Source organism: Psittacula echo (genome assembly GCF_963264785.1).
Source record: "Psittacula echo genome assembly, chromosome: 3".
Taxonomy (NCBI): Eukaryota; Metazoa; Chordata; class Aves; order Psittaciformes; family Psittacidae; genus Psittacula; species Psittacula echo.
The window spans coordinates 56,102,616-56,174,704 of record NC_137736.1 but is presented as its reverse complement, the minus strand read 5'-3'; the positions used below and the strand labels follow the sequence as shown (position 1 = coordinate 56,174,704).

General features: G+C 38.7%; 1 protein-coding gene across 1 annotated transcript; it reads right to left on the bottom strand.

The window, feature by feature from the left end:
- Positions 1-34,064: 34,064 nt before the first annotated feature.
- CRLF2 (cytokine receptor like factor 2) lies at positions 34,065-48,658 on the bottom strand (the record flags this gene model as incomplete). The annotated part of the gene is made up of 8 exons (XM_080614245.1): positions 34,065-34,337; positions 35,364-35,448; positions 36,509-36,623; positions 38,348-38,510; positions 39,222-39,361; positions 40,914-41,086; positions 41,834-41,945; positions 48,541-48,658. 8 exons carry the CDS (start codon positions 48,656-48,658, stop codon positions 34,065-34,067), a joined length of 1,179 nt encoding a protein of 392 aa, XP_080470371.1.
- Positions 48,659-72,089: the final 23,431 nt, after the last annotated feature.

The following is a 72,089-nucleotide window of genomic DNA, read 5'->3' as shown; positions in this document are numbered from 1 at the left end:
TCTGAGACAGTCCCCGAACAAACAAAACTGTTTGCCTTGCACCAGTGGAACTAAATTCATTTAAAATGTGTCTTGACACCTAAGCCTAACCTAGAAAAAGAAAGCTTCTCTTTCATTGCTAAGCTCTACCTCACCTGCTTAAAAATATTACCACAGATGAAGTTTCCTTTTTTAACAACAAACTATTTAGTAGATGTTGGGCTTCAGCTTCTCACCTTTACAGCCAAATCATTAATTATGACCTTTTTAGTGCTGTTATTAAGCAGTTCCCTCCTTCCCTTCAAATTCTTTTCCTTTTCTAACAGTGAACCTTCTGTGTCAGCAGCTTATAAACTGGAGCAGTTGTAATGTGTAAGCAGCATCCACAGATCAAAGAGGGAAAAAAATGTTTGCTGGGAAGGGGCAATGCAGCACTGACAGGAGGAGGCAGTACATGGGCAGGCAAAGCAATGACTCCTTCTTCTTTGTCCGTGTTATTAGCTGGGATTTCTTGGGGGTCACTCTGCAATGACAGCCATCAGGATTCTGTGGAAGTTTAAATTACGTGAATCTCTGCTGCCTTAGGGGAAATGAAAAGGCTGCAGGGAACTCTCCAGCTGGCAAGCAGCAACGGGAAGCATGATGGGCTGCCATGGGCACCTGCTCTCAGGAGCCTGGGCAATTCCTGGAAAGCCCTACATGAAGAAAAGGATCTCCATCTGAGAAGGATCCATCATGATCACCCTGGAGACTTCCCCAGCACAGTTCACGGAAAGGAGGAGCTTTTCCTTTTGGATAAAAGAGGCACTCTTACATCTGCCCAGGCACTACGCCCAGAGAGGATGGGAAGGCATGGCAGGGTCTGCTCTTGGAAGGGATGAGACCTGCATTATGCAACACATTGGCTCAGCTACAGATGCATGAGGCTTGTATACTTGCATTTGTTCAGTGTGAGTAAAGACAACAATACTGATGTGTTCAGTGTAACAGCCAAGGCCACTTTTGTCCTTACTCACGCATTCAGTGAGGCAAACCACTGGCTGACTGTTTCCCAGCCTGCCAGTCACACTGCTCTCCCAGCTTCATGAGGATGCTTTCCCCTCTCTGCTGGATCCTTAAGGCATTTGGTGAGGGACCTGCTATTGAATTAGTGCAATGTGATCCGCAGAGGTGAGAGGCAGTCTTTTCATAGCTACTTATAGCATTAAAATTGAAATATCTTATTTTCCTCGGTAAGTTAATTTTAAACTCCATTCCTTCCTTCTGTCCTTTTCGTTCTTTCTGAGCTGCTACAGAGGTTGAAAGCACCTCAGGAGAACTGAAACAGAGATCTGCTGCCACCTTCTGATCACACGGAAGTTCTTCCACGTCCTCAACACAGAAAGAGCGCTGTGGAATATGAGTGGCTACATTTCACTAAATGGTGAAAATATCCTTCTGTTGTCTACAGCTGTACATTATACTACTTTTCATCAAAAATACGCTGAAAACTTTGGAATAAATTCAACGTTGATTGAAATATTTAGGGACAGGGTCTCACTGTTGTGCATGTAAAACGGAAGAGCATTACATACCCAACTCCAGTGTAGAGAGTCAAAGCTTCCAGAGAGCTCAGTCACTGTTAGAACTTGAAACACTTTTGTGTGTCCTGCCCAAAACTGGAAACAGCCACAGAATTCTGCTCACTCTGAACAATCACAAAAACTTTAAACATGTTATTACTTGCAATTATTATGTATCTCTTCAGTTTAAAGTTTGAAATATTTGGCATGGCAAGGATGGAAAAAGATATGTGCAAACAGCCTATCTGTGTTGATGGAGTTTTTAAAGCACTCTGGGGGCTATCCCTTGGCTGCTCTGTGATCACATATTTCAAACCTTGAATTACTCTGGTATGTAAATACTGATAATAGCTAAATATAACAGAAAGTGGCCACATACACATGTGTACACCATATTCATCTGTCAGGATACTTTCCTGGGTCTTCAGCACCAAACTCTTGACCTTTACCGCTTGAAATAAAGGCTCTTTTGTCTGTAAGCAAAGTAGCAAGCTGAAACAGTAATTTTGGCCAGCCACAAGAAAGACAGTATGAAGCATTCACTTCTCACAGGCATCAATATTGCTAATGATTTCAAACCCCTGACTCAGGCCTCCTGAAACCATTAGACAGGCCTTACGATCATCAGTTCTTAAGACAACAATAAAGATGTAAGGACTTTTTCTTTATTTTCATCTGTTTTTTCAATCTTTACAATTCTGTGTTTTAAATTTTCGTCAATCACCTTGGCAGACAGCTTTTAGGAGAAATTCAGCTTCTCCTGTGAATACATAGCTGCAAGAACTCAGGTTTTAAGGGGCAAAAAAACCACACGCACAAGACCCAAATTAAAATGTTAAATATTGCATGGCTATGAAACCAGGAAAGTCAGAAAGATGATTGGAAGTTTTTTGCAGCCCACTAAAGTGTGCAGAATATTAGAGCTTCTTTAAGCTGACATTTAATTATGGGTACTGTCCCATTACAAATGGAGGTGATGGTCCTGGCTTAGACTGACTCCTCAGGCTCACGTGAGCTTTGCCATCACAACCCTGCCACCAGAGAAGGCAAGACACCACAGATAAGGCTCCTGTTATCCTTTTGCAAAGAAACAAACCCTGGCACCTGGGAGAAATATACCTTGCAGCATCTCTGCTTAGGCATTGTAGGTCCTTGCATCTAGTGGCCTCAGTCACTGCTGTGCCTCCAAGATGGGCTGTGTCCCTTACCCCAAGGCAGAGCTGTAAGCTGTGCCTGATCCAGTCGTGGGGAAAACCATGCCTGAGGAACCAAGTCCTGCATGAGATCAGCAGCCTGAATCACAGAGATAAAACCACATTTATCTTACAGGCAACGTCAAAACTTCAGTCTTCACTGAGTTAGGGAGTGGGACAGAACTCACAGAGGGTTTTTTTTCACAGCTTAACAGAGACTGATCTACAGAAAATGCTCAGCATCTATCGTCAGAAAATCGAGAATGGTGATGATCCCTAACAGCAAAGCACTGATAACATTAGTCTCTTCTGAAAATCTCAGCAGGAGTTTTTAATCAGGGCAGCTTTGTAACAAAGAGACAAGTAATGATTTCCTATAGTCTGTAAAATTCCGATGAGGGTAAAGTAAACATTGGTATTACAGGGTTACAGAGTCAATTTCCTATCACTTTTCACTAGAACTATTGTAGGGAAACATTTAGGTAACCACATGTTGTGTTAAAACCCCCTTAAACACTAGCAGTGTTTCCTTTTTAGGAAAAAAGACTTGTGAATGATTTAAAGCCTGATTCGGTAAATTGGGCTCTCTTTTACTCTGAAAAGGAATGGAGGAGAAGGAGGAGGGCGCCAAAACTATATTGCGCATTACCAGATTTCCAGGATTCTGTATTTTCTTACTCATTAAACTTCACATTGAATATGCATCACTTCCCTGCACACAGTTCCAACCCTAGGGATTGCACAGTCCTAATGTATTTTAATTACATTATTTATTATTTAAATTAATTTAATTACAAAAAATAACAGACTCTGCACATGTTTGAAAATGCCATGCTATACAACTAAATCTTGAGTAATTGTTAAATTTCTTGCAGGCCTCCTGCTAGGAAGTACTGTTTTTCTTTAAAAGTGAGAACACTATTATATCCGTCAGTGGAAAGTTTACACATTGTATTTCTTCTTTCATATGCCGTTAAACATGAGGCGCTCTCATTTCCCCCTTTCTTCAGAAGGCAGGAGACCCATCTGGTAATATTCTGCAGATCAGCATTTCTTAAAGAGAGTTTGATTTAAGTGGTGGTTTTGTTGAAGGCAACGAAAAAGAAACTTATGAACCTGGGTTACAGCACTATGTCTTGTGTTGTTATTAAAGTTACTGCAGGCTTGTTCCGTGCCAAAGATAGAGCTGTCTTTAGGCTGCAGAGAATAAGAGATATTCTCTTAGTTCTCATCCCACTGTATTTTGGACTTGCAGCAAAGAAAAAAGTCCAATGTTTGCATAGCTCTTGGCTTGCCAGCTAATTTTGTTTTAAGAGTTGATAACTGGTGTGGGTAAATAAAGAGCTCCTTCATAAGCTCATGAATTGTTAAACTTTTTTTTGGGGGGAAGAACCATTTTCATGAAAAAGATAACATTTTCAAGGGTGGTAAGTGTCTGTGCACCTTTTCACTTCTGTTTTCTGGCTGGCGCTGGGCACACAGATGTTGAGATACTGCAAGAAAGATGTTGGCATCTTTCTTCCTTGAATGAAATTTAGTGGTTGGGCTTCTTTTCCTTTCTTTCTCTGAGACAGAAATACAGTGCAAAATGTGCAAAAACTGGGAATAAAGCTTTCTTGGCTGAGAGAATGCATCTAGGATTTTGCTGTAGAACAGTGCTCCAACAAAGACCAGGAAACTTTTCAAAAGTTTCCTCTTGGGGAAAAAAATGAAAAAAAACCCCACAAACCTCTTGACCAGAAGTCAGGTTCAAAATACAACTATATTCTTCTTTTCTTAAACCTTAAATACCCCAAATTGCACCAGACTTCTGTCTCCTGTTCAGCAGAGCTTTGATTCTGAAAGAAAGTAACATACAAAATCCACTGGAGAATTTTCTGCTGCTGATGCTTGTGTTCTTTATGGATTTTAGTCAATAGTAGTATATGCATCAGGCAGGGAGCATGCTGTACAGGAAATGCCAAGTCAGATCAGCAGTCTACATAGTTCGTATTTTGTTTCAAGAAAGGATAGTGACAGGTAATTCAGTGCTGGTCATTTAAGTAATTGCATCATCTGCAAATATTACCATCTCAGTACTTAGCATCCTACCCAAATGACTAGCAATTATGTTAAACAGTTCTACTCAAGCACACTGAGCCAGCAAAATGCTAAGATATGCAGTGGTGAAAAACGCACTTTTAATTTTAGCCTGGTTTCAGCCAATCTAGCTTTAAGAAATTAGCTGAGGTCCAAACTATACTTTAGGCTGTCTTTGTAGCTGTTGTAGACAGAAAAACACTCATAGAAGGCAAGTAACCCAATCTAAGTGTGCAACTTACCATCTATAAATAACCTGCCTTGGAAGTGTCTACCCTTCTCCCTCTCTCTATAAAGAAGGGCCAGTAGAACTATTCTCCTGGTAGCAACAATGGATAATTTATGAATTACCTTTTTTTTTTTTGGTGGTTTTTTTTTTTTTTTTTGTTTTAATTCCATGCCATAAGACAGCATATTTGATGGATTGGTTTCCGTCAGAGACTTAAAGACTTTCTGAAAGTCTTTTCTCTCCCATTGGTATAGAGAACAGTAGATAAAGTTCACCTTGACTTCAGTAAGGCTTTCAAAACTGTGTCCTATAACATCTTCACTGAGAAGCTGATGAAGTGTAGGCTGGATGAGCAGTGATATAGATTGAAAGCTGTCTGAATGGCCAAACCCAGAGGGTGGTGATCAGTGATGTGAAGTCTACATGGAGACCAGTTACTAGCAGTGTACCCCAGGGGTCCATACTGGGTTCAGTCCTGTTTCTTGTCTTCATTAATGATCTGGATGATGGGGCAGCATGCCCTCAGCAAGACTGCTGGTGGCACAAAGATGGGAGGAGAGGTTAATATGCCAGAGAGTCGTGATGCCACTCAAAGGGACCACAACAGGCTGGAGAAATAGGCTGACAGGAACCTCATGAAATTCAACAAGTGGAAGCCAAGTCCTGCACCTGTGGAGAGGAGCAACACCAGGCATCAGTATATGCTGTGGCTGCCCAGCTTTAAAGCAGCTTTGCAGGCAAGCACTTGGGGATCCTGGTGGGCACCAACTTGAACGTGAGCCATCAGTGTGCCCTTGCTACAAAGAACGCTAATGGTATGAAACTATGCCCCTTGACACACTACCCTTGACACCTTGCCCCTTGATCAGCATTGGTATGTAGGCAGGATGCCAGACACAGTGATGTGTAGGGCGTGCTACTCACAGATGAGATGTGAGTCTCTCAAATCACACTACTATTGATAGAGCCAAAAGGTGGTGAGACTCTTATCCACATTCAAAAGGCATTTGCAAATTGGCTGTTGTCAGATAACCTGAATAAGAAGAGTCTCTGACAGAACACTGGAGCCATGGCACACTGTTTGCTTCCTGTAACAACTTGAACTCTCTCTTTTCCAGCTTCTGTTTCTGTGGTTCTACTTTTCTGTGACTTTTAAAAGCTCATATTCTTCATTAGAAGGATTTCTTACCCTCTCTACCCTTACCTCTGATCTTTGTCATCGTCTTGTATTTGCCCTCCAGTATATATTATTTGAAGATAGACTGCTAATATGAGACTGATTTTAGCTTTCATTCAGAATGATACTATGAGGCCATATATGCCCCATGCTGTCAGGGCCAAAACACTTTCCCTGTTTCTGAAATTTTCACTTTTACTCCAAAGAGCTATATCCTTACTGACCATAGCAGAGCTCACAATTTATAGGCCCAGGAATGAACATTAAGAGTGTTCTGCAAAAGCTTCAAAGCAAGGACCCAGAAAGATCTCCTTTCCCATGAAAACAAGAGATTTGTGGTTAGTATGATTTTCTATCCCTTCACACAAATGACATGCAAGAAATTAATCCCTTGCTGCTAGGATAAACACTCTCCCACCTTTCTCAAGTCTAGCTTTGGTAGCTGCAAGAGTCAAGAAAGCAGGGATGAAATACTTCAAAGGCTGGATGAATATTTTGGGTGCTTTTGAACCCAATATAAAATCCCAACTGTGGACCTTCATGTGTCTCATATATTCCTATTTCCTAGAGACAAGGCACATGCAGATGTGATATATGACACTTATGGCTTCTGAGGAGGGTGGCACCAGAAAAGTTACAATGCAGAATAATCCTACCAGATGGAGCCATGCTTTAGAAAGAGCTATTCATTTGGCCCTTCTCAACAAGAAAGGCTGGGAAAAGGGGAGGGTGAATGAACAGACGGAAAAAGTGATGACTCCACAGAAAATGAGTGGGCTTTGCTGAAAATGAGGTGAGCCTTGGGGCAAAGTAATAATAGAATAGTAACTTAAATTGATAAAATACCTTTCAGCATAGTCTCAAAGCACTGCGTAGTTATTAAAACCTAATGCCAAATTTAGCACCACAATAAAAAGACAAAGCAAAAGCAGTTCCACAATATAGTGAAATATATATAAAAAACCTAAAATAGAGTAACTCTAAACCCTGAACAATCTTACTTTCCGCTAAGTTTGAAAATATGAAGTAATTTTCAGGGCACTGAGTACTGGGCTATTTTGTTTTACAAAGAGGGCCATAAAGTAGGCAGTACAAAATTTTGGGTAAGGGGCACACTGTGGGCAGAAAGCAAACCTACTAATTTTGTTGCGGGAATTCCCTAGAAGCTAGAAAATAGATCTTTTTAGCATTGCTTATAGACTTTAAATTTAAGATAGTCTAAGAGTTTGGTCTTAGAGGAAGAGGAGGGCAGGCGAGGAGAAAATGGATTTTTTTCATTGGCTCCAGAGTTATTTGGCTCAGTGAAAGGATTGTTGTGTGAAATACCAGGTCTGGGTTATGCAGGAAGTCAGATTATGATATTGTAATGACCCTTTTCAGTTTCAAGAACATGCACATCTACCAGTAATTAATGTTATTAATGTGGAAATGAGTATAGCTGAGACATACTTGAGGGATTTTTTTTGCACCTTCTATCTGCTCTGGACATCTTATTCTTTCCTTACAATTAATAGAGATATGGATTTCTTTATTCAACATTCACCTGCCTCATTATAGTTATCTCCATTAGGAGGTGACAGATCCTGTCCTAGAAATTCCTGTTTCCCTCCATCAGCTTTACAAGGAGTTTAGTAGAACAGGCAAAAAGCTCTTCATTCAGCCAATTGAATTCTACCTTGCACTGGGAGCTGAGAGAAAGAGAAATATTTTCCAATTTTTGCAGAAAGAATAGGAAAGGCAGAAAATGCTGTACTGGCTGAAACTTTAAACAGCCAACCTGGAAAACGTGGAATTTGGATGAGGCAGTTGTAGGCATTTCTCATGTGCCACCAAGCAGTTTCGGAGTCATCAGTGAGCACATCTATTTCCAGGGCATTTTTGTGAAATACTTTTTCTATTTGACTGTACTGAATGCATTTGGTCAAATTAGAACTCCATTCAGTTGTCAGGGTATTTGTGTGTCTTGCAATTTATAAAAGAAGATGTGTTCTCTCCCTTGTGCTTTCCTTTCATCTTTTCTATCTCTGATTTGTTGCTGAGTGCTAGATAAAATCATGGGGAGTATGATGAATAAGACAGTTTCTAAAACCTTTACTCACTGATTTACCAGGATGAAAAATACTTCCAAAAATATTATTCTTTGACTTCATATCACTTGAGCAAATACATTGTGACTGAAAGCTGAATTAAAATGCACAACCTGCAACCCTTTAAGATGGATATCCCAGAGAAAATGCGCTAGCCTTTCCTCTCTGGTTTCACTTCAGTAATCTGATACCTAAATTGCAAGTGCAATCAAAATTTGATAGGTTTAAAATCAGTTAGAAGGAACCAGGAATAGAATCAGTGATCTACAGTTACTGACTAAAAATCTGCAAAACTGTAAGTATGGATCTGGAAAATTAACTGAGTTTAGAACATAAAGGAACAAATAATCTAAAAATTGGATCTTTTCTATCAGGCACAAAGGAAAGAGATGTTCTGATAACTCCTCTAAGTAATTATATCTATCTTCTGCATCTGAAACCAAAAGAAATGTTAAAGCTGGTGCTCACAGAGGTCTCCAAACTGCCTCCTTCCACAGTTCCTTTTGAACAATCCCAAGAACACAATAGTAAGTTTGCTCAGAATAACAGTTTCTGAAAAGGCCTAGGAAGGCTTAGTCTGGAAAAACACAAAGCACAGGTGGCTCATGACTGTAGCCTACTACTGAAAAATAAAGGAACTGAATAAGACTATAGCCCATCTTAAAATAGTAAGTGAAAATCAGAGGACACTTTTGTTTCAGTGCAGTTCACACAGTAATGTATTTTACATATCAAGAACAGAAACACATCAAAAAAGAGAGAAAAGAAAGGAATACAGACATATAGAAACTGAAGTTAGTTAAAACGGTCTGAAAACATATGAGACAAATTTGTCAAAAAGCAGAAATGTTACCATTTTAAAGAAATTAATTTTTTTTAGTCTAAAACAAAGAAGGCAAGGAAAGGAAAAGCAGTAAATAAAAATCATGAAGCTGTCGTTGTTTGGTAAAACAGTGAAAGTACTACGGTTTACAGCAGAAATATGAAGAAAGTGGGTATTGAAAAGCACAATTCTAAATCCAGGAAGAAAGGAGAGAGAGATAGGTACAGATTAACATAAGAAAGGAGGAGGATGACCTGAAAAAATGAGCAATCTCCCTTCCAGTTCTGCCCAAACACCAAAATATTAATACGATGCTGCATCTTCACCCTGGTGGCAGACTCAAACCTTCCAGGTGGGACCTCACCCTTACGGGAAGAAGGAATGAGTGTTTCTCACTGTCACAGGATGAGGATCAGTTTCCATGTTTAGGGGTAAAGGAAAATAGGGTTGTAGACAGGATTACCTGGGAATCCACATGGATGAACATTTGAGCTGAGGAATCAGCAAAAGCTGATGAATAATGCAAGAAGACATGGCTGTTGGGACTATGGTTAAAAAAGTTAAATTTAGAGGTAAGTTGTATAAAGTGATGAAAGAAGATTAAAAAAGTAGCCCATGAATATCAGAAGACTGAGAAATAACCACAACGTTTATTATCTCTTCATTGTAAAATTTAGCTGTAGGCTCGGTATTACAGCTTAACACTGTATTGACAGGTCTTAGTCTGACAGGGTTGGAATTACACCACAGAAACAGAAAAGCTAAGAGAATATTGGCTGATAAACTGCGGATTTGTGAGTCAATAAAATTTGTATCTATAAAAATTAGAGGTCCAAATGGCCCTGTCAGGAAAAGAAGGTTTTACAATCAAAACAGGTAGGTATATCAGGTAATACACTGTAAAAGAAACCCATTTGCAAGCTAGGGATAAAAAGTTACTAGGAACAATATAAACACACTGCACATTGTTCTGTACAATAGCTCACTGAGAAAATGGAAGACACTTTATTAGCTAAAAGTCACTTTTGTTTTAGGAGATAGTCTGAAGAATGAAAAGGCAGTTTAAAGGTCATCTAAAGAGGAATAGAAACTAATAGTTTTCCTATGAGCCATAGGCAGAATCAATTCTTTTCTTTTTATTGTTTTTAAGATATCTTAATATATTCAGGCAGCAGGGGACTACTGAAATGTCAAAACCTGCCCCTTGTAGGTCAAAGATATTGAGAACTGGACATAAGAAGCAACACAAAAAGCTAGTGAAATATCAGAAACATGAAATCTGAATAGTATTTGGAAAATTAAGAACTTTGAAATCAGAGCTCACTCATACTTTTCACTGCCACAATACAGAATATCTGAATAGCCTCCTTCCCAAATTCTTCTCAGTGACTAGCTGTCACCATCACTTTTACTCACTGTTAATATGCTAGTAATCAAAAATCAAACAGTACAGACAGAGACTGAGCAGAATTATTTCTTGTCCCCTGTACAGTTTTTGTACTTTTATGAGTACAGTACTCATAAAAGCACAAGAATTATAAAGGCTTCTCTCAGAAATTTCTAAGAGAAAATGCTAAAAATGAAATAGATTAAAAATATTGTGGGCTTCTGGCAAGCAGTAATGAGAAAAATCTTTATCACTGAAGTTTCTGATCTAAAAAAAAAAAAAGAACAAGAACTAAGAAGATACAATATCTGTCAGAATCCTGAGATTAGAATAACTTTAGAGAGTCCAACACTGAAAAGAAATTACTTGAAGTGAGAAGAACTTGGACCTCCTGCAAATTAGTAAAATAGAACAAACTTTAAGACACAGTTAAAACAAAAAATGTCACAAAGAAAAGGACTGGCAGATCTGTAACAAGAGGGTTTCAGAGAAAATGCCTGGTTTGGCAATCATTTTAATTAAAGATAATAAGACACTAGTATACAGTTCAAAAGAGACAGCATATTATTTGAGCAATTTTGTGGATCTCAAATTTTGAAAGCTGGAGACTGGGGGAATATGTTGTCTTCATGTTTTATGCTCGATTCAGTTACAAATAGAAAATAGAGACTCTCTGGAGAACTGTGTTATACAGGATATTCATATTAGGAACCTAAAGAGAAATGTGATGACAAAATTTCACAGATTTCTGAGAAACTTGATGGTTTAAGGAACAAATTGTTTCCCTTCTAAGAAAGAAAGATATCTCTCAGGGTCTGGAGATGTAAAACTAATGAACAAGTTCAGTAAAATTGAAAGTGTATCTTCCAGGACTATTTTGTTTGTGAAGAAAAATAATTTGAACTGAAAGAATAAATATTTTCTTTTTGAGTTTATCTTAAGATGAAAAATGTTATTCTTTAAATAAAAGAATAAAGAAAAAGAAGGGAATAGAGAGATTTAAGCAGAAAATTACTTTGGAAGAAGACCTTAGGAAAGATACTAAGGTGGAACTGGATTAAGACTATATATTTTCCACCTGTTTTACATAGAGAAAATAGTACAAATAGAAGCTGTCTCCAGTTAGGATCAATGCATCGCCTATCAGCAATGCTTTTTTTTTTAACATCTGTAGAGAAAAAAGCTTCTTTTCTCTGTCTCTGGTGATTACGCACAGAAGTACGAGTGTGGTGGAGAAAAAATATCATTGTAGTGGATTGTGATATCCCCATAGGTCTAAGCTCTCATGTAAGGAAATTTGCTTTTTGCAAAACAGAAGAGAAAACAAATGAACAAACAAAATCAGCTATCATTCTAGTAAACAACCTCTGGTAAAGATGCTGCTCAAATGTTTAAGGAAATTTTCATCCCTTTCTCCTGTTAGACAGGAAAATATGATATGGGATATCATGATATAAAAGGAATGATTTTGTCAAGGCAAATTATAAAGAAGAGGAAAAAAAGGTTCAGATATTTAGAAATATTGAATGTTTGTTATAGGATGGACAAGACATACTGTAAATTCAGTAAACCTAAATCCCAAATCAGACTCTTTGAATACTTATACTGATATTGAATGGTATAAATTTTCCCTAGATAGTGGAGATGATTTGAACTTCAGAAAACTTGTCATCAATGATTTCTTCTGTAGTTAGAACTTCAGCCTTTAGCAGTTGTCTAGTTACCTAGTGCATTTGTAGGTTTACTTGCAGCTGTTTCTTGATTGCCTGAATAAAAAACATCATTAAGCTCTTTCCAAGAGACATATGGACAATTCCTGACTGCATTCCTTACCAGACTTGTGACTATGCAATAAGGATGAGGTGAGAGCCCTCCATTTCACTGTGTAGTTGCTGTCTGACTCTGCCATAAGGCTGTCTCAAATAGGAATACACCATTTTATGACCTCTTGACCTCTAAGAGGCTACCAAGCACTTTTCCACTTGTCATGGTTTAAGCCCAGGCCGTAAATCAGAACCATGAAGTCCACTTCCCCCCCACCTTTCTTCCCTCCGCTTCTGGAGGGACGGGGAGGAGAATCAAAAGAATGCAGCTCCCACGGGTTGAGATAAGAACAGTTTAATAACTAAGGTATAACACAAATCACTACTGCTACCACCAATAATAATAATGATAAAGGAAATAACAAGGAAGAGAATACAACCGCTCACCGACTGGTACCTCGCCCCCACCCAGCAGTGATCCAGCCCTTCCGGGCACTCTCAGTTCTACATCCTGGGCATGACGTGCTGTGGTATGGAATACCTCTTTGGCTAGTTTGGGTCAGGTGTCCTGTCCCTGCTTCCTCCTGGCTTCTCCTCCTCCCTGGCAGAGCATGAGACTCTCAAAGTCCTTGGTCAGTCTAAACATCACTGTTATCAGCTCCGTTCCCAGGCCGAAAGTCAAAAACACAGTGCTGCAGCAGCTACTAAGAAGAAGAAAAAAATGACTGCTGCTGCTGAACCCAGGACACCACTTCCTCTGTGCTAGAAACAAAGTATATACTTGTGATATCCTTGTGGAATTAGCGCACGTTTATAGAATCATAAGATCATAAAATATTTCTAGTTGAAAGGGACCCACCTGTAAAGATGATGGAATCCAACTCTCTGCTCCTCACCTGACTACCCAAAACTAAACCATAGGACTAAGAGTGTTGTCCAGATGAACTTGATCTCTGACAGGTTTGGTGCCACGGGCACTACCATGGGGAAGCCTGTTCCAGTGATCAAGCAGCCTTTCAGTGAACAATCTTTTCCTAAAGTCCCATGTTGCTAAATAGCTCCAAGCCAGCACAAAAGGCGACTTCTCCAAATTTTGAAGAGAAACATGAAAGAGCAAATGATATGGAGAGAAAAAACGGTGAGTTTTGAGTTAATATTATATTTGAGAAAATAGATATTTTCTGAATTTATATTTCTTTTCATATATATTTCTTCTGTTTCAGCTTAAGAATCAATGCCTTTAATACAGCCTTCTTTTTTATTAATTTTATACTTCTGAGAAAAATACATTCTTTCTTAACATGTCAATATTAGAATACAACTACTAAAATTTTGATTTCATTAGTGCCTTATCTAGGAATTATTTACCTCTCTCTTCCCTCTTCAGAAATATACAGAAGACGTTAAAACCTTGTCTCTGCACTTATTTAAGTATAAATGCTATGCTTGATGACTATCAGGGTTCACAGTTGTAACAAAATCATGAGTTGGTTCTGATAGGAAATGAAAATTTCTCTCCTAACAACAACACAATGTTCAGAGCACTGAGAAACGCACTTTAGAACAAAGAGAGTAGCTGACCAAGTTTCAAGTGGTGTCAATTTAATAGAAAAAGGTAACATTGAAATAAGGATTCAGAAGGGCCAGTTTGAACAGCTAGAGGGGTTCATGTGGAAATGTTAAGCTCCTGGTTTACTTCTGAGACTTAAATGCCCTATTTCTGCTCTGCAGCAGGTACCACTCTATTTCTCCTAGATGGCACAGCTCACCTCCAGTGATCCTTTACTAATGCTGGTCTAACACACAAGGTGCTGCACAAGCAAGAGCAAAGGAGGCTACAAGGCCGTATCTGCTTTACTCAGATATATCGTGGGTCCCATTTGGTTACTCATCATTTTCTGATCCCTCACCATCCTCTTTCTGATGCAGCATGAGCCAATGGGGCCTTAGGAGACATTTTGAAACATCTCTGGTTCTTCATGGGCAGCGATGGAAAGCTGCCGCTGGTCCTTGTCTATAAGAGGCAGCGTAATTTACCATGTTTGTAAGTAAGGCAGGGTCTCAAGCATCTTCCCTCATCAAACTGGGGCTATCATGCTGACTATATTCATTAGGGTTGCTAACTCAATTTCCTTCACCCTAAAGGAAGAGAAACCAATTTCATCCTTCCCTCCTCTGCGATAATGGTTTTTACTGAGATGAGAAACGCCAATCTGAGCCTAATAAATATTAGTAGCATTGGAGCCTATATTTTCCTAAACAGACCCTCTATTTAGTTAGATTTTTTTGTCATATCATCCATCACAACCAAAGGGTTAAGTCTGTTTCTGTGATTTGGTTACACTTAATGCAGCAGTTCAGCTAATTATGTGGCCTTGTACACACAGCAAACGTTCTGTCGTATTTGCTGCTTGCTGAATTGGCATTTTATGACTAAGCACCAATGACCATCTCTGTATGGCCTCCTGACAAAGAGCAATATAATCACTTACACCATGTCCCATTCAAAATGGAGATCGTTCAAGGGAAATATGCCTCTCAGCAGAGAATTATTAGATGGGCTTGTTTACAGGGTGAAACCTCATATAAAGCAGAAGTCCCTATTTAACCAAATATAAAGGGAAAACAAAAATGAACTTAAACCCAAAACAAAGTCTTCCCCTGTGTGCTACTTCACAATTTGCTTTGGTGCTAACTTGCTTAATCAGGAATCTCAATAAAAAAATTTCATTTACTTGGAAAATCAGCATGTCTGTCATTCAATGTTGCAACCTTTCCACATTTCAGTCAACACTGGCCTTTGTCAGGCTTATATGGTCTTGAAATTATTTTTATTATGTCTAATGCCATCCAAACTGCCAGAGGCACTTAACTTGGCAACTAATACTCAAAGTAATAAAGGTTGTTCTTCAGCATGGACTGCATGATCTTTATTAAGCTTGATGAGTAACAAATAAGTTATTAGATGAAATTAAGCTTTTAATAAATAATGTGTATACACATAAACATGTAAACATGCATTCATACATATATTCATTTGTAGGCATAAGAATATTCATTTAATTTCAAGACAGAACTCATGGCAAATAATTTTTCTGGGAAGGACTATATTAGCTTAGCAGAGAAATCAGTTGCATTTTCGGCATTGTGAAGAACTCAGGTATAAACAATTCCAGAAGACCATATATACGAGAAATATTTTAACAACAGGATTTCCCAGTTTTCTTAGGCACTTTAGGATGTGAGTAGACCTCAAGGAGGACTTTCAGAAGTGTTTAACCAGCTTAACTCTCTAAAGGGCTTTTGTTACACCCAAGAGGTGTCTACCTCATGTTTAGATACTCACTTATATTGACAAATTTATCCCCACTGCATTTTGGAGAGAGTATTCTGCAGATTGACAGCAGGCAACGCTTCAGAAATTACAAAAAAACCCCAAACAACTAAAAAAAATAAAACTATTTGTCCACAGCGTTTAGGGCTAAAAATCAACTGTGAACCTACTTGTACAATGAACCTCTTCTACCTGAAATTTTATTCAGCTGAAAAACATTATAATTTGTCTGGCAACCTAATCTGGCCCTTATTCAGAAGAAGGTAAGATAACTTTCTGAGCTTAGTCTTGTCTCTTCCAACTACTGTCAAAGTAAATAGCCAGATGCCACCCAGACACTACCAGCTTGATGCAGGAATGGCTGATGAGCTCCTTCAGCCCCTCTGGTTGAGCAGATCCGTGCCAACTGATACTATCTGCAGTGAAGCAAATTTTAACTTCTTTTTACTGATTATGTTGAGCTTTGAACTACGGTGTTTGCCAACTTTAAGGCAGATTTTGAAAAACAGTTAACCTAGCAGAGAAATGTAATCATAACACAGCTTGGCAAAGCAATCAGCTACTGAGATGCTGGCAGACAAGGCATATTTACTGGGAAGGTGTTCATTATACTACATATCTGAAAGCTTCTGTGATGTTTCACAACAGTCGCATCACAGGTGGTGCTGGCAATAACACAGTTACAGACTTCTACTACCTTTCCTTGGAAGCTTGTACTTTCAGCCTCTTTGAACTCTTCTAATGTTTTTCTTACTACCTATTTCTCACCCCTTCAGTTAGAAATTTGGGAAAGTCTGACAGAGACAGTTCAGCGTGAGAATTGCTGTAAAATACTTTTTCAAAGATTTTAAAAGAAAACAGAACTATCTTTCCCTCTTCTAGTACGTGCAAATGGCTTGAAATTCTAAAGAAAATGTTATTATACCTAAGAAATATTTATTGTTTTCCTTGGGGAAAGAAGAAACTTAATTCATGTATGCTCAGGCTATAATACTCTAGAAATCACATTTTCAGGACTTCTTAAGAAGTTGGTATGCACATGCTTATGAAAATAAGGTTCATACAAACTCCATCCTCAAAGAATTCTTTACCTCTGTTTTCTGTCGAGTATGCACAATGCCTGCAGTGGCACTTTCTGCTTGTCAGCTCTGTTCACCTGGCACAGCTTCTTCAGAATATAAGGATTTCTTGGAGTCCAGAGTTATATACCAGCTGGCCTATGTTTTATTTCACTCACAAAGTGAACAATACTGATGAAAGAATTAATGTTCATGCAAGGTCATAGCATTTTCAGTGGTGGCCGAAGTGGTAGACCTTCTTGTTCTCCCACAAATTTACCAGACTATACCAGATAAAGAAATTAAGGATTAAGGAAACCCCCGAATTCCTTAAGCTGGGAGCTAGCAATTTCCCAGCTGTAACACTAAGCAATTTATTTCATATTCTAACATAGTAAAGAAGTGTTACGATTAAAAAGTCACAGTGCTGAGAGAGAAATAAGAGAATTAGTGGCCTGTGTGAATGCACTATGATGCAGTCTTTAATTACACAGCTGTGTCTACCCACAGGACCCCTGCCTCATTCAGTGTACAAGGCAGACTGTGCTCACAAAATGAGCAACCATGCCATATTTCTTTTTCGTGCCATCGTTTAATATATGTTCCCCGGCCTAATTTTCTGCACACCATCCAAACCTTGCAATGAATACATAATTATTCATTTCTTAATGGTTTTTTCCCTGGTGCTTTTTTTTTCATAGTATCCTACTTATTAACAGAAATTAATGAATTTATCTTCATAATGTCCCTGTGGTATCATTCTCCCCATTTTACAGATAAGGAATTGTCAAAAATGGCTAACTTGGGGTGATAATTGGAGATGCCTAAGGTCTGATTTCTCAGAGTATATAGCATCATAAATGCTCAGAGTGGTGCTCCCATTTATATTAGTGATTGCTGCAAGAGCTTGGAAATTTTTAAAAAAAACATTTTGCAGAATCACAATTTACATGTACAAAATGTGAGAACAGAGAATTTATATGATTTTCAAAGAAAATCTCTGACAAAGTCAGGATGGAATCTGGTTTTCCAGGAACTTTCTGTGACTTTTATCACAATCCTTTTTGTTCATCTGCCTCACAGAGTGCCCATCTTGAAAGCATCAAGTGATCTTCAGTCATGACGCAACACTAATTTACATCTGAGCACAGTTCATACTATATTTTTAATGAAGTGGAAGTCTTATGATCTTTAATTTCAATCCTCAGGCATAACACATATTCATACAGTGATAAATAAAACTTAACTTTATTTGGACATTTTCTAAGGTTGGACTACTGGGCAATTTTGCAATTTAAAGATTATTTCAATGTAGCCTTGTGGCATAGAGCTACTTAATTTGAACACAGAGGATGTGGGGAAAAAAAATTGAACAGAGCCCAAGTGTGCATGTGTCCCCACATGAACAAACTCACTGAAGCAGAATTGGGGTGTGCAGAGCAGCCGTTTATTTTTTAAGGTATGGAGGAAACCGGAAAAAGGAGGAAATACTTGCTGTGTGGACCTCCCACTAGAGGGGGGTGAAGGAACACATTTGGCCAGTGACTTTGGGGCTTCACAACAAAGCAGAAATGTTGGGATTCAAAAGCTGTTGATTTTACACAAGTGGGTTTGTTAAAGGGTGTAGAGGTATTGGAAGAGCGGTAGAAAAGCTGTGGCACTCTTCTGCTTTCCCTGGACACATGTACCATATAACTGAAAGGAGGTTTTAGTGAAGTAGGTGTTGATCTCTTCTCCCAATAAGCAATAGGACAAGAGGAAATGACCTCAAAGTGCTCCAAGGGAGGTTTAGATGGGATATTAAGAAAAATATCAAGCACTGGAACAGGTTGCCCAGGGAAGTGGTGGAGTCATCATCCAAGAAAGTATTTAAAAGACTGCAGATTGTGGTACATAGGGATATGGCTTAGTGGTGGACTTGGCAGTACTAGGTTAACAGCTGGTCTCAATGGTCTTAAAGGTCACTGTTACTGCTCCTCCCTAGCTTCAGGTTTGCCTTTCTTAATTTTTTCACCAGTTCTTGCTCACTCTCGTTATCTACTCCTCCTTAATGATTTTCCATTTCTCAGGGATGGATTTTCCATTTCTCAGCTGTGTTCAGCTCCTGACACCTTCTTTTTCACCACATTTCTTTCAGACCTCTACCTCTCACTCTTCCATCCCACCTTCCCACCCCTCTCTTCATTTCCTACTCCACTTGTAAGTGCAGCTCTCCCATAACATTACCACAGCGATGGAAAAATGCGGTGTGGGCTCAAAGTAGGTACATGTAGCATCCATGACTGGTGCTAGCAGAGCATGCTTTGCTGTGCTTGGGATGAAGCTGCCCAAAGAGTGACAGCCACATGGTCAAGCTGCATCCCAGTTCATTGTGGGACTGTCAAGACATCACAGAGTGTGCACCAGAGAGGTAGAAGGTGTATGATTTTTCACAAGTTTACAGCTTGGCTAGATTTGGGCAAATTTACACATTACAAGGCGCAGTCCTTATATGAATATGATCTTTATACCAAATTTTGGGGGAGACAGAATATTTTCAAAGCACATTTTTCTATTTTCCTCTTTTGTTTGTAATGTGATCTAAGGAATATTTTATGCAGAACCATTCTCAGCACCATTTTACACTGATCAGCAAAGTAACTTTTGTTGCTCAAAGACCTTAAAACCAAAACGCATACAGAAACAAAACCTTCTTTCAGCATCCCTATGACATGGGGAGTTTCAGCTCTATAGCTGAGGTTTGCCAAACTATAAAGAGCTAGTGAGTTTTAAACTGTGTAGTGATATGAATTTTAGCTAAAATTTTATCTATCTCTGCTCTATAAACCCACTCTAAATTTTACCAGAGCAGCATTAGAAACTAAAGAATAATTTTCAACCATATTTTATATAGTTACTGCAAACCATGGAATAACATCAGTGACAGATATTTGCTTAAGTAAGTACTCTGTGAAGACTGTCCATTGATGGCATGCTCTTGATTCTTATGTTCAAAACTGGGTTTGACAAAATGTTCCAGGCCCTCATCATAATAAACTATGTTCGTTTCTCTGTTACAGCACCATGATAATGTAAGTGAAGTCATAATCAGCGTATGAATACATCATGTATAACCAAGGATATGCTTCTGTTAGAGTGAGATCCATAACACAGGTTACACTGAATGTTTTATAGACTCACTGATCTTATTTTCGCCCAGCAACTTTTTTAATAAGCTTGAAAGATATTCCAGCTCTGATGTCATGGACCTGGTGTTAGGTGGCTGAATATGAAGACAGACTCATAAAAGTAGATATTCAGCTTTTAAAAATTTCTGAATGGTTATAAAAGGTTTGAAAGTATAAATTATTCAGCTAAAAATATTTTTTTTAATAACCCAGACAAGTCTTGCCTCAAAAGAATACAAGTAAAAATAATGTGGAATTTTTCTACCCACATTAAAAATATTCATATTTGGTATGTTTTCATTTAATACTATTTATTTTCGTCTTTCAGATAATTGTATTAAATTATAATAGTATCTTATTTCTTGAGATCAAAAGAATCTGCATTTAATATTTCATAGCGGCAATTGTCCGTGTGGTCTCATATTATCTTATTGGAACATCAAAGCTTGTTTTGGATTTCTGCTAGTACCCTCTGGGCGGATCCCATGTTCACATGGAAGCTATTGGTTGAGATTCAGGACTGACTTTCATGTTGGAGGAGGAGAAAAAGACTTATCTCATACCTATAAATGGACCACCAATTGATGCTTTGAAGATGGGATGGAGGCAAAACATACACTATGTGTGAATGATTACTCAGGAACTTCTTCCATGTGACTGTTGGGAAGAGGTTTTGTTTCTAATGGACAAACCTGATGACAGACCTGGGGAAATTGGGCATTTCTATAAGCTTTCTTTGTTGTTTTGCCTGTGAGCATAGGCATGTTTTGAAAGCTTTTTCATGTGTAGATGTTGTATATAGGAATGTCTTTTTTGAAAGAGCTATACAACGGTTATTGACATTCATTATATGTATTTCTTAAAAGCCCCTGATAATCTCTTAGTTTACATGGGACCATTTTCAAAATGCATTTAATGTGATTGTGTAGGGTTTTAGTCCCTCCTATATAAAAAGCAAAACACAATAACCATGGTGGCTGTTGTATTCTTGGACATTCCCTTTCAAACTCACCCATGTGAAAGTTAGTGGACTAGTCATAGCTGGCTGTCTTAGCTGCACCCTACTCAACAGAGAGAAGCAAGAACCCCCAGAAGTTATCCAAACTGACTTAGGTAGACAGGGTGAACTGCTCTCTAGACACACCTGTTACTTTCCATAGGGAGACACTAGATGATTTGCTTGAGTGGATGTGAGATGGTAACACTTGGTCAACTCAGCAAGCTAAATGCCTTGCTTTCATACCAGTTTGCTTTTAGAGACATTGCTCAAGATGTCAGAGTGTTTGTCTAAGACATTGCTCCTAGACATCAAGTGGAAAAGTACTACTCAAAAAAACATCTTACTGCAGCTCATGAGCTGTTACTGACATTTATCATTAGACTTCAGGTAGGTTATTTCCTCCTTGCTGAAGAACTGTTAACTCTGGTGTGATATCTGGAGACCAGGCACAATACTATGGGCATCTCAGGTGATGCCAAATACCTACGTGTGTACAATTAAATCCAGTCCCTGAATTCAGATACTTACATTTAGGTACATGCAGCTTGGTGCTCAATCTGACCTGCACTGCTCTGCTAGCATTAAGAAGAAACTGCTTTTATCTATAATTTACTTGTTGATTCAGGAGTCATGCATCTTTTGAAGTTTAAATGCAGGCTCACATCTCCCTACAGCTAAAAGTTACAATATTAGCTCAGCAGAAAAGCTCGGTTTGTTGTATTTGCCCAGCCTTTAACTTCTTCAGGGAAGAAACAGTAGGATCTAATTCAAGCAACAATTGCTACCTTTTGTCACTACTTATTCAGGAAGCTACCTGTCTCTCCCTTGATTGTGTATGAGGTCACCAGTATGAGAATTCCAGAGAATCTTTATGTAGTTTTTCTCAATCAGATTTTTTTAAATGTGTGTTCAGATGATGGCAAGAAAGCTGGATGCTCATTGTATGGGATCCTGTGAGACTGACCAATGCCCCTAAGGGTATTTCAAGCATATGCTTCACCACAGTGTATAGAAAACTACATTCAAACTCCAGTGTTTAAAAACAAACAAGAATGTAGAAATTATTATAGTGAAACAAATAAACAAAAAAAGAAATATGCTAGCCTGTTCTGCTGTTTCTAGTATATACTTTACACAGATAGGTACAAAATCTTCCAAGTAGGCTGAAGGGGTAGCCTGTTAACCCTCATGCTTTAATCTGAATTTAGAATAAGCAGTGTGAATTTAGTTTTATGCGCTTTTTTATTTCTTAAATTTCCCATTCTATTTCAAGATACTACGATGATATCAGTGAGACATCTTTACTGGAGACTTAGAAAAAGAAGATAAACACTAGATAGCCAGAAGGAAAAATATTCTGCTGGAATATATTATAGTGAAAAAATAGCAAGCAAACACAATTGTTGTTTTTTGAGAAAGTTAGAAGTAATACTAATCAAAATGGAGAGCCCATTTTTTCTTATTTTTAAACACCTGAAAGATTATTTTTTCAGCATTTGTCTAGAGAAAGCATTGTGATCCTTTTGTACTTAAAATCCTGTTTCACATGATTATATAGACTGCATATAGCATTAAGCTAGGCAGAAATTGAAAGACAGTACTCTTGTGTACATGTCCCACTGGATTATAAACATAAGCAGCATGAAAGATTTTATCCCTGAAGATTTCATTGCACTTGATGTGGTATTGCTGCACCACGGAGAACCACCTGTTTGGAGGACATTCTGAAGGAAAGTGTCCTAAGTGATTTTTCAGGTTGGGTTTGCTGGAAGAAATACAGACTGCTTCTCATCATGTAACCAGGGAATATTGTAGAAATAAATAGAAAATATTCTATTTTTAAGAACATGTGATGTGCAAGTTGGTTACTGAATTGATGTTTTAAGCAATTTGTAGTATTCACAGGAAACTCTCAGAAATCAAACTACCTCTTTATCTTCATCAAACCTTGTAACTTGCAGTGTCAGTTCTTCAGATCAGCAAGGTCACTCTCTGTCTTCAGCTGTCTAGCACTTCTTATAGACATCCTTGGTATGATGTGCATACTCATGTTATTTAGTCCATAAGACTGCTTAAGGCTCCTTACACTTAAAAAAGTTAATGTACTGAAGCAATAAACTGAACTTCTACACAAAATAACATGGCATGTTGTGATAATGATATTTTTCCAAAATACCCAGAGGCAGTTGGCTATTGTCAGAGTACTACAAGGACAGAAATACATCTGATACTACTAAGATGCTTTCTACATTGGGGTGTGTGGTCCAATAGCTTATCTGTATCTTAAAGGACATATTTTTATCAGATTTGCTAAAACATTTTGCCCTTCAGGCTCACTTTGTTTGCAAAGTTTCTTCCTTGTCTTCAAAGACAACTCTGCAAATGCCTATATAAATGCTGACAGAGTGCGCAAATGACGTCAGAGCATTTGTATTTCATCTTCAACTCTTGCTTCTTTTAGAGCCATGACAATAAAATCACGAGACAATAAAAGGTTTGTTTTCTACTGTTTGAGAGCTAAGTTTACTACAGCATGTGTGCTTTTCCTTCCTTGCTCACCTAACTCCCTATTTCTTTTCTAATTCAGCTTTTTGCTTTTAGTAGATGTTGCCTTTAATTCTGTGCATTCATAGCATGGTTTCTATTATAACAGTGTTCCACATTCAGTATTCTCTTAAATATTACTTTACTAAACATGACAAACAGTAATTTATTATGTTATTGTTAAAGCGACTACCACCTTCCACAATGTACTGTTTCTTACACTGATGCAGGTCAAAAATGCAGATGAACCTTGCATTTTACATTTATACAGAAGTGTCACCTGCGCAAAATAATTCTCTTATCTTTAGACAGTGATCTTGAAAGGCTGCAGAAACAAGGTGGTAGAACTTCGTAAAGTTCAGCAAAGAGAAATGCAAAGTCCTGCTCCTGAGGAAAAACAACCTCAGGCATCAGCATAGGCTTGGGGCTGACCAGCTGGAAAGCATTTTGGCAGGAAAAGCAAAGCTGGTAAACAAGATGGCTATGAGCCATCAACAGAGCCTTGCTACAAAGAAGGCTGGTGACATCTGGGATGCATTAGGCAAAGCCTTGTCAGCACCTAGAGGCAGGTGATCCTTCCCCTGTGCTTAGCACTGACAAGGCTCATCTGGAGTCCTGGGTTCAGCACAGGGGTCCTGAGTAAAAAAGATGCATAACCATAATGGAGTGAATCTAGTGCAAGGCCACAAAGATGATTAGGGGACCAGAGCACCTTTTAAGCTGGGAAAGGCTAAGAGAACTGCAACTGTGCAGCCCGGAGAGGAGAAAGCTCAGGGACAATCTTATCCATGTGTATAAATACCCATATGAGGGCAGTGATGAAGACAGAGTTAGGGTCTGCTCACTGGTGATTGTGACTGACTGGACAAGAAAAAATTGGCACAAACCAAAAAAAAATGGAATTCAATATAGACACAAGAAAGCAATTTTTACCATGAGGCTGGTCAAACACAAGAACAGGTTGCCCAGGGGGGTTGTGGAGCCTCCTTCTATGGAGATACACAAAATCCAGTTGGACATGATCCTCAGTAACCAGCTGACCCTGCTCTGAGCAAGTAGTTGAAGTAGATGACCTCCAGAGATGTTTTGCAGACTCAACCATTCTGAGGGGCCAGTTGCTGCCTGGGGATGGGCTGGATATCAGTCAGTAGATGGTGAGCAATTGTATTGCACTTGACCTGTCTTTCTTGGGTTTTATTTTTCTTTTTTGTTGTCTCTCTTTTCATTATAATTTTATTATTATTATTATTAATACCAATACTAATATTATATTAGTATCTTATTTTATTTAAATTATTATTCTCTTCTTATCTCAGCCCCTGGGATTTACCTTTTTTTTTTGATTCTCTTCCCTGTCCCACTGGAAGAGCGGGAGGAGGCAAGCAGCTGCATAGTACTCAGTTGCTGGCTAGGGTTATTCTACTACATTCCTAAACAATACTTGGAAGTCTGGAATAAAATTTCATTTTTAACAGCTAATGGAGAATGTCTATATTACACTGATACTGTATTTTCTGACTCTGTGGTACAGTTAATGTAATTGCAGTACAGAATGACATAGAGGCTTATATAAGCAAGACTTTTAGTCATAATTTTCAAATGTGTCTTTCCAGTCAGATTGCTCTTCCTTTCCTTAAAAGAGTAATTTAATTTTTCTATGAATTTCCCTGTTGCTGCATAAGCAGCTCTGGAACAAAAGGTTGTGTAAGTTCTCTGTCTTTCAACTCCTTTGGTTTCTCAGCTTCAAAGAACCACATCAAAATGTCTTGCAACAGAACAAACACCAACTGGATTTTCTTTCAGCATGCAACAGAAATCACATTCTGCCAACTGCCATGCAGAATAGGGGGAAATGCTGCCAAATTGCTCCTTGACATATAACAGAGCTCCCTAATACTGAGGTAGTTTTATGGGTATGTTGCATGATATTTTGCTTGGTTTCTTTAAATACACTTTCACATCAAACCAAATGGTGCTGTAAAAAACTGATATATAACATCTGAGGCAAGATCATACTGTTGAAACACATCATTCAGTTGTCTGAGTTTTGTCTCTTAAAGCTATGACCCTTACATGCTTCCACTTTCTCCGCATTCCCTTGAGTTCGCTGCTGGGGACAGTCCTCCCACTGAGTACCATGAAAACAGAAGCAGCATGTCTGTTAGAATGTGAACTGTGAAAACAAGTCTGATTTGACTTATTTCAACCCAAGATGAGGAATAACTTCACAGGTGTGGGTTTAATCAAAATTAAGAGGAAGACTCTCTTCTGACTGTCTCTTTTACCTCTTCTTTTTTTAATCTACATCATATTAGCTGTGCTACCTGTTTTAGTCTAGGGGGTAGTAACCTCCTGAGATTTTTCTGATGTGGAGATCTTCTCCAGTACCTGAGTATTCAAATCTTTTGTGTTGTTGATTGTCATCTAACACCTTCTGCAAAATAGCATGCAAGAGACATGAGACATTTGCACACGTTGAGATGCCAGGAATGATAACTCTGCTCTCAACCATCTGCTAGACCCTTTGTTTACTGCTGCTTTTTGTACTGATGTTCAAATATTTTGGAAGCAATAGGGGAAAAATTGCACAAGCCCCTCAACTCAGCATTAGTTTTGTTATGAACAACATCTGCAGAATATGGTAGGAAACAAAAACATCTGTTTCCAGTGACTTTTCTGTATTGTGCCTTTCTACTGACTCATACACAAACCTGAAACCAGGCTGTTTAGGGCGTTCTCTGCTTAGTTGTAATGTAAAAAGCCCTGGGAAAACTCAGCACACAAAGATAACATACTCAGAGTTGGAGCAGGTATTAGTAGGCCCACAGTAAGGCTGAGCTTCACAACTTCTGGGCTAAAGATCTTTTGGGTGGAAGTGAAGATTGAGGTCTTGGATACCTAAAGAGAGAGAAAACCCAAAACATCCATTTTCTAGTGGTAACATTATTGCTCATAGCAAAATTTATTGTGAAGTAGAGGCAGGTTTTTGCATCTATTGGTTTCATCTGGTCTATGACAATTTAGTGCACTGGAAATGTGATGGTTTGTGATTGTGTAGCAGATCAGTGTGCTGGTTCTGCTGTCCTCATCTGTGTTCTGCATGGATATCCACAAGATGCTGGGCAACCCCTGTGTGACCTGGTAAGTGGATGTGGTGTCCCACTGCCTCTATGAATGTATTTAAGTGAATTAAATTAAATTCATATTTGAAAATCCACCCTTTAAAAATTTCAGGTGAGAAACATCATTTACTGTTATCATTGTCCAAACATAGCTTTGAAATTTAGGCTTCCTTGTGCACACAAAATTGAAATTTTCCCTTCATCTCATCAGGGAGGAGAAGTGACCTTCTCTCACCCTCTTCCTGTTTAACCCTGTAGCTCACCAGTTAGAGGACTCATAAGATGTGTAGAAGTCAGGCTCTTACTGCTCTTCTTTGTACTAAAAAGGACCTCTTATACTTGTTAAAAACCATGGTATGTATGCTGTTCTCACCCTTATTTTGAAGCTTGGTTCTTTCACAGAAACAAACCTCTTCCAGACTGGCTGGCTCAGAGGGATAAGAGCTGTACCCCTCTGGTATAGCTCTGCAGTTCCGAGATGCAGATGCCCACCAAAAACAGGGCTGATCTTTTTTGGCATGGACTTCATCACACTAAACAAAGTTACTGGACAAAGCAGAGCTGTTTGTACTACGATAGCAGTGTGTGTAATACATGTTCCTCTCCCCCTTACTACTGGCAACTTTAAGATCTTCTCCAGATAAGAGGCATACTAGGGACAATTTCTAAGTAAGTCACATGTCTTGTATGGATATGGGAACCTCTGCAAGTGTATTAGGGATATTTCATCCTTTAAGGGGGTTGTGCGGAAATGTTTGCTCTTATTTATACAATTACCTAGCATTGCAGAAAGCTAATGTTAGGACATAGCTTGTTCTGCCTCTCTACCTTACAAGACCTATTTCCAAAAACTTATCAACCCATCTTAGTTTTTTTTATTAAAAAGCTGAAACTGATTATATTCTTCCTTTTAATAACCTTTCACAGATCACAGTGATAGACACTACTTTTTAACTGAATTGTTCTTAAGAGAAATATAGAGCAGGAAAGCACTTATCAAAAAATGATGATCCTCGGAGACCTCATAGCAGCCTTACAGCATCAGAAGGGGGCCTACGAGGTTGCCAGAGAGTGACTCTTCATCAGGGGCTGTAGCGATACGACAAGGTTTAAATTTAAACAGGGGAAGTTCAAGTTAGATATAAGGAAGAAGTTCTTTACTGTGAGGGTGGTGAGGCACTGGAACAGGCTGCCCAGTTGTTACTGCTCCATCCCTGGCAGTGTTCAAAGCCAGGCTGGATCAGGCTTTGTGCAACCTGATCTAGTATGAGGCTGTCATGGTTTAAACCCTGTTGTCAAGTTAGCCACGCAATCTCTCTCTCACTCCCTCCCCTTCTTTCCCTCTCTCTACTCCTGGAAGGACAGGAAGGAGAATCAAAAGAATGTAACTCCCACGTGTTGGGATAAGAACAGTTTAGTAACTAAGGTATAACACAAATCACTACTGCTACCACCAATAATAATGATGATAAAGGAAATAACAAAGGAAGAGAATACAACCGCTCACCACCTGCTGACCGATAACTCACCCCCACCCAGCAGTGAACTAGCCCTTCCGGGCACTCTCAGTTCTACATCCCAGGCATGACGTGCTGTGGTATGGAATACCTCTTTGGCTAGTTTGGGTCAGGTGTCCTGTCCCTACTTCCTCCCGGCTTCCCCTCCTCCCTGGCAGAGCATGAGACTCTCAAAGTCCTTGGTCAGCTAAACATCAGTGTTATCAGCTCTGTTCCCAGGCCGAAAGTCAAAAACACAGCGCTGCACCAAGTACTAAGAAGAAGAAAAAATGACTGCTACTGCTGAACTCAGGACAGAGGCATCCCTGCCCATGGGAGGGAGGTTAGAACTAGATGATCTTAAGGTCCTTTCCAACACAAACCATTTTGTGATTCTATGATTCTATGATACAAGGAAAACAGAGGAAGAAAGCCAAATAGAGCCATGAGAGAGTATTTGTTCTATTCTGTATAAATGTAATATCACTTAGAAAAAAAAAAAAAAGAGATTCCTCTGGTCCCTCTTCTGCTAACATTTTCAATCTGACTAGATATATACCATGAGATTTTTTTTAATATGGTGCATATTGTTTCTTTATCACATTTATCCTTCATGTCTAGGAAACCAGAAACTCCAGCTATGGAGCAGGTGGACATGAATCCAATCACTAATCTCAGGGGTTTTTATTTGAGAGAGAAATGGTGGTATTTCACTAAGAGACACAGGCTTGTCCATGATAGAGCATCCCCTTCAGGGCTGCGGCACATGGAGAGAAGTCAGGCTCTGCTCAGAGTCAGGCAGGTTGGTTCAGTCAACCTGCTCTGTTAGCCTTGCTTCACTCAGTTGAGGAGGAGAGAGAAACCCCAAACAGCTGCTCCTTCTTGTGTTGCAAGTTTGGGGCTCCTCTCCAAGCTTGCCACATGGCAAGCATGGATGCACACAGGGACCAGTTATTGCTCAGGGTGAGTCTACACCTGCTATTTCCAATCCACAAAACCTTGTGCCAGCAGCTAGCTACAAGAAAGTGAGCTGGAGCAGGTCCTGCAGGTAACACTAATCCATCTCATAAATTGTAAGGGTTGCAAGAAATCTCCAGGAGAGGACAAGTTATTATTACATTTCTTCTCCTATTGCATAAAACTGGATTTTCGGCAACTAGATTAGTCAGTGATAGATGTCTACTTAGATCCTCAGTGACAAAAGGTCAATTAGGGTCATGTTTTCTTTTCCTGTAGAAAATGCTGTTTGTCCTTATTTTGGCAAGCTTAGACCTGTATGGCTTTTCCCAAAAGTATGATTGTATCTAGTTCAGTGTTCCGAACTTTCAGGGAGTGTGATCCTCCATTATCATCTTTGCAGCTCGTGTAATTTTCGGAAAAAGGGAAAAGCAAAATAGACTGTATTTTGCACGGGTGAGTTTAGTTACTAAAAATGTTAGCCACCAAGAACAAAAAGCAGGGATAGTTCTGAAATCTTTTATGAGTACGCTGTAAGAAAATTCTAGGCTCATTTCAAAAGCAGCAACCATTTTCTGCTCAAAATTAAGCATCTGACAGTTGTATAAATCGTATTTCCAAATAAATTGAAAAACACTAATGAAATGAAAGAAAGACAGAAAGACAGAAAGAAAGAAAGAAAGAAAGAAAGAAAGAAAGAAAGAAAGAAAGAAAGAAAGAAAAAGAAAAAACAGCAACAACAAAAAAAAAAGAAAAAAACAAAAAAAAAAGGGAAAGCAGAAGTTGCTAGACTGGTTTCAATACATCCTGTTACTTGTTTAAAAAACCCCACGTGATATCCTCCTATTCTTCCTCTCACTGAAACTCAGACATCAAAAGCAAAGCAAACAGTATAGAAGTTCCATCTAGCAATGTAAATAGGCTCAGTACTGGTATCGTTAGCACATGAGGGATAAATGCATAGTCTGTTTGTTGTGCTATTGAGAAAATACAGTTCTATTAGTCTGAACTACTATATAATAGACCTACTATATTTCCCTTTCTGTAGGATATAATTAGGAACAAGTTGTAGCATCTGAGGAACTCATGCCTTTGGAGAACATGACAACTTTTGAATAAATAAGAAGGAAGGTGTGAAACTTGCTGTGCACCTGTCTTCTCACTGTGGGGAGTTGAACAGGCCCTTTCCTGTCTGGCTGTTTAATTTGCTCATTTGTAGAAACCTGCTCTAAGGAGGAGAGGAGAGTGGACAGAACAGAAAATGATGACACTGTGATGAAAAATGTCAGATGGGTGAATAGGAAAGCCTCAGGTTGCTCTTTTTCTGACTTGTCACTGTTTGTGGCAGTAGCTGAAAGAAGAAAACCAGTCTGCTATTCTGTTCAGTAAACCACATGGAGCAAAGGCTCGTTGAGTTTTGCTACAGAGCTGCCCATCACTCTCTTGTCAAATCAGCATTAGGTCAACAGGCAAAGGTACATGAGAAAGATTCATTTTATAATGTAAAGGAAGTGCCTTTTATTTGAAAAGGAAGGTAATATGCATTATTTTTTCACAATCTTAGAAGATAAAGAGTTTTAATGGAAGCAGCTGTCTCTCCTGAACAGCTTAGGTCCCAGGTGATACCCTCGCAAGTCTATAGCCTGTGTAAGATACAGTCACTATTTGGGTCAATATGTCCTAAACAAGAAACCTGATATGAGGTTAGGGTGGTTGGTTTATGCAGCATAACTGAAAGAAAGCTGTGTTCTCAAACTTAACTGGCTTGCTGGTATTCATCTTTGAAGTGTCAGATGCACCTAAACCCTCTTAGATTTGGTGTAGAAAGCATACAATTGTATTTTCATCATGACATTTTGTTCCACCCTTCAGACACATTTTATGTGGGTTCATATTTTCATACTCTGATCTTTTCATTTATCTTCCACTGAGCAGTGGTTCAGCCCGAAGCCACAGTGTGCCGAGGAGTGCTGGATCCCAGCTGTTCGTGCCAGAAGTTGGGGCAGAGAATGCCATAGGCACTAGGTATTCTTTTTGAAGAAGCATTGCCTGCATGGTGTGGCTGAGGGCTAATGGGCTCTACATCTCATCAGAGATGGACTACAGCATTGCCAGGAGAGCAGAGATCAGTGACATGCTTAGGTTCCCCCAGCTTCCCCAAAACCCACAAGCAATGAGTTTTGCTACTTTGATACGTGTCTTCTTGTATGATGTTTGACAAAATCATCATCAGAATTCAGGAGAGGACACTTCTTGCTTCTTAAATTGTGCTTTTCATCATTCTGTAGACATTTTTCTAGAATTTGACAAGAACGGAAGTTTCTGGGAAAAAAATGCTTTGATTTGCATTTTAACAATTCTCAGTGTTTTATTTTCTTCCTAAAGGGATGTTTTTAAAATAAATATTTGAGTTATGTGGGGTTTGTATTTGTTTTATTTATAGTCTGATATATAAAAAGTGGATATCGTTGTATACATACACAAAAAGAATCTTTCTAAAGTATAATTGTCCTGGGTTCAGCAGCAGCAGTCATTTTTCTTCTTCTTAGTAGCTGTTGCAGCACTGTGTTTTTGACTTTCGGCCTGGGAACAGAGCTGATAACACTGATGTTTAGCTTATCAAGGACTTTGTGAGTTTCATGCTCTGCCAGGGAGGAGGGGAAGCCGGGAGGAAGCAGGGACAGGACACCTGACCCAAACTAGCCAAAGAGGTATTCCATGCCACAGCACGTCATGCCCAGGATGTAGAACTGAGAGTGCCCGGAAGGGCTGGATCACTGCTGGGTGGGGGACAGTTATCAATTGGTGGGTGGTGAGGTGTTGTCTTCCCTTGTTATTTCCTTTATCATTATTATTATTGGTGGTAGCAGCAGTGATTTGTGTTATACCTTAATTACTAAACTGTTCTTATCTCAACCTGTGGGAGTTGCATTCGTTCGATTCTCCTCCCCGTCACTCCAGGAGTGGGGGGAAGAAAGAAGCGGGGGGGCGGAAGTAGACTGCGTGGTTCTAATTTACGGCCTGGGCTTAAACCATGACAATAATACAAGACATAAGAGTTTGTACTGAAAACAAATAACTAACATTTCAGTTCAAGAACATTGCTTAAAAAGCACACTTCAACATGACTTTCTTCTTTTCTTTTTTTTTTTTTTCACAGTAAAATTTTGGGAAAATATACTAAAACATTCTGAGTTCAGAGAGAGGAGTATTTGCTCAACAGAAAGTGGCTTAATTAAGGTATCTATCTAGCTCTGTAGACAGCCATATGTGTGCATGGTTCAAACATGAGGTAACTAAACAATGCATTCTCGGCTTTACTTCACACTTTTGTTTGAACCATTACTGGAACAGGTTCTTGTCTGTTGTAAATCACTTACTTGGTTCTTATGCAATAATGCCAATGTATACCAGATGAGAAGAGCTGAGCTAACTTCTGCTCATCAAATTATATGCAGTTTGAATTAGTTCAAAATCCATTGCATTCTTACAATGCTGTTGAAACTTTTTATGGTTATCTTTATAAAATATTTCCAGATATGTGATGTGTAAAAATGGCCCAAAAAATTTTGAGCACATCTGTTCTAGGTAGGAAAAGGCAGAGACATTTTCAGGATTATTGGAAATCCTTTGTTAGCTTGTTAATCTTGTTAGTGAACGATCAAATCTTGGAATTTGCTTGAACTATCCTTCCACCTAAGTTTCACAGGTATTGGCCAGAAAAATTCTGGATTTTAAACACTGGGTCATCTAGAAACAAATTTTGAAACCTAATGATCCATGTTACTGTTTACTGTGCTCAAAGAGTTCTGGAGTTAAGAAGAGTTTTAAATACTGAATTAAAAATATACTCATCGTTATAATTTTCTGATAACATGTAATTTCCAAGGTACACTGTAAATTAGTCAATGAAAGTATGCAATTAGAAAAGCTTAGTCAACTGATAAAGTAATTTAATGACTGACTAACAAATAGGTAAATGACAGGTAACTAATTGGAGCTAATTTAACGTATAATCACGGCATATCTACAAGACCTTACCTATATCATAGATGTTTCTAGCACTTAAACTTTTTTACAAAATTTACATTCAACTTTCATGTAACCTAAATGATGGAGGGAAACTCAGACTAGTCAAGATTTTTTTTCTAAAATGTAATTGATTAGTATATTTCATTTTAAATTTAAAATTAAGCATATTTTAAAAGACAGTATTTTTAGAAAACTTAAAACCATATTTTGAGAACAAAAGGCCAGTATGTGGAATACAAATGAGAAGTGCTAATGTGAGTTTACAGCTGCTGATTGAACTAAAACCCGATTTTAAATAAATGCAACTCAGTTAAACATAAATATTGATCAAAATTAACTTTAGCTTTCTAGAAGAAGTTGCTTAGTCATACAGAGACTGTAAGATGCTGAGGTCCTGACCTCAGAGTAGGCCTATGAAGCCCTGCTGTTGTGGAAGAAACTGCCTACTTGCAGGATAAAATGCAATTCTGTACTGTACATCTTCACCCTTCTGTTCTTAGACATGGAGCTTATTCTTTCTCTTTATAAAACCTCTGACACCTGCAGTGCAGCCCAGAGATCACAGTGGGAGAAGCAGCTTACAAAAGCAAGCACTTCTAGTCTAAGGAGTATCCTATCACTGTGCAAATGTGCAGATTGTGGTCCAGTCTTCATGAGACAAAGACCATTAGCAGAAAAATCCCTTTATTTCTCTTTCTCTGGGAAAGAATTACAGTTCAGTTTGCACTGCTCTACATACTTCATAAGCACAAGAACTGAGTCCTGGCTCTGTGAACCGTATTACAGAGGAGCTCTTGTTCTCTCCTGTCTGTCGCAGGAAAAATGTGGCTCTGTTTAGTCTAAGAAACCCCAATTAGAACAATAAATCTTAACTCTGTAAATTATTAGGAGCTTGTTTCAAACACTGAGCCTACCCAAATGATCTTAAGTGCTGGGAAAGTGCAGATCTGAAACCACATAACACAGCCTTCCTTGATGCAAATTTACTCATGACAACCTTTTGTATTTAGCCACACCCCTAAGCTCATCAGGATCTTTCATGTAATTTCCTAATAATTTCTGTATTATGAGCATTTTATAACATCACATACATGTCATCATTCATTAAAATTTGGAAGCCAGCAAAAGAAGCTATAGTGTTGGACACTGGCATCAAACAGGCAATCTGAGCTTCTTTGGGGTCATTATTTTCAGCTGCTCCTGAAAAAGTGAAGATTTTTTCTTGAGGCCCGTGTTTGTTACTCTTCTTCTCATCTTCCTGTGGGCTTTCTGCGTCAGTGATGCACTCTGGCTCTTCATATTCTAGCTTGGTTTGCACCACTGCATGATCAGTTTTGTCTATCCATTCCTAGGAAAATGAAAATGTTGATGTTGGCAGGGACTGAGATATCAATCAAAAGAGACCTAGCTGTACAGACACTGATTTTCTTTTAGTTATGGCACCTTTACAGGATAAGCCATAATGGAGAAGTTTAAAAGGAAGCAGTATAAACAAGCAGGATATAATATACTAGGATGCAAGAAAAGCAGACTAGCAGGAAAGCAGACAGGATTCCACAAATGCATACAAACTTACTGGTTATAGAGACCACGTTAAACACAACTTCATATTTAATCAGGGCCTTTAAGAAACCTTGAATGTGTTAAACACCTAGCATTCCCTCCTTGATGGACTCATCTATTCTTTGACCCACATCCTGACTTCATCTAAATTAAGACTGAGTTTACATGGAGATTTAGGCAGCATAACATTTCTGTATTAAAACTTCAGTATTAATTTGCATTTCATTCTTTCTTCTTCAGTTTCAGTTTAAAGCTATCTTATATATAGAAAGTTTCATTTTGCACTGAAACATTATTACTACCCTTTGATATTGTCACTGGGTTTAAAAATGTAAATATTTGACCTGTCTCCACTTAGAGGAAACTTAATAGTAATTAAGATAAATACAGCTCAATTAAATACAGAAAAAAAAATCACATATGCTATGTAATGAACTCAAGAACAGTAAGAACACGAAAGCAAAAACTGTGGCCTGTGCATTTGGCATCCTTTTTGTGTCTAAAGGTTTAGCAACTGTACACTTCTGTGGCTAAGGGAGGATGCTGCTTACTCATGCCTCCAAAGGCATGAGTGCCAACACTGGTTCAACATTAAGTCTCACAGCACTTCACAAACATAAAGCAGCACTACACTGATTGTATGAGCTGGTGTTTGTTCTGTGGATCCTCTTGGTCATGTCGCATGAAGGGAAGGGCTTTTCTCTTGGGTCAGAGACTGTGGATTTTCTTTGTGGAGCAAGTATCAGTAGCTACTTTTAAATTATTCTCAACACTGCAGAGATTACAGACTTGCTAGGATGGCAATGTTTACCTGGAAGTTTCCATTATGGTTACTGAAGAGATCATCGAATATGTGTTTTGGATCTGGTACAGAAGGCATGACTGACTTCTGAAGCCTGGAAAAAGGAAAGTAAAATACAAATCGACTTTTTGTTGTAGTGTAGTCATTCATACAAAAATCTAATTCAGCACATTTCTGTAGCCACATATATATTTTATATGACAGTACTCTAAGCTTGGGGTTTTTTCGATGTATTTTAAAGTCAAAAAGCAGTTACAACAGTGTGATAAAACCATGAAGCTAAGAGTGACTGTTCTGCTAGATTTTCAACCAACCCCATCCTAGTAAAATCTGATCTTTATACAAACTTCCAACTAGCCAGGAAGTGCCATTCTGCTCCATGCAGTAGTCAGAGCTTTAGATTCCCTGGTCACATTCCCCTAGACATGAACTTGGTGCAGAAGCCAGCTGTATTGGCCGACTTAGTGAACACATACACAAACATGAAACATAGAATTATAGGAGAAAAAAACTCAATTTATGATCTGAAGAGTTTTACAGAGTCCAACATGCTTTCAACTCTGAAGATAGGGAATTTTTTGGCTTTTTTTTTTTTTTTCTCTCAAAAAGGCCAAACCTGGGGCCCTTGCAGGGTTCTTTGTTATTTGGTGGGTTGTTGTTTTGGTTTGGGTTTTTTTTTTTAAGTGTAGATGCTAAACTTGAACACAGTCATTCAACTGCAAATCCAAATATTGATACAGTCTTATTAAAGTTGAATGCATTGAAGCTTTATTTCAACCTACAGCAAGCACACACTGAGTCTCATGAAAGTTGTACAAAAGAATGTCAGTTCATGAGAAATAACTAAATTAATTGGCTTCTTGGGATTTAACAAGATTATTGAAAAAGAGGAGAAATTAAATGGAAAAGACAGAATTTTATCCCAAAACATTGTCTTCTAACAGAGTCATTCAGTTTTTGAAAATTTAAGGGCTTTGTTTTTGGAAGGCCAGTATACATTATCCCTCAAATAGTAATAAAGCTACTGATTTCCACATCTTCATGATGACTTTATCTATCAGATAAGAATTTTGGTGCTAAGAGACTTGATCCTGAATCATAACTCTGTTTTTATGATGTGGCTATTTATTAGTAACCAATAAAATCATATTTACCTCTGCCATTTACACAGAAGAATCAAAAGGGTAAGCATCATTAGAAGTACTCCCAGCAAGCAACTTAACACAATTACTGTGTTTGACTGTGGTTTTATATCATCATTACATGAATCTAAGAATAATCACAAAAATGTATGTGAAAAAGTTATTTTTTCTTTAACAGTATTTCTAATCATGATACAACATTGACTGTTCTTAAAACAAAACAAAACAGAAATAAAAGGTTTTAAGAACAAATAAGGCAAGTTGAATTGTTCAATTGAAACTGAAAAGCCATCTTTCCCCAAATCTTGCAAAAGAAGAAAATTGTGGTTTTATTTATCTAAATTGACCTGGTTCAGGACAAAGGAGTGGGCTTACAGGCAAGGAGTAGGTACATTATGAATTAATTGAATATTTCTCGAATCTTCAACATGTTGCATTGACAGTGATACAGCAGCTTTATGCTAAGATCTATATTACATACACCTACTCACAATCACCAATGCTGCAAGTGGGATTCTACATGTAGCCTGAATGTCTTATTTCCCAAGATAAAATAAACAAACAATCAACATCTCCCCTATCTATCTCAGCAAACAAAAAGCCAGAAAATCACAAATGGCAATGCCCAGAAAGTAACTGGTGGCAGGATATCATTAATTGATATTTATATAGGTATATAAAATTATATATATAGATATATATATAAAATTTATATAGGTATATAAAATTAACGCATTTGTACACTTTTCAGCATTCTCATTGTTTATCCTGCAGCTTTTGTAATGCCACCTTAAAAATCTACCTGCTACTACTGACCTGCTTTCCACATAAAAGCTTTAAAAACTAAATGATTATTCATGCAGAAGCAACTGTCCAGTCTGTTCTGCCTGCCTTCTTTGGTCAGCTTGCCAGAGAGCCACAAAGAAAGTAAGGTCTTCAGAATCTGTGAAATTTCTTGAATCCAGCTTTGTTCAGAGCTTCCTTTGATGCTTGCCCCAGTGAAGGGGCTGTGCCAATGTCACTTCAGATCCAGGGGTGCCCAAAATGACTAAACAATTAGTCTGCTAGAGGCTTTTATGTGTGCACCTCTCAGAAGGTGCATGGGGAGACATCATCTTCCGATTTCTGGCTTGCATTTGCCACCACACTGGAGGACATGTTTGCAGGTTCACCATTTGCATGGTCAAGGACATTTCTCTGGAGGTCAGCACTGCATCTACTACTAGTGCACAGGATACATGTACTTAAGATTTCATCCCATCTTGTATATACAGATTTTCTTCAGCTGAGTAATAGCCCACTGCATGTTTGGGAACTCAGATCTGGGTACACTTAACACCTGGTAGTTTTGATAAAGCCTAGTGGGTGGCATTTTGTTCTTAGCTGATATGACACAAATGTCCTGGAATGCATCTATGAGCATCAGACTTCCATGACCTCTGGTCCTGTAGTTCAACTAAATGTATTTTCAAAACAAACTGACTTCAAACTGGGGCTTCAAGGGCTTTCTTAGGGTTCAGGTTTGATGTTTACATATCTTATGTGGACACCCCCACACACACACAATGCATCACATCTATGTCATTGGTGAACCCTAGACACTATTGTAACACAGATAATGACACTCAACTTTGCTGATTATGGCATAAATTGAGTGTTATGGGCCATCAGGATCTAAATGGACGTGACTTAAACATGGGCAATTAGACATTCGCATGAAATCTCTTCCATAACAAAAGATAGAGCACAACGGTGCAACATTAATTTGCAGCATGTTCCCAGCATCCCAGCCTGCAGTCACCCCTTCCCCATTTGTACTTAGACAATACATGAATGTAGCACAGTTGTTACCTAATAAGGTGCCATTCATCCAAAATGTTTCTGCTTCCCAGTCACTGCTGTAATTAACTACGTTGCAGTAGGGTACTAGCCTCTTCAGTCTGACCCGGAAAGAATAGCATTTTCTTGAATCAAAGCCTTGCTCTCCAACACTGCAACACTTAGAAGTTCTGGACTGAGAAGGAAGGTGTATCATCATTAATTCTGGTTTTCAAGATGGTGGTTCAGAATACTATACCCAGTCATGGTCACAACTAGGATAAAGGATAGGCCAACCCAAAACCTCAGAATTGAATTTTAACTACTCAGAGTTTTGAGAAATTCTGTTCCTTGACTGACTCTTCACTATTCATATCCATTCCTTATGGTCTGATACTGAGTTGTAGGTCAACAATCATTACTTAGTGCACTGTTACAGTTGCATATTTACAATATGCAACAACACTTCAATTCACAAAATATTTACAAGTTATATTTAAGAATGGAAAGCTTAAGTCAGTTAGATAATATTTGAAATACTTAACAGCTAACTTCTGAATAAATAAAAATTCCATGTAATCTCTTTTCTTTCATTCTATTTGTTATTTTCTCTCTTCTTTTCTCTACTCTGCATTCTGTTTTGTTTCCAAAAGCTCTTCTATTCTAAATGTATAACCTTTCCTTAGATTGTCCTCATCTCTTTGGGTAACAACAAGATATAACTCAAACAAATTAATTATTTCTGGCACGACAGCTGTCCAGGTTCTTAAAAATCCAACTGTTTTCTACTACCAGTAATATTTCAAAGTGTAGGATGGGAGAACAATTTGAAAACAACTCTATTTTACATTCTCTGGAGATGCTACTTCCCTTCCAATGTTGATTAAAAATGTCATATCCAACTTACTTGCCACTGTTTGTCGAACTTGCTTTTGTATTGAAGCTCAAGTCTCAAGCACTTCACAGCTCTCTCTGGTTTATTACAGCTTACAGTAACGGTGTCCTCATTCCAGACGAAGGTCACATTTTCTGGCCGATTGGGCTTTACTAAGAAGAGAGAAACAAATTTTGCTATAGTCTCTTAAAAAGAAGTATTTTGCAGTTAAAGTTATTTTTACTCTTTCCTTGTCTTGATGTTTCTAAGTACTAAGTGAACAAGGTGGTCTTTCTTCTTGGAGGATGCATTTTTGTAGCTCACTTGCTTATTAAACATCAAAATGGAGTTTGACATGGTGACACAGTTCAAGATGCCATATTCAAAGGTAGACACTATCTCATGTCAGGAATTTACTGAGTGTACTTAAGGAAGTGCTATAATCTCCTCACTGTCTGCAATCAAGAGGAAGAAAGAGACTTCCTCACTGGAAAAGGACTGACAAATTCAGTACCATAAAATCTACAAGACACGCTTGTGCAGATGCTTGAGGTTATGTGGGATACAGTAGGGCATCTGCAAAAAGCACTGGGTGCCTATCTGTGCACAATTGAATATACCCCTCACTACTTCAGATGGACCAAAAAGCATGCAGTGTTTTGATCTATGAAGCTGGTAATCTTCAGTAGCAGAAAATAAAGAGGTGAGAAGAATGTTATCTGCTCTCTTAATCCTTTTAGCTGCTTTTTTGTATTGAAAAATTCTGCCTTCCTAATTTAAAGACTGAAGTCTTATCCTTGATATTTGTGGTTTGTTACCTAACCCTTCTGAAATTCATTTTCCTATCAGTGCATGTTTATTAGACAAAATTTGAGGATCGGGCTGCAGCTTTTCATAATTTGTCAGATATTGGTAAAATTATGAGATGCAAAAACATTCTCAAAGTTAGACACCATGACAGGTTTTTGTTTCAGCCCTTTTTCTAAAACATTATTAATAAATGCTAATAATGTATTTGGATTTTTTCCAGATAATTCTACATTGTATATTTTCTGCATTATTTTTATTAAAAAAAAGTTTTTCCCCTTTAAATCTGTAACTATGTGAAATTGCACAAGATTTTGACAAACTAATCTCACACTAGATGTAAAATACGTATTTGGGGGCAGGAGAAACAGGAACATCTTCTCTCTACTAGTAGGAGGATGTCTTTTTATTCTGTCAGACTCTACCACAGTGACTCAACTAATTTTGTTGACATCTGATGGTGGTTTTATGACAGCCTCTTCAATAATAAGTAGTTTGCTGCCTCACATCGCATGGAAGATGAAAAAAGAATTGAAAGTTGAAAATATGAGATCACACAGACAGAACTAAGACAAGAAACTATCTAATTTTATTCATTTTCCTGATGTGAATACTGAGCAGACCTGGACTAGGCTTGTCACACCCATATATTTTGGTATTTTCAGTCTGATTTTTAAACTGTGCTTTGGGACAAATCTGACTTTATCATCTCATTTAGCTGCAGCTGCATACAGGTCTGTGTACGTACTAGTGACCCCAAGGGATGAAAAACAGTATGAAATAACTATAGTTTATTTTGCCACACACACTAAGAATATTTTGTACACCAGTATAACTGATTTCTTCTCAAACTAAGGACAACTAGAGAATTAGTGAAGACACTAAGATTACAAAAGTAGTAGTGATTTATACACTTACTATAAAAATCAGATTTTAGTCTTTTAGAAAAAAGCTCTTCATTTCCATTGTTATTCCTGATAGAGATGGCAAGGGTGGGTCCTTCTGTCTTAAAGAGACATCCAGAATTATAATCTTGATCCAACAAATATGTGGGACATGGCTTCCAAACTTTGTACTTGCTTTCATCAAATCTATGAATGAAATAATATTGGTGAATGGAATACTCTTACCAGTTAACACAAGTTAATTCCTTTTTGTTATTCTTTCTTTTTCTTTTCTTTCTTTTCCTTTTCTTTCTTTTCTTTCTTTCTTTTTCAAATGCTGCTATCAAGGGAATCTACACATGGACTTTCTTGAAGTAGCAAATTTCATGGTGGTATGAGGGAATCCATTACCTCATTGACTTTCCAGCCCTGGGGTTTTATGCAGTTTAAAATAATCAAGTTTCCTTCATTTTCTAAAAAAGAGAATGACTTGCTCAAACAGATGCTTTCATGAACCTGTTTCCAAGATTGTACTGTTAAAAGTTCTTTCACATATAGTACCCAGAACAAAAAAGGAAGATCACGCTTTGTGACTGTCTTAAACAAAAACATTAAATTTCTATTAGTCGTTAACGTAGTCAGTTCATAAGAAAAATATGCACATATGTGAAAAAAACACTTTCAATAGTGTAGCTAGCATAAACATTTAGCACAATGACAGGAGAGGGTCAAATCTTTCATAAAATGTCTGCTGTGACTGGCTATTCAGCAGGCTTATTGGCTTGTACACTTCTGCAGCAGGTTGTGAAGATGAACAAGTTTCATGCTGGATGATTAACAAATATTAAAAACATTTTCAGGTATAGTTCGCAGAAGACTCAAATGGACTTAAATATTTCAACCTACCAAAGTAAATAATTTAAGAAGAGAAGAACAGGTATTATAAATACTCACGTGTAAGAAAATGACACATTCTCTCCAGGAAATAGTTCTCTTGCTGCCCATGTGATCTGCATCTTCTCATTATTGAAGTTGATTATTGTGGTGCTGATGGCATTTTTCCAACCTACCCATGACAACAGAGAATATGATTTGAGATGCTGTTTGTATAAGAAGCATCCCTTGACATTGGTAGACAATCAGTATTTCAAAGATACGTATGCAATAGACTCAGATGATCATAAAATAAGAAGACATAAGAATATCTAAAATGCAAGGAAAGAGAGTAAAATAACCTAGAGACATTGAAATTAGAATCTTAAAATAGCAAAATAAAAGCACACACAGTTTATTGTGTTTGCATGGCCAAGTTTTGGTAGCAGGGTGTCTACTAGGGTAGTTTCTGTGAGAAACTGCCAGAAGCTTCCCCTGTGTCCAGTAGAGCCAACATCAGCCAGCTTCAAGATGGGCTTGTCTCTGGCCAAAACTGAGCCCATCAGTGATGGTGGTAGCGCCTCTGGGATAACGTATTTAAGAAGGGGGAAAAGAGCTACTGCACAGGAACAGCTGTACCCGGAGAGAGGAGTTAGAATGAGTGAAACAGCTCTGCAGACACCCAGGTCAGTGTAGAAGGAGGGGAGGAGGTGCTTCAGGTGCCGGAACAGAGATCCTCCTGCAGACCATGATGCAGACCATGGTGCAGGCTATGGCAAGGCAGGCTATGCCCTGTAGCCATGGAGGTCCACGGTGGATCAGATTTCACCTGCAGCCTGTGAAGAGCCCCATGCCACAGCAGGTGGATACCCAAAAGAGGCTGTGACCTGATGGGAAGCCCATGCTGAAGCAGGCTTCTGGCAGGAGCTGTGGCCCCATGGAGAGAGGAGCCCATGTTGCAGCAGGCTCCTGGAAGGACTCATGACCCTTTGGGGGACCCACACTGGAGCAGTCTGTTCCTGAAGGACTCCAACCATGGAAGGGACCCACACTGGAGCAGTTTTTGAAGACTCATGTTGGAGAAGTTGATGGAGGACTATCTGCCATGGAAAGAACTGCAAGATGGAGCATGGTAAGAGTGTGAGGAGTCCTTCCCTATGGAGGAAGGTGCAGCAGAGATGAGGTGTGATGAACTGACCACAACCCCTATTCCCCATCCTGCTGTGCTGCTTGTGGGAAGGAGGGAGGGAATTCGGAATAATAAAGCCTAGGAAGAAGGGAGGAGTGGGAGAAGGTGTTTTAAGGTTTGGCTTTATTTCTCATTACCCTACTCTGAATTGATTTTCAATAAATTAAACTAATTTCCCTAAGTCAGGTCTGTTGTGCCCATGGCAGAAATTGAGTGATGCCTCCCTCTCCTTACCTCAACCCACGAACCTTTAGTGATATTTTCCATCCTCTGTCCAGCTGAGGAAGGGAGAGGTAGAGTGGCTTTGATGGGCACTTGGCATCCAACCAGGGTCAACCCATCACACACAGCAACACCATAGAGCACACTATGGTCTGTCCCTGGACCAAAAGGTATAGGCTAGCTACCTGTATAAAAGGTACGCATAGGGATTATACCTTGAAGGAAATTTTCCCTCATAATAACTGCTAAGCTTTTCCTATTAAGGAAAACTGTTTGGGAACTAATGCCACTGGGAGCTTCTGTGTAAACTGTCAAATGTTTACTGTAAGAAACCAAGGACTAACACAACAGGTCAAGACCCATAGGAACCCAGAGCAGTTCAGCACAAGTAGCTGTACTGCGTAGTTGACCTATGTGGTTCTGGCCAATTCCACCTTACAGGCAAGCAAGATCATTTAATGTCCTCCGAATGCACGCAGGTATTATTTCCTTTACTGACTATCTCCTTGTTGTAACTCTTGATAGAGACACAGGTATTTTAATTCTGTGTCAGTCAGGATTCCACAATCAGACATGGAAGACAAATCTGACATTGAAAAATGGAGAAATTAAGAAGTCAGAAGGATTAGAAACCCATTCTATATTGAGAAGAAGGACAAATATTTATTTTGCAGTCTATAAAATGTGAAATGATATGTACTTGAATGAACAAAGATGAAGAAAATGCATCTTGAATATCAGGAAAAAAACACTTGAAGATAAAATCTGCAGACTGCTGTCTCCAGACATGAAGTGTCTACAACTAAAATGGCATGGTTTTGAATCAATTCTTAAATCAAACACAAACAAATTTCTTCAGTTTAATCTCAGAAGGTGGCTTAACATCTCTCCATACAGATATGTACATGTCTTCCTGCGCTTGACAAAAAGATTTCAAATGGCCTATGTGCTAAGCAAAGAGGCACACTGAGTGCCAGTAAGACAAAACAAAGAGTGGGTATTTGAGGGTCCTATTTGAGTCATAGCCAACTAACTCAGGCTAATCTGTCTAATCCAGAACCCTTACCAGATAAAGGGTGACAACTCAAAACTCTTACTTGGACTTGGATACCTGGGCAGCCCCACTGAAAAACACAGCAATGAATTTTCTTTTTTTCTAGAGGGTGGCCTCCACATGCAATGTTTACCCGTTGCTCTCCAGCTGTGAGGTTACAGCAGTTGGCCCAGGAAGTGAAAGATCCACTTGCATCAATTTCTAGTGTTAAGCAAGTGGCGTGGGTTGGGTTTACATTACAAGACTGGTCTCAGAATGCTCAGTACTGTAGGGCTGCTAGTACCTGAAGTCTGAAGGGAATTGTAAAGAAAAGAGGCAACTTTATTGGTGAAAAGTAGGTGCTTGCAGATGTCAAATGTTTAATAAATGTTTGGGAGGATCTTGCAGAATTTACCATGAAAAAGTGCCTTAATTGCTCTAAGGTGTTCAGTCAGTTTGGTCACAAGGGCTGCAAGGTACAGAAATAAAAAGGAGGAAAAAGAAAAAGGGCATTTATAACCTAGGTAGGCAACACCACTAAAGAGAAGAAAGGAGAGGAAAAGTGTGTTTTGAATACCTTCAGGAGTGAAATATTGCAATGATATGTGGCTTATGTTTCATTACTCCAATTTCAGCATGGTAAAATAATGTTGTACCGCTTAGTCCTTCTGCATGAACTTTCTCTTACTGGGCACTATAAATAACTCTTTTTTTTTTTGGTAAATTGTGTTTATAGGTAAAGTGGTGGAATTAACACAGCACCAGTTCATTAACTGTGAAAGAGAGCACACAGAATTTGCTCATGATTTCATTTATTTTCTTAATACACCTGAGAAAAACAATGGTGCCAATATTTACACTGAATTTGCCTCTCAGATAAGTGCTTGGGAAGCTCCTTGAAACTGTGACTATGTATCCCACAACTCTGACACTGACAGCAGAGAAAGTAAAGATTTTGGTAAAGTGGTAATCCTCTCTTCCCTCTCTGTATAGGCCAAATCTTGAAGCCCTTTTTCAGGGTGCCACATTTTCCCTCAATTCTAATGCAAAAAGAACACAAGCATCAAAACCCAGAATCCCACAAAGTTCCTTTAATGGAGTGCTTGATCTCTTCAAACTTTCAATGAGTTAGTGTTCGGCTCTAAAGGTGAATAATAAGGAATCCAGAGGGACCACACAGAATTTCCACACACTAAGGAGCAGACATTCCATAAAACCTGATCTGACTGGTATGTTGGAAGGAATCAAAAGTCACAACTGCATTCTGAACGTTGGCCAGCACTCATTATTCTCTTTTTTCAGTCATAGTATGATGGCTTCGTACTACTTCTTAGAGGCTGCAATTCAGAGATGCACAGTAAATCCTGAGTTTGGCAATGTATATTTTTTGGATAACAGGGAAGAATATCAGTTTGGCTCCAGTCCTGCAGTGATATACTGATAGACTTAACTTTGCACACTATGAGCAGTCAGTCCGCTTGACTTGAGCAAGATTACTCAGAGCACATCAGCTTAACAACACATATAAATCTTTCTAGGATCAGAACCTTACATATTATGAATTGAAACTCTGTGATTTTAGCATTTAAATATAAGCTCCAGCAACTGCAGTTATTTATGTACTAAAACAGAAGCTAATACATTATGAAATACTTTAATAATAAATAGAACCACTTAATAGAAATAAAACAGAAATTGTAATAATCTAAATACATATTCTCTTCTGTGCTCTAGTTTTTAAGAACTTCATATGAAACCAGATTTTAACATAATTAACTATGTAGGACAGAAAAGAATTTACCAATCTTTTATTATTAAAGACTGTATTTCTAGAGCTCTAGTCAGAGCAGTTTGCTACTGTGCTTTCTAATTTCATGTGTTTTGTAGCCTTTCTGAATGCAGTATGAGTTGTGTTTTGTATAAATTTTCAGTAAAGGTTTGCATGTGTCTTTTCAACTTATAGCATGCATGTGTTGCAAAATTCACATTTCTACACGGAAAGGTGCATAGCCCAAGTGAGATTTTATAAGTTTGGATTCAGTTGGCATCAAGTCCTCTGAGGATATGTACAGGTTATCTGAAATAGGGCTTTTCTTTCTGATGATCTTTCTTTTGCCATTAACTGAAAGGTGGTTAGTTTCCTTTCTTTTTCTTTTTTTTTTTACTTTTTTGAAGCATCTATACACCTATACTTCTGGAGTCAGAATCATTCATATATTTGCTTAATGGAAAGAGAGAGAAATAGAATGAAATTTTTATTAATCCACCTTTGACACCATAGATGTTTCCCAGTTAATGTGCCAGCAGTTCCTTGGTAATTGTAATTATTTAAAACATTCTTCTATTCATGGTCCTATAGGTGCACAATAGACCAAACTAACACATTCATCATTATTCATTGTATTATGATAATGGGTAGATGGAAAAGTCAAAAATATTATGAATAGGCAGTCCCTGGTCTAATGAGGTGCGGCTGAAACTTTGTGTCTGAGGATGACCTGCAAGTCTGGCTAGGTATGCAGTATGCTGCAGTGGTGTAGCACACGTACCAGTGCTTTGGAGCATGAGCTTCAGGAAGAATTATCCAAGTCCACGTCTTTGGTAAAACCAGACAGGGACTGGTAGGGCTCCACAAAAGATTTTAACCTCACAAGCACTGTTGGCTCTTCCCCAGATAGAGAGGTGTGGAAAATACCACTATGGTGTGCGTAGAAAGTACTTTTACAGGGTAAAAAAAGAAATTTCCTTGAGCAAAAAATTATGCAGACACAACCATGAGCAAGAATATGAGCAAGTACATTCCACCTCCAAGCCACTTTTCACAGTTTATTACTGAGAATAAATATTATGGAAGGGGAGCATAGTAAAAAGGTCGAATGTCATGGAACAGAACAAAAAAGAGAAAAAGGAGGGGGGCAGAATGTTAATCTGCAAACATAACAGAATGGAACATGCATGTACTGGAACATTTGCAACCTCATTGAAGCTCAACAAAGAAGAAAACCCACTTTTGATTTCCTAACACTGATGAAACTTGATAAGTAACCACATGTTGAACTTCCACATATCGAAGCACACTGTATAGAAACTACTGGAGTGCAAGACCTAGATCTGAGCCTACAGTCTTTAGTTACCCTTAATACTACTGGTCTATCAGAACAGATTCATTTTATTAATAGGAACACATGTAAGTCAAAGCAATTCCTTGCACATAAGACTGTTGACATAAATGCACAGGACAGACTGAATAGAAAACACCTTTTCAAGAAAAGGAACAAGACAGTAAGAGAGTTTTTCATAGACATTTTGAGACAAGGCATAATCCTTATGGCATACAACCTTATATCCTTACAACCCATTAAACTGAGTGGGGTTTTTTTCAGAAGATCCCTGATCATTGCTAGGTATGGCTACACTTTATATCTAACAAGCATCAAAACTGTAATTTTCAACTTTCATTCCACAAAGTCATGCCACCAGTACAACATGGCTGTGGGTGGTTGCCATCTCAGGACAGCAAAGAGTCATGTGCTGTCACAGAAAAGCCAGTGACTCACTGGAGCAATTAACACTGGAGAACCAGGTGGTGTTGCACTGCCAAAAACGGTACTTACTGTATGTAGAGCAGAACAGAGAGCTGATTATAGGTTGATAAGATGAGGGCTTAACTTTAAAGTTCTTCTTTCTCTTTGTAAAATGAATGACAGGGAACTTGTGAAAAATTAACATTAGTGAATATTAGATTACTGGTCTCTGTGTTGATGTGTTGGGCTTTATGATTTCTGTAATAATCCATTTATCTTTGGCAAACTGTAAATAATAGCATTGCAGACAGGCATATGAAATATTTAGGTATTTAATGTTTTTATTAATTTAGTGTTTAATTATATTTTTGTCTTGATGTTTTCTCAAGTGCAATATATTGCTGGATATTTTCTCAGTGTGTTAATTCTTCCAGAATACTAAGCACTGAAATCTTACCTGGAATCTGTTTCACCCATCTTTGTTCAATGTGAAGGCTAGTCTTTTTTTGACAGTCTATTTTGTTATAACCTATGCCTTCGACAGTAAGCAGTCTTACTAAAGAACAGACACAAGTTGAGCATGTTCTGCCTAGATTTTTAATTAGAAAACTTCATAGAAATCTGTCATTATCATCATTGTTATTGGGATTTTTTAAGAATCTACTTTCATCTATTTCTGCTGGATATCAATTTCTGTTTGGTGGATTCTTTTCACCAAATAAATTACTTAATATTGTAACACATGAGGTAAAGTATGCATAGAAATATTGCTAACTAATATATCAGTTTCTTAAATAAATATCTGGGGATTTAAACTTACCAGGAGATTGTGACTGAGAAGCCACCAGGTTGCCCAGCGTGAAGAGCATTGAACATGCTTGAAAGATGAGTTTCATGGTTGGAATTACACAACAGATGGTGAAGAAATGAGTAATCATAATCTCTAGATTTTACTATTTGATTACTTTATACCAGAGGCTGAAGGGAACTAGAGGAAGTGACTGCAGGAAACAAAAGAATGACATATCGCTAGCTATAAACAAATCAGAAGTGCAGGACTTTGGAATGCACACCTTTTACGTACTAGGTTAAGAAAACCAATTTCTCAGAATATGAGTATCTCTTTTGTCAGCACCTCGCTTTATCTTTTCACAGCTGTATCAGTCAGTGGTGACAGGAGCCCTGATCCAGTTGAGGACCAGGTAGCTGTACATAGCTGTGATCGCATCATCTCATGGATGAAGCACTGATGTCGTGGTTTAAGCCAGTCGGCAAGTCAGCCACGCAGTTTCTACACCACGACACCCCCCCCCCAAAGGGATGGGGAGGAGAATCGAAAGAGTGTAACTCCCATGGGCTGAGATAAGAACAGTCCAGTAACTCAGGTATAACACAAATCACTACTGCTGCCACCAATAATAATAATGATAAAGGAAATAACAAGGGAAGAGAATACGATACCGCCTGCCGAAAATAAGCCCGACATAGCAGAGGACGTGCCCTTCTGGGAAACTCCCAGTTACATCCCTGGGCATGACGTGCTGTGGTATGGAATACCTCTTTGGCTAGTTTGGGTCAGGTGTCCTGTCCCTGCTTCCTCCCGGCTTCCCCTCTTATATATATATACTTCTTCCTGTACTTATATATATATAAGTACATATATATACACACTATACTTATACACACACACTATACCTATACCTTATACAACTGTATACCTAAAATTATACATAGGAAGTGGGAAACAGAACAATGTTTTGCCTGAGATGAAACCTATTCAGAACCAGCAGAACTTAAAATCTTGTAATAATCAGTTATCATGTCTAAAGAGACCTAGAATCTGTAGGTCTGCAGCAAACTGGGCTATGCTAGTAGTACAGTAAGCAGGAGAAGTAGAATAGTGAGGTGAAGCAGTTGGTGCAGCAGACTCAGGAGCCGCACAGTGCACATGGGGACAGTGGGGAGTCTTCCCTAGACTAACACCAGTCCAGCCCCATGAGCTGAATGCCTGTTAGCAGTCAGAGTCTGCTAGATGCCCTCCTGGAGCATATCTTCTGGTCTAGGCTCACTCAAGAGGAATCCAGGGCTCCACTGTGTGAGCAGAAGAGTGGGGACGATTTGGAGATTCACTTCACAAGGATGGTCCTAATCTGAACTAAGTCAGTGTGGTCCTAGCCTGCTGTTCTTATCCAGCAGGAGTTCAGGAAGATAGTCCTGAGTGACAAAGCGCTCTCTTCTTGGGCTTAATAGCTTCTCCCTTCACATCCTGGTAAACGTATACAGTTTACTTTTCTATGGATACATGAAACAGGCAAGCACACCAACTCCCTTCAATTCAATTCTCCCTTCATTATGCATCACACAAAATAAGCTGCTCCATGAAATCAAGAGGCAAAAATACAAATGGTAGACCTCAATTCCTATCTCTGTTTCCTAGGTGGCCTCAAGGTTTTTCTATGCTTGCATCAGAAAAAATACAGGAACCTTCTTCTTATGCAGAGATGTGCTTGGACAGATGAATGACTCAGTCATGCTGCATGCAAAGTGGCCTTTGTGGGCAAAGGCGCACACACAATCCTGCCTTCTGGAGACCTCATCTCCTGTGCTACTTTTTGCCTCAGATTTCTCAGATGGGGAGAGTAGAAGTTTGTCTGCCACACATGGTACTAGGTAGGGAGTTGGATTATGGCTGGAAATACACCCAGATGTGCTGCCATGATTTCTGTTTAGGCTTATTTTCATTCTTCTCAAAGCCTTCCCTAACATGTTCACTGGCCTTTTTAATCCACCAGGTGCCAGATGAGACCAGTATCAGCTTTGTCACATCATCAAAGTCTTCAACCAGGTGTTGTGATACCAGTTTCAATCTGGCTGTTCACTTTTCTTGGGCTGGCTACTTTCATTACCTTATCCATTGCATGTCCCAAGAAGACCTTGTATTCAAATCTCAGTGACTCTTGGAAACCCCAGCATAACTATCTGACACACATACAGTAGCTGTCAAGCCCCTGCTTTGATCGAGTTCCTCTGAGGGGAGCATTGATTCCTGGAACTAAAATAACAAACACCACAGAACTGAAATACTTAACTAGGTTGTAGGTAATAGTTAATGGAAAGCTGAAATTGCTCACTGTTTCCACAGTCAGCATTGCAGAAGCCAGTGAGATAAACAAATGAAGGCAGACCTCCAAAGTACTCTGGTTCCCCAGGACATGGTAACTGCCACATGTCCCCATTTGAGTTAAAAATACAGAACATGTGTCTTTCCTTTCCTTCCGGAACCTGTATCTTGAGTGTGATGGAACTAAATTTGTCCTGGTCTGCTTTTTTTACAGGTAAAACATCCTGGGCTGCAGACCTCTTAAGACAGTGCATTCTTTGGGGAAAGAGGGTGTGGGGAGGCAACAGCAAAGAAAAGATATCTAAAATACCTTTTGGTTTATAATTGTTCATATTTTGAGACACTGCATATAAAACAAGGCCTAATTCTCAAGGGACAAAAGTGCATTTTTACTCACCATTTCTCCTCACCAGGTATTTTGGTACCTTAAGTAATTGTCCCTCCCACCAATCATTTTATTTTCAGATACTGAGGGCCTCTTAAAGTAAAAAATAGTTACCCTTTTTACTACTTTTGAAACAAAACCTAGGGCTGAGGTCCTGGGGAATCAAAAACAACTGGGTAAAACAAACTGCTTGCATAAAGCTGTTGCACTATTGAGCTATTTTTTTATTTGAGGTCTTTTTCTGCCTGCCTGCTTACAGGAATGTAAATGATTAATTTGCCCACAACCTCTGGGTCATTGCTTCCATGAGGACAAGGACAGAGCATTGTCACAGCATGCCCTCTCTTCAGGGCTCACATGGAGTATTGGCATGTTTGGCCTGAGAAAATAAGATCCATCTTAATATTGCAATTTTGTGCAGGAACAGGGAATGCAAAGAGTGAAGGTGAGTTGAATATGTGGAGCACTGCATTCAGCTCTGAGGCCCGCAACACAAGAGTGATGTGGACTTACTCAAGTGAGTCCAGAGGAGGCCACGAAGGTGATCAGAGGGCTGGAGCACTTCTTCGGTGAAGACAGGCTGAAAGAGTTGGTGCTGTTCAGCCTGGAGAAGAGAAGGCTCCAGGGAGACCTTATAGCAGCCTTTCAGTACCTAAAGGGGGCCTACAAGAAACCTAGAGAGGGGCTTCTTACAAGTACATGTAATCACAGGACAAGGGGAATGGCTTTAAAGTGAAGGAGGGTAGATTTAGATTAGACATTAGGAAGAAGTTCTTCACTGTGAGGGTGATGAGACACTGGCACAGGTTGCCCAGAGAAGCTGTGGCTGCCCCATCCCTGGCTGTGTTCAAGGCCAGGTTGGATGGGGCTTGTAGCAACCTGGTCTAGTGGAAGGTGTCCCTGCCCATGGCAGGGGGGTTGGAACTGGATGAAATTTAAGGTCCTTTCCAACCCAAACCATTCTGTGATTCTATGAGAATTAGCAGCCAAGGCTTGTGGTTTTGACTGCCAGTAGAGAATACTCTTAACGTGACACCCAGAGGATGAAGACAATGCAAGTAAAGCATGCAAATCTAAAGAAGCCCTTTTGATTTCTTTTGCACTTTGGGTCAAACCACACAAACAGCCCTTGGTCCTCTGCCAGCTCCTCCACCCATTACAGCAGCTCTCAGAGGAGGCTTCACATGCCAGCTGCAAACCCTTGCACCCTTACTGACTTATCTTCCTTCCTTTTTTTTTATTCCCCTTCCTATTATTTTATCAGCAGTGTAAAATAGGTCTTTGATCACAAGATAGTTCAGCAAAATAAATTGTCTCAGTTTATTTTTTCCTTTGCTTAAAACCTAAACAATCTACTTGAGTAACTTGCATTTAATGTTATTTACTCACAGCCTTGGTAACAGACTCCACGAACAGCCTCAGATGATTTCATGTATTTGGAAATAGTTTCCAGGTTTGGTTGCTCCACCACCTTCCCAGGGATTGAGGAGAGGCTGACCAGCCTATAGTTCCCTGATACTCCTTCTTTTCCTTTTTGAAGATAAGAATGATGTTTGCTTTCTTCCAGTTCTTAGAAATCTCTCCAATCTGCCACCTTTGTCAGCACTCATGGATGCATTCTGTGCAGCCCATGGATTTATGTGTGTCCAGCTTGTCAAAGAGTAAACGAGGTCCTCCTCTGCTAAGAGTGAGTTTTCTTAGCTCCATACATTCCTTCTGGTCTCAGGGACCTGGGATTTCTGAAAGCTGGTGTTGCTAGTAAAGACTGAATTGAAGAAAGTACTGAGTGCCTCAGCACTTTCTATGTCATTTGTTACAAAGTCCCCTGCCTCATTCAACAATGTCATTCCTTAGTCTTTTTCCTTTTGCTGTTTATGTACATGTAGATCCTTCCTTACTGCCCTTCACATCCCTTAACAGACTTAACTCGAGGTTGGCCTTGACTTTCCTAACCCTGTCCTTGAAAGATCAAAAAACATCTTTATACTGCTAGGTCATCTGTTCCTGCTTTCACGTCTTGTACAATTCCTTTTCATGTCTGATTTCAGATAGGAGCTGCTTGTTCATCTATGCATACCTCCTGTCATCTTTGCTTGGTTTTTTTTCTCTCCATCACTTTCCTGTCATTCATAAAGAAGTTTGGAACAGGCCAAGCCATGGCGATACAAGGAAAGACCAACAAGTGACACTTTTTGAAGTAATTACACAAAAGCATGAATTTAAGAATGCCAGGGCCCCTTAAGGATTAATCCTCTAATCTTTGCCCATGGGTTCCATATAAGCCGCAAAAGTACAGTAGAGGTCTTTACACATGCACTTTGCAGCACATTCCAAAAGGCAATCTGATTCTCCTGTCACAACAACAGGCTGCACTGACCTAAGTTGAATAAGCTGATTTGTCATGGAGTGATGGGACTCACTATTTTCTAAAAATGGGTCATTATTCCCTTTATCCCACTCACTCCAAGCACACTAAAAGCACTTTTTGTTTAATGCTAAAAATTACAAGGGATCACCACTGCAAAAAAGAGATTATCTCTGCTATTTCGTGACCTGTTTGTGGAGTCTTTTACCAAGTCTGTGGGAAGGATGTCTACAAGACAAATATTGAGAGTTCTGACTTCTTAAGTACAAAATACCAGTCAATTTTATCTCATAAATCCTCAACTGACAATGTGTGCATATTCAGTGTCTAAAGTTCAACACCTATTTCTTTCTCTAAACAGATCAGCCACAGTTATATTCATGCACCTTGACTATCTTAAATTGGCAGGCTGATCTTTGCTTTGTGGGAATTTGCCTCAGAGTAAGAAAGTAGTGGTTGTTCTAGATGAACCAATGATTAACTTGCGTGTGTATGCAAGAATGTTACCTTTCTAGCTTTAAGATGGAAGTAAGCTTAATTACAGGTCCCATACATGATTATATTGCAGGGTTTTATTACTAAAGAGGACTGAAAGTTTCCTGCTGCTTTGCATTGGTTTGCATGATATCATCACAATCTGTCCAACAATACTTATTTTCTGAACTTACTGGAAACTGAGCTTTCATTCACTCTCAGGCATTGCCCAGTAGCTAGTAGTACCACAATAGGCAAGCATTCAAAACTGAGCTCACTAAAAATACTGCAGAGAGCAGTATGTAAAAGCCTGATCTACAGTCATTTGTACCAGTGCCATTCTCATTCAGCACTTTTTTATACCTGCCTGGTACCAAACTGCCACCAGTGACAGTACTTCTGCCAAGCAAGGGCAACATTAAACCAGACTCCATATGTACTGCATCAGTAGGTAAAGCTGTCTCACACAAAACTATTTCAAAAAGTCATTATTAGAGTTTCAAGGTGAAGTATCCTGAAGTCAGAATAAAGAGTGATATATAAGCTAAACCTTCATTCAACTCATTTTGTCTGCATACTGCATACAACTTAACCACATAGAGGTGAGAGCAGAGAGCAGAAAGAAGCTGCTTTTTGAATGGATCGCACCTGGATAATGAAGGAGTCTTTTATGTCTTGGACCCTGTTTGATGTGCGAAAGAATCTGGAAGGTATACGCTGAATGAGTCTGTGTGCTACAGATAGATAAGGATAGTCACATCCTGAGTAGGGCATTTGTCTACACATTGGAAGTTCTTCACTTTGATAAGATCTGTTACTGATACTAACAGCCCCTGTATAAATTTCAAGTCCTTACATAAAAGAATAAGCATGCTTGGCCATTGCAAAGAAATGTGTCAATAGAAATATTTCAATGCCAGTAAAAACATTAGTCATTAAAAAACCAGAACTGAACAGAACATAATAGGAATAGAATAGGAATAGAAATAGAATATTTCAGTTGGAAGGGACCTACAAGTATCATCTAGTCCAACAGCCTGACCAGTTCAGGGCTGACCACAAGTTGAAGCATATTATTAAGGTCATTGTCCAAATGTCTCTTAAATGCTGGTAGGCTTCTGTATCAACCACTTCTGTAGGAAGTCTGTTCCAGTGTTTGACCAATGTCTCTGTAAATAAATGTTTGACAATGTCAAAAGTAATATTTTGGTTAAAGTTAAGCACTGTTTAAAAACATCAGACACAAGCAAGCACTCAACATAACATAAAATTAAGAATGAACAAGGTATAAAGTACTGAAACATTACAAAGAAAAGAAAACACTTTCAATGGGTAGTATACAATAATATACAATGCTTGCAATAAAGAAGGGTTTGCTTGTTTCATTTAGAAAGTCTTTTCATTATTCCATTCCTTAGTGCATGTTTAATTTTTTACCATGTCACTTGGTTAAACTTCATCCTTGCCATATGTACCCATAAAAACGCTTGTAATACATACTACATTTTTGTTCTTAGTATTATGCTTTCATTTTCTGGGGCAGAGAATAACAGAATTATAAATTCACAGATGCAATTGAACCCATTTCTCTTTTTGGGACATCCTCTATTTTTTGCGTTTTGCATCAGATGAAAACCTGACAATCACCTAGACTTCTATTCTCTTTCTCTTTTTCCATGTACTTATGTTAGCATTACGTGTGGAGCCCTTCAACTGAAAGTCAAAGTATTGCCCTACTCCCACATTTAAACTGAAAATACGGTAAAGCAAATTTTACCATGTACTCTAAACAATCTATAGAAGGTGGAAGAGTAGTTGTGTACAAGTGCATTTGTAATGATCTTTTGATTAGATAATCCTTAACATTCTGTAAGATTAAATCCTTAAGACTCTAATAATATACATTAATAATAATAGCTAAGACTGTGTAATTTATAATTACAGAATTACAGTCCAGTAATGATAGGAAAGATCAATTCTGTTACTTTCAGTTGCTCCTCTTTGAAGAAGTTTGCTTCTTTCATCCCCCACCTTTGAATTTTTTGACCTATTTTTTAAATTTCTAATCCTCTGGCACATTCCTTTGCAAAATATCCAACATAGCTTCTCTTGTTCTTTCTTGGTAAAAGGCAGAGCTCCTGTCATCCTGGAAAATTCTTGCATTGGAGGCAAGTGGCTTTATTCCCATTTCCTAAAATGATATACTTCAACACATGCAGAACTAGATGATCTTTAAGATCCCTTCCAACTCAACCCATTCTATGATTCTATATGGGACAAAGGTCTGACTTATTAAAGAATATATCAGCAATAATAGATAGGAAATTATGGCAAATTACATGGGAGAAGAGGAAACCTACATACTCATTTTCAGCCTGGAAGAAAACATGTTTTACTAAAGTGAGTAAACAAAACAAACAAAAAACCCATACGAAACCAGCCAGACAAACAAAAATACCCAACAAGAAAATAAAGCAGAAAATAAGCATCCTCAAACTAATCACTGGTATTTCTACTGCTCAAAAGAAGAACAACTAATGGAGCCAATACAAAACTAATAATCTTTCCTTCTCCCACCAAAAAGCTATTTTATCCTCTGTATCTCATTTCTCCCCAAGTCCTCACCTGCTGCTTGCAGCAGGCAGAAGACCATGCCAGCAATATGTCAGGGCATTACTTCAACTTTCAGAGCTCAAACTAATTTGGAATGCATCCAAAAACACACTCAAGGCAAAATAGTGAAACACTTCCTAGAAATCACAAGATTTCTAAGAATGAAGATCTTTAGTTAAATAACCATCTTGAGACTGGATCATAGCCTTTTCCATAAGTTACTGTCCAAATGGGGCTGCACTACTGAAATCCGTCTGCCTTCCAAGTAATGAGAGAAATAATATTGTTTCTGAAAATAAACTTATATATCCAATGCATAAGGAAACTGTGCAATGATCTATTTATTGCAGAGATTCATAATTATCATTGCCACTATTTCAGCTTCTGGAGCCCATAAGAACATTCAGTTCTCATTTAGTGAGCTCATGCATAATGTAACTTCAATTGAAGTTAAGGTATTAGAAAGGAGAAGAGAGTCAAAGAGCAGGATTTGGGCTTGTTTTGCTTCTGTGTTTGTAGAGAATAGATACTCATCCCAAGAGTGCGATGTGAAGTATGAGCCTGCTAGGAAAGCATGTTGAGAACCAAGAGGGTTTTGCCTGCGATGTACACATCACTGCTAGGGCACAAAGAAGGGCATGAGATGAGCATTGGGCAGGTGCTGATTCATGCTGATTTTCTCACTAGGTGTTGCAGGCTCCTGTGCATGCTGATGAGTCTCAAAATGGTCAGGAAACTCCATGAAATGCACCCTGGAATTTCCAGCTGGTTTCCCTCCCTCTCCTCCCTCCACTGCTGCAGACATTGATCAAGGGGAGATAAAGATTTAGTTTAAGAGCTCTTCCGGAGAAGCATCTGCACATGCAAATATATAGAAGAGACAAAAACTAAGATAACTTTAAGAATGACTTTTTCCATACTATTTTTAACTTCTTACAAATGTAGTTGCTTTCATGCTTAATGACAAAATGCAGTTGTTGGATTTTTCTGCTGCTGAATGCAAATTTGACATTCTAAGTCAAGTTAGACTAAAGAAATAGCTGTTTTGTTGCTTACAGTCATTTGGGGTTTTTATTCCTTTTGTAACTTCTGTGGTGCCAATGGTGTGAGCTACAGCATAAGCAAAACCAGCGCTTATAACCTTCCAGGCTAGCAGTTAATTTCAAGAAGTTGGGCTCCAGTTACAACATGCATTGACTTAGAAAATCAAACCCCACCAGGTTTTACCCACTTCAGATATTACATTGTTGGTGTTTCAGCAGCTTACTAGTGGAGGGTGTGTTGAAACAGGCTAAATGCTTTCCACAGTTACTGTCTGTGCCCAACTGTTAATAGCAAACTTCTGTGGTATCTGGAACCACGCATACTAAAAAATAATCAACCAAGCTGTGTAAAATAATGCTAGACTGAGTAGTCAGTAATCTCACCAAGATGTCTGCAGATTCTTATCTTTGGAAAGCATTTTAATCCTTGTCTCAGGTATTTGTTTTGAAAGATGCTCATACCACACTCATTTCATTCATCAGGCAGTTTATTGCATTGGCTTTTGTTGTTTTTTCTTCACAAAAATATCTTGTCTAGAAATTATAACATGCTAACAATTTCATTATTCTGAAACTACTGAGCAAGGACTTCCAGAAACAGATTTTATTTTCAGAAGTGGAACAGATCTCTGCTGGTACTTTCTTTTTCAGAATTTTTATTTAATTTCTCAAATCATATATATATTTTTTCTTCCATATGGAATTTGGCTAAGAATCAGCATTTTACACTTCTAACATCCCTAAATTTAACCACAGGAAGATCTGCAAAGCTGGTACTTGGAACTGAGCCTTGTGGACTTGTGATGCACTGAACAGTTCATTCTCATTTTCATAACAGACTAAATCTCTCATGAACCAACTGAATTTGCTGTTCCTGAAAACTCCCATATTCCACCATTGTTGTTGACACTGTCCTAAAAAATTACAGGCTATAGTCATTCTTTGACTATATTTTAATGCTCTTGAGATGAAATCTTGCACAAAATCTGATAACATCAATGGCATTTTGAATAGCCTTCCATTGACCTTGAAGTCAGGTATTGAGCTAATTTAAATTAAGATTAAAATCAACATAGAATTTACGTCGGCTACAGGGCAGTACAAGAATCAGAATACTAGAGCAGGGGATCATGAAGGGGAAACATGCAGAGAAAAGAATTTCCTTATGTTGATGTTGCTACCAGGAGAAAAATAAACCTCAGTCATAGTGATGGATTTCTACCCCTCGTTGAGTTAAGGAAATACAAACAGATCCTTTCATACAAACAGCGCCTGCACTTCACAAGTAGCTTTTGCTACAGATAACAATAGTCCTTAATTTTCCATGGCTTGAAACACTAGTGGGTTTTCTCAGTACACCTTTGGGAAGGAGAATTGAATCATACTGAAACTTTGGAGGACCCTGAGAAGAGCTATAGATTAGCTGTAAAAGTTTATGATTTTTATCAGGCAAGGGTTTGCTTCGAAGATTGTTATCTGCAATAAGCAGCAAGCAGGGAGCAGAGATCTTGCAGGCCAAGATGACATCTACAGCCTCTCATCTGAAAAGAGAGAAAAACAAGGCCTTTAAGATTTGTGCTTGCTCTAGGAGAATCGTATTGTTTACTTTCTTTACTTCCCCCTGCTCTTTAGTAAGTATCAGTATTCTGAATGTACTCTCCAGAATAGGCGTGTTTCTACTTTAACTTAACCTGCATTTAATGAAAGGTGATTTCAGTCTGACTAACAACACGCACTTCTCACGCAAGTCTGCTGTGATTCTTAAAATGAGCAAACAAGGCAACATAGCAAGTGCCCACCTCTCTGAAGCATTGCTTGAGGCTGTCCAAGGAGAAGCAGAGGCTTTTCTGTAGAATAGGCTGGTGTGAGAGCTGGCATTGCAAGGATCAAGAGAAACCATGTCTTCAATCATGAGCAACAGCCTCCAGCATTTGGCAAGTTAAATGGAAGCGAGTTTGGGCCCTGATAGGTATCAAAGGGGTTTTGATAAATGAGAAAATGCTACAGTCTTTGCTTATTGGAAATGTTAGGCCTCTTTGAACACACAGAAGAATGTAAGCACCATTTCGCTGACACAGGTGGACACAGGAGCTCTATCCCTCTCATGGGATACTTGTTCACAACCTTCTACATAGCTGATCACAGCACAGTGAGCTAAGGAAATAAATATAAGTAAACAAACACAAGTAAATGCACAAAAATGAAGACTAGGACCATGGAAGTAGAATATTTTTAAAGGTGAGAGGAAAAGATTATTGATTTAGAAACTTATGTTATGTCTCTGTTTTGCATTTGCGTTTCAGATGTCTTCCAAACTACACTCATGATTTCACGCATTATCAGTGTGACATGAAATTACAGCGACTGCTGATGCAAATGAAGTAATTGTGCATGCCAATTATGTGTTACATGCCTGTTGCCTTGTTTGAATAAGCAATTACTGAATTTATAGAGACAAGCATGTTAACTAGGAATGCATATTAGGCACATAATTACCACCACTTAATTCAGAAAATCAGGCAAAGTAGAATTTAGTTGGGGGAACAGTTATGGATCTTGGCATTTTTCCTAGGCATAAAATTCTAGTTTCATTATATGAATTTCTTGCATTTATACCAGCTGATGCCCCAAAGTGATTTAGAAAATTAAATAAGCTCAGTGAAATCAGAAACATGCCTAGATAAGCATAGGAATGGTTATTTTGATTATTTTGGCACTCTTCAAGTTTTGCCTGCAAATTTGAGGATGCAGCGTTATCTGTGGAGAGCTCTTAATTTTCTACTGAACTTCAGTTACCCACTGGCAGATTAAGCAATCTCACATGCTGTAGGGCAAACGAGGGAGAGGACAGTCAACACAGTGAAACCTAAATTTTAGCCACAGCGATGCCTGATATTTTCTGCCCTTGAATGCTTGGCAACCTTGTATCGCCAGGTTGCACTTTTGTGCCTGATCTGAGAAGTGCTGTCAGCCAGTTCCACAACATCACCCACAAAGTTGTGATAAATCCTGGATCAGCCAGTGTCTTGACCACTGGCTGGACTGCATGGGTTCATCAGTTATATTTATAACTCTCAAAATGGCATAAATATGTAAAAGCTCAATTCTGTTATAAGATCTGCTGCAAATGAAGTCGTAACATGCATTTGTCAATTTGAAAAGCAAAAGCTTGTATTTAATTATTCCTGGTTCTGGCTCTGGGTGTAGTCCCAGTGCTAATCAGGCATTGATAAATCTTAAACATGGATGTCAGTACAGAAAGAAGATCCAGAACAACTTATTTTATAACTTTATAACCTATGTATATTTCACATTTTATAAAATAGTTATAATTGTTTCAAATTATAAACTAGATATTTTATAAATATTTACAACTGTGATAAAATTACTAATTTAGTGCTCTTTAAAGAACTCTCAAATGAAAACCACAGAACTGGCAGGATTCTTCCAGACTCAATCTCACAAATTTGGGTTTTTCCCACTGAGAATGTATCATTCCTTTTAATTGAACTGCTTGCGTTTGTAAGGCAAGGTGTGCAAGAGAGGAGGATAAGTCATGTATTTAGGAAGTTGCCTGCAGGTCCTTATGAGAGCTGAATTATTTGGGCTATTTGAAGTTTATCTTTTTCTTGTTTCTAAAACCAAGAGAATATGTTGGCAAAAACTAACTCCCTGGAATATAGAATCATAGAATCCTAGAATGGTTTGGGTTGGAAGTGACCTTAAAAATCATCTAGTTCCAATCCCACTGCCATGAGCAGGGACACCTTCCACTGGACCAGGTTGCTGATATATCTAACAAGGTGGAAGGATTTGGGATCAATCCTTTAGCCTCCATGGAAATCTCAGCAGAGGATTTCTGAAATATATCACCTACGCTGTCCTCCTTTCTGCCCCTGGTGTTAACAGTGTATACTCCATCTTTCACCACTTGAGATTCATGCTGCATAATTATATTTGGAACTCTGGTGTGCTCCCAAAGATGTGGAAACAATCTAGTTCTCTCTTTAAAAACAAAGCAAAGCAAAAGAAAACAAAGCAAAACAAAATGAAAGCACACAAAGCAAAGCAAAACAACTCCCCTAAGCCACTTTCCCCTCCTCTCCCCTCCCCTATACCCCCAGGAAAACATGCTGGGTCTGATTAACTATAAACCTAATTTCATCTGTATGCAAATTAAAGGAAACAAGAAGTCACTCTGACTTACCATCGTTTCAGAAAATAGTAGTTATCCATTCTGAATTTCTTCAGTGGTCAATTTGCTTTATTCATTCAAGTGCATATTCCCTCTCTTTATGACAAGATTTAAGACCTTATCACTTCCGTCTCTGGTAGATCTCCACCACAAATTTCTGATGAATGTATTTATGTTAAACCTATAGCAATTGTTTCCAGCCTTTGTGCAGCCTTAGGATTGCTGCATCCACTTCAAATTTGTAAAAGGTTTGTCTGCAGATTCTCTGCATTTTTCCCAGGTTTTGACTTGGTTTCATAAAAGACAAGGTCTTTCCTGACAAACCTTGTGTTACTGCATATTCTTGCATAGACCTAACAAAGCTTTGTTAATATCAAAATGTTCTTGTAAAACATGAGAGTATGAACGAAATTATTTTTTTTTGTGTGTAACTGCCATTTTTCTTACTTTTCTTGTGGAAAAATTGCAAACGAAATCTAAAAATGTTTTTTGCCATTTTGACAACAATTTGCACTGGTATGTTTTCCTCAAAGACAGAATTGTTTTAAATGCGAAGGATTTTATTTCGGGTAAATATTCTGAATGCTTGCAAATTACCACTCTGATAAGTGCATAAATACAGTATACTGGTTTTTGTTTTGTCATTTGGCAGCTTTTCCAGACTGGGTTTTGGTTGGAGAAGGTTTAGGCATCTATGTTTACCCAGTGGTGTTGCCTTCGTTGAAAAAGTGCAAGGATTACACGTAAACATGTGTCTCTTGCTTGATGAAGAGCTCTGGTTAGTGCTATGTATTTATTTACAGTCATACATTTTAACTAGTTCGAAATTGTTAAAAGTTACTATTTAAAAAAATGAAGTTGCAAAATTGCTACTTAATGAAACTTACATTTTTCAGTGTCTTGAGGTTTCACAAACCCCAGATTTCTCTTTTACATTCTACCAGTTAATGAGGAATTATGTTGATTCATGTCAGTCTTGTGGTGTTTTACAGCTTCTTTCATCTGTTCTCAAGTGAACCCATATATGTAAAAGTTTATGAACATAAAATTGCAAAGGAAGTTAACTTCACTCATTCATTCTTCTGGTTTGAGTTTTGAACAAAAACAAACCAACCAACTGTAACCTGAACTATTTGCCTGTTTGTTTCAGCCCATGATAGCAAAATTCAACTTCTTCATAAGATGAAAAGTGTGATGAAAATTGAACACCAGATTTTTTCTTACACATATTTTTTCTTTTCGTTGCCATAAAAAATGATAGTAACACTACATGGGGTTTTTGTAAGTCTACAATGGAATTCAATATTTGTATTGAATATGTCTGTTGTTTTAATTATTTCTTCCTTTTTTCACATATTTTATTTAATAAGATTTCACTTCTTTGTTTTCTTTCCCATCTTGATTAGAGGAAATTTCTGGTACGGAGGAAACTACCAGCCATGCCTTATTAAAGTTTCCCATGTCATGTTCATCCATCTGAAATTTTAAGGTCTCCCTAAAAGTGATGCTGTCTCAATACTCAACAGAAACAGACAATGCTGGACACTTTGTGAGAGCTTTCTGTCCTGCCTGCCACAGGTTAATCCAGTATACCTGAATGGGATACAATGGCTTGGGGACAAGTTGGGCTTTTTGCAACTGTGGAAAACTTTGTAGTTGTAAAGAAAGCAGGTAGATAAATGAAGATTTAATAATGCTCCTTTGCAATGACCAAATGGCTGCCTGTCATGCAACTAGCTAAAGATTATTCAGTCCCCTCAGGCCTCAGTTTACCTGTATTTCTGGAAATTTGAAAAGCAAAATATTGTAGTACTTAAGCTTTAAAGCAGGTCTCAAGGAGAATGCTGCTCAGGTGTGGAGGTGAGAGTTAAGAGACTAAATTATATACTCTGTAGATGATCCTACGATAAAGAGAATGGAGATGCTGTTCTAGGATTTTGAGATCTGGTAATCCTCTGCCATCAGAGAAGGGGATTTTGCATCAGGGAATGTGGTTCGTGTTATTCATCTTTTGCTATCTGAGCTAATAACAACATAATATTCTTGCCCCTATCAATGACTAATTACCCTGAATATTCTCACTCTGAGTGTGGCCAGCCAATTCCTTATCCAACAAAGGGTCCACCTTTCAGATCTTCTCCTACAGTGGGTGGTTCTTAATTGTTTCATCATACAAAAATACTCAAAACAGGATGATATCTTAAGTCACTGTCTCTAGGTAGAGTTGGAATCTTTGTCTTTTACTTTATTTTTTTTCTCCTTTTTTTTCCCACAAATATCAGCTATTTGGGGGCTGCGCAGGGACTTTTCAGAAAGGACATCTCCTTACTTTCTTACTGTATGATCCAACTGCAGTTACTATTGACTGCTGAGAAAGCCCTTCTGTATAAGACTAACTGGAAGTGAGGTATGAACAAGATAATATTCTTAAGTAGGTAAATCTGCTTAAAGGAAGAAGGGGAAAGTCAGTCTCTATAGACAGCCTCTTGCACTACCAGCATCTTGGCTTTTTTCTTGACAGCCCCCATTTTGTTTTCTCTGTGAGTTGTTTTAAAGAGGAAGCAGGGGCCCTTCTCAGAATTGCAGTAAATGTAATTGAATTTCAAATGTTTTCAAACAAACAAACCATAGAAAAGTTGAGGATGGGGAAATATAAGCAAAGTTTTCTAAAATGTTGTTGTACAGGCAAACACGTGTTTTGAGTTAAGTTGAGCTCATTTCTTGAAACAGTATTAACTTTGTGATGGCCATGATCAGCAGGCATATGGGGAATGGAGGGTGGCAGTGTTTATCAAATTAGGTCTAAAAGGGAAGAACATGTATTTAGGGTCCTTTTTTTCTTAGTATTCTTAGAAGGCAATCTGAAAAGGGCAAATAGAGGCTGGAAGGGTTTATGTAAAGATCATATTGTTTTGGGGCTGGAAAAGAAGATTCTGCTTTTGTTAAAGAACGTCTTTTCAAGATGACCTTTTATCTTTATTTCAGTTTAAAAGGTGGCATTGCTATGGAAAATCATGCTGAAAAGTTGTGTCTGTTTTCCCTAAAAATTTTCGCCTTTGATTTGGCGTTTGGGCATGATAAAGCCCCTGTGCATATGAATGTAAGCAAAGTCAGTTTTATGCTACAGTGACATTTCATAGCTAGACAGTTATATTCCATGTTTTTCTTTTCTGAAATCCATTCAGCTACAGAGAATTTCAGCAATCCATGGATCAGTGCAGTTAAGTAATGTTTGAGCCAACCCTTTGCCCAATCTCAGTTACATGCTTACAGCAGAAGTTGCTTCAATGATATGGAGTAGTCACAAAAGCTAATCTTGGAGTCTAAGTAAAAAAGGCTTCCTGGGATCATATACTCACAAAAGGATGGTACGTCACATCTCTATCAATCTGTATTGTTGATGAAAAGCACTTCTAATGGGAACAAATTCTATCTTTAAGTGATTTAGAAGTAATAAATGCAAACTTCCTACCTCCACTCTCCTCCTTTGCACTGCCCCTCTCCCATATAAACCCATTTATGTTGTTTTAACTGAGTTTCAGAGTAGAAGCTTTCTTGGTTCACTTATGTGACAAGAGGACCAAACTGGCATGACTTCACTCACAGCTAAAGAAGGGTCAGCCTGCGTTTTCAGTGCTTTGTAATGCCAACATTGATTCACTGCTCTTCTGCATGAATGGAAAACAATGCTGTTACAGAATGCCTTGGTTTTATCTTTCTTTCCACTGGTGTAAATTGCTGCCTTCAGTGAAAACCTAAGTAATGGAAGTTTTCATTCCGCATCTATCATTTATCAACCATGAAACTATGAAAAACAAGATTTTCCTCACTCTTTCAATGAAGAAGGAAGCTCACCTTATGCTGTAAGGAGAGCTGTGTGTGGGCTGGCGGCTGCCCCAGCAAAGCCAGCCCAGGCTGCAGCTTGTCCCTGCCATCCCTCTCACCATGAGAAGCAAATTAAATGTTAGTCAGGCTCACACTCTGTCCAAGTTCTGTGTTGAAATGCTAACTTCAGTTAAGGATGAAGAAATTTAGATTACTAGGGATAATAACAAAAGCAACTAATAATTTCTGCTGAAGTCATGTCACATTAAGCAAGAGAAGCAAGGTTTAGTGACACCTGATACACAGTACTTACAGGGAAAAAACAAACAGATCAAGATAGGCTTTTTTTCTTTTTTCTCTGATCTCCAGTTTCATTATCTCCTTTATCAAACAACAAAGCAGAGAGCAGAACACACTAAGCAAGTTTAAAGTTTTGGTTTGAACAAAATGGATTCTTTCTGCTCCACATCCATGCTCAAGCATCTTTGTCATCTTTGGACAAGTGTTTTTCTTTATCTAGGAGGGGTGTGAAAAAGATGGAGAAGGGAATCAAAATAGGCACATGAGTTGTAGGTGCCAAACTTCTGCATGGCACGTGTCCTCATACAGAGAGAGATATGAGCTGCCACAGCCAGTGCTATGTCTGTATCCACAATGCAGTGGTAATAACCCTGCCAATATGGCCATTGAAAAGAGCCCACGGAAGGTCATGTGCCTCTGTCCAAAATCATGGGTGGCTGTTCTGAAGAACACTGTTACTGAGCCAGTTTATATTTTAACCTTCTTCACCAACTTTCTGTAGCCTTTTAGGGAACAAATTCCAGGAAGAAGATATAGGCCATGCCTGCTCATACCCCTATCAAAAGTGATGAGATTATCTACAATTCAAAACCTATATATTTTCTTCCCCTTGTAGGAGCTCAGCTTTAAATCTCCTCTATGTTCTATCCCAGGGAGAACACAGTTTGGTATTCCAAAAGCCCACTCCTCCCCAGGCACACAGGGCAGCCCCTTAGCCCTTTCATGTCCAGTTTGGAAGAAGGAAGAAGTCCCAGAGCAGGTGAGAAAGGAACCTGGCACTGCCAACCCAAGTACTCCTCCAGCTGGCATACTGCAAGCAAAGTACGTAAGAAGGGGTCAAATGCAGCATGCAGCCTCTCCATGTCTGGCTGTCTTCAGCTCAGGGTCCTCCTGAGCCACACAGGTGTGCTTGATAGTTCTTGATGAATCAGGGGTTACTGTATTAGATTTTTTAATCATCCTGTGAACCCATGATGACCATCAGCATCCACAGCACTCCTTCGCAAAGATTTTCACATCTTAACAATGTATGTTATTTCATGCAACTATTTCACACCTTTCACCCCGTTGTCTTTTGCTTTCCAGATTTATTGTATTCTTTTAAAGTTGGACAACCAGACCTGCATGCAGGTTTTGAGCCTCTGATACAGCCTGAATTTTTACAATGTCATTATAATATTTATTGGCTTGCTCTTTCTTACCTTCTTGTTAATTCTGAATGTTCTTGAAACCAATAAATAAATAGATAAACAGCACACCCACACACTACAGAGGAAAAAAAATAGATAGACCATCAGTTTGTCTTGACAGGATGTTTGTGTTATGATCCAAGAGATCAAATTGCTGCTTTATATCAAGTATCATCTGGCTTTGGCAAAAAAAAAAAGAAACAAAACAGAAACAAAACAAACCCCCAGACAATCAAGCCCAGCCAGTCAACCAAAAATAATATATTTTAATCTTTGTTGCTTATGTGATTTTTGTAATATTGAAATAACATTTGCTTCAGAAGCTTCACAAAATATTTCCTGCTTGCACAATTATACTTTCTTTTTATGCCAAGGAAAATATATCTTCATTCAGACATGAGACTCAGATGGCATTGGCCTCTCCTTTCTTCTATGGATGACACTGGGCTCCGAAATCACCCTCTACCTTGCTGCGCTGAACAGGCAGAGTTTGTGCAAAACTTGCATGCATTTCTCAGTGTTTCAGTAGAATAAAGAAATGCCATACACTCAGTGAGAACTTCGCTGTTAATTTATTTGGGAGTGAGATTGGTATGCTCTCATAAAGTTTACATGATAGTTTGATTTGCATTCACCACAAGTGCAAACATTGCATTTTAATGGCAGAGCAAGCTGAACACGTCTTTAGGATGTGTGCAACCACAATAATGAGTTGTATGCTTTTTAAATCAGATCTTTAATATACCCATATTATTTCCAAACAGTTCAGTGTTTATTTAACTTGGGTTCTTTGACAAATAATGTCATTCTTCTACGTGCATTGTAAAACAATTGCTTTTTTTTTTCAGAGAGCTGTTTCACTCAGCTTCAATTAAGAAAAGATCTTCTTTGATAGAGGTAAAACCCCCAGCATTTTAAGTCTGTGAATTCTTTTATTCTGTATTGACTACAAAACCAGAATTTAGTCTTCAAAGTTGTTATTGTTAGGTGTGAACCATACCAATCAGCTCATTAGCTGAAAGTTTCTAAGTATGTGTGAGACTAATTTAATCATATTCAAGAATTTTATCTAATCTTATTAAAGGTCATATTTTATGCATGTTATATTACAATTTATTTTGATAATTTCACTTCTCTGAGTTGTAGTGTGTCTTCAAGAACTTTGAGCCTGATTTATTAGGTAAATGAGGTTGGACTGACCATGATATGTGTGTGTGTATATGGACCTATGTCTCTGTCACCTCTTCTTTTTTGATTCTTAATCCTGCTAGACATCTTAAGCCAGAGTTCAACTGAAGGTAAAAGATCAACAAATATTCAGTGTTCACAAACTTTAAAGAAGTAGTCATCAAGGGAGAGGGCATAGTCTCTGTCAGGACAATTCATTCAACCTTCATAGAAATGAAAGGATCCCAATAGGCAAAGGATGTAGAGTACTACTGTTACAGTGCTCATTTGTTTTACTTCAGCATTAAAACACCAAATTCAGCTTTATATAGCCAGTTTGGAACAAAAGACTCACATAGTAATTTGGAAGGATATTTTTTTTTGCTTATGGCTGTATCGCATACATCAAATCAGCTTAGTATCACATGCTTCATGTTCTGAGCTCAAGTTCTGAACTGACTTTAGACAGTCATAAACGGCTATTTCAAGCAATCAGGAGGACACTTTCAGTGATGGTTATGAGTCTTGCATCTGCTCAAAAGAAGAATTATGAAAATGGCAGGACTTTCAAATTATCAGGTATGTATACGGTCAGCACAAAGCCTCTTATGATGACAGGTCTGAGGACGCATGCTGATACATCTTTGATATAGCTATTTTTTCCCCTGTATTTCTTTTTTACTAACTTTATGCCCAGAAATAGAGTCCTTGCAGTAAGAGGGATAGTAAGAGGGAGCTCCAGGGAGAAAAGTAGAAGGAAAGAGACAGCCATAGGTGGAATGAACCATCCTTTGGAGGTGTCTGTCTTTCTCCATGAGATACAGAGGGGTTCTGTTTTTTAAACACAGGCACTTCATTTAGGTGGGATGAATCTGGGTATAGGTGTTTGCATATTGCTCCACACAAAGCAGCCTTTGTCTTGGTAGAAGGCTTGCCATACAAATATGTCCAGTTTTTATTGATTCGAGAGGCTGTCATGGCCATCATGATGATGTGCAGGTGCAAAACTACCCTGAAGGAAAGGGAACAAGAAAGGATGGACAAGAGATCACAGCAGGAATACAGGTACATAGATGAGGAACTAATTCATTGCTGTTTCTTACCATCATCAGGGAAAAAAAAGTACTAAAGCCCTGATGTGAGATCAAACAAACTAAATAATATAAAAAAGACCCAAATGTAGTGGTTGTCTGACATCAAAGGGACTGGTTCTCCAGTCCCCTCGCCTTCTGCAGTGACCTATGCTCAGGCAGGATGAGTGAAGTGTGGGTGGAAATTCAACTGCTCTCAGGGGGTAGCCCTGCACATGGCTGTATTCTGCCTCACAAAGTACAGAGCTGTGAAAAATCCAATTCTCTTCTTTCAGCCTGAAAGCTGTTACCTGCCTCCTCTAACACCACGTCCTCAGTGGTCCTTCATCCTGTGGACTGACACATGGACAGAGGTGCACTAACCAAACCTTTAGTACCCCAGGATCAGATAGTTGAGAGTAGAATAAGTCTGTCATCCTGGGATCTCACAGGCTGGATGACAAAAATTGTATGTTGTGGGGTCAGGATGTCATAAACGACATTTCTCCTCAGAGTCTCTCAGCAGAGATGCAGTAATTTTAAATGCATGTGTGAAAGAGTAGAGATCAGAATTGCAAAATACATTTCTTCATACACTCTAGAGTAAGTTTCCATTTGAACTACACAGTGGCATTGTCTAAAAAGTAGCAGACTGTTTGAAACGATACACATATGTAGTTCCAGGAAAGAAAGACAGTCTGAACATGTTTCAAGAACAGGTAACAGATTTTTTGAGGATTATTGACATTTCTAATCAAAATGTAGCTGAAAATAATAATTAAAAACTCTGTAACTACAAAGCTGAATTTCAGACACTAGTTAGATGACCTAGAGGATGTATGTGCCCTGACATCTAGTGGAGCTGTGCACATTTGAGATGGGTCCATGATGGAGTCCAAAGGGAAATTTGTGTGCCCAAGTCACTCAGCAGAGAAGCAGCATGATGCCATCCTACTTATCCATGCTGGGAGCTCAGTGAAGATATGTGAGTTTGGGTCCTGAGGCAGCATGGCTGTAGTCACACAGCAGTGCACAAGCAAACAGCTCCTCTTGTATATCACTGTTCTATGGAGATAGCTTGGGTACCTGCAGGTCTTGCGGTGCCAGGTCACTAAAAGCCAGATGAACAAAAAATTAAGATCCTCAATGCAGAGCTGCCTCAGGGCCCTGGCTTATGAAGTCCAGTGACTTTTGCTGCAGTACACCACCAGCAACTGTCCTCTGCTGAAGAGCTGGCAAAAGGAGCATTGTGAACTTTAACATGAGTGCAAGCGTTGTGGTTGTGGTCACAACAGCTTGGTAGCTTGGCTGCAGGCATAAGTTTCTGTATGCCATTGATGTCCCGTGGGGAGCAATCTGCAAAGGTCAGAAAAACAAGTGGGGTCCATAACTTCTTGAAATGCAGTAGCACAACCAGCTGCCAAGGGTCCTAACTTAGCCAGGAGGAAATACAGAAGAGTGTTACTTGAACACCTGGTTTTCAACGCAGCTGATGGGTGTCTTTTTATTTGAAGCATAAATTTTTTACAAATGCTCCAGAAGCTAGAGCAGCAGAGCAGCATCGGTGATATGCCAGAGGAATTTGCCAGTTACCTGTAGCATATACAACAGACTAACAAGGATTTGACAGAGACAGTGTGAATACTCACCACAGAGTGTGTATGGGTCTTTCTACAAAAAGGTTTTCTTGACGTTCCCTGGCTCTGGGATCTCTGTGGCTGCTAAACAGTCCTGTGGAATAGTTGCCTCACCTGGATTTTGCATTACTGCACTTATTTAATGTGTACAGTGTTGCACACGCTCTCTTTAAAAGTTTTTGCTGCCAAAGACAAATGAGCTTGGCTTGAGAGTTTGCTATTGTGAGGTGACTGACTGACACCTAGTGTTTAAAATTTACTCACGTGGAAAAAAATGTACATAAAAACAACCCAAAGGGGTTATTTTTAGTAATAAGAGCTCCTAGCTGTATCAAAGTACCATCCCATCAGCAATGCTGCAGTTCCAGGGCTGAAGTGACCTAGAAATTAGCATTTAAAAAGATTACAGGATATACTGAATTACTAAATCAATAACCACCGTGGCCTGATAATCACCACATTTTCAGTAAGTTAATGGTCTTAAGTGTGCTGCCTCTACCCCAAACCTTCTTATGCTGGTACAACTAGCCCATAGCTGTAATGCTGGGAGGGAAGTGACCTGTCACTCATGAAAGGAGTGGCCCTGGCACCTCTGTGCTCCACAAAGACCAGCAGTACCCCACTTTCCACTTTTAGTACAAGTCCCTGTGCTAGGAATACGGCAGGAGATGAAGAAAACAAATTCCCCAAACAGGTTATCTTAAAGCCTCTTAGTTACCGCGTCTAACCCCCTACCAGCCACAGCCTTTCCATTTAACACACACAGTCTTCACTTTAAAAGAATCCAAAGTATATGCTACATATGGGACAGGTATTCTGTTGTTTTATTCTTTATTGGTTTTCATGAAGAAATAAACTGAGAGAGGTAAAGATGCAAATAATTTACATTTTTTGTATAATCCTAAATACCTCATACTTCACAGGCTCATCAGTTAAGTAGGGCAGGTTTACAATGCAGTGAAGCTGACTACATTCACGATATAA